Here is a 50,683-nt window from a genome sequence, read left to right as displayed (position 1 = left end):
GGGGATGACACTCTCCCCGACAACCACTACCTTGTCCTTGGTTTTGCTTGAAAATGAGGAGTGTCCGACTGTGTTCGAGTGTTAGACCGAGGGATTGAGCACAGAACCGGCAGCCACAGCGGGTTGTGCTTCTAGTGTCCATGATGTGCTATATTTCCCTAATCCCTCCAGGAATTTTTTACTTGCTACTGCAGAGAGTGAATAAGACGGCAACAATCCTGCTAACGTTATCTGGAGCTCAGATCCTGCGTACTGGTAGATAATTGAGGAAGATATGAGGAAATGCTTGATTAAAAGGGGACCTGAAATATGTTAAAATAAAGATGCAGATGAGGCTGTATCTGAAGGACAACAGAAAGATAAAAAAAGTATACTTTTCTAAAACTTTGTTTACAAGAAAACTGGCAAATAGCAAAACTGTGGAAAGATAATGGTTGCTGTATTCCCCCTCAAAAGTATCTGTTTTTTGTTTCGCATGCAAATTATTCAGTGACAGTAATTTTCAGTCAGCTTTCACTTCTGGATATAGTAACTGGAAGAACGCAACTGTGCGCCTCCCTGAACAAGAAGGATAGAAGAGCCACAAAAAGACCATGGTAGCCTATCTTAAACGCTATGCTGATGTTAAATACACTGGAAGTAAAGAAACAGTTTGATAATGAATGGGAATACTGGAGAGAAGTTTTAAAGAGGGTGGTTCCAGTGGTTAAGTTTTTGGGTGAGCAAGGACTACCATTCAAAGAACACAGTGAATTTTTTGTACATGCTGATACCGGAAATGACATAGGATTTCTGGAAATCATCGCTGAGTTTGACTCATTTCTATAAGGCCACAATAAAGAATATGACAATGCTAGTACCTTCCTATTTGTCTTCAACAACATGTTTTGAGCTTATTGAGCTGATAAGGAAGAAGGTACTTGCAGAGTTCATCAGGCAAACAAAAGTGGCAAAGTACTTTTCAATAAGTATCGATTCCACGCTGGATGTGACCCACCTAGATCAACTGACATTTATCATAATATATGTGTCGCCTGTTGGCAGGATTGAGGAGCGTTTTATTAAGTTTCTGCCTATTCAAGGTCACTCAGGAGAGTCACTCTGCCGCTCTGTTCTTGGTGTTTTGCAGGATATAGGTATTGATAAAAATAATTCCAGAGGCTACGATAATGCCGCCAATATGTCCGGTACTTACTGTGGCCTTCAGTCACGCATTAAACAGATTAACTGTTTGGGTAAATGGGTAGCGTGCACTGCACACACAATTAATTTAGTCGTGGTTAAGAGTGTTAATTGCTGCCTCTTGACAGAAGAATTTTTAACTTCGTACAGACACTTTTTAATTTTTCCTCCAAATCCCAATCCCATTGGCAGGTTATTACAGCGGGCTTAAAGCCCAATGACACCACAGAATATAAGCTTTAAAAAGTATGTCGGACACAATATGGTCAGTACACGCACAAGCGACAAAAGTGCTGCATCGGAACTATGCAAGGATCCAAGAGTCCTTGCATAGTGATGACTCCAGCCAAAATCTTAAACTCGAAATGAAGCAAGGGCACTCTACATTAAAAAGGCATACATAAAGAATGCATTCCAGTGCAGTATGTGGAACATAATACTGCAACGTTTCCATAAGACCAGTACTGCAATGCAAAATGCTGTCTATTTGATCAGGTCATTGAGGGATTATCTAGTCATCCTAAGTGATAATTTTGACAACTTTGAGAGTGGAGCAAAAAATATGTCTCCGACAGTGTCCAAACAATATACAGCGGACACACACAGATACAGACGAAGAAAAAAACAAACAAATGTGGTAACTGAACCGGACTATGAGCAGTCGGGCCGTGACAGGTTCAGAGCGACAATGTTCATTGCCGCCATAGATCGTATCCTTGTCAATGCCACTGGGAGCGCTCATTTTCCAAACTTAGACTTGTGAAGAATAAACTGAGATGCACAATGGGCCAAATCAGACTCAATCACCTGTCTTTGATGAGCATCTTAGAAAACTGAATTTTGACTGGCTTCATCAAAGACTTTTCATTCAGGAAAACACGAAAGAGATCCATGGGAAAATAAGTTGTGTGTATTTACTGGGCTGCAATTCTGTTACATTGCTGCCACATACACACACAGGTTTTTTTCTGCTACTGTATTATGTTTTTTCTTGAAATTGTACTACTCTGACCCACAGCTTGATTTGTGCATGGGGGCCCGTGCTGCTGCTGCAGCAGATGTGTCTTGGTTCAGAAAGCTTAATGTTTGTTAAGCTTGCTGCTGTACTTTCAATGGCTTTCTGTAGTATTTTTGTTACAAATAAAAAGCTGTTATATAAATAAGTGTTAAATCACTTTTTTCTGGGAGAACATGATGCAAAAGGGGAGAAAAAATAGCATAGGGGCTCATGACTACCTTAATCCTCCCTTGCCCATTCTAGACTCTAATGTTTTTCAGTGTTTGTAATGTTGTTCTAAAATATTGATGGGAAACTATAACGCAAGGCTCTAATTGTTTATCATCTCCCTTATAATGAGGCTAATAGAAATACAAGGTTAGACCATCATGCAGTTGGGCTTGCTTGAATTTTCAATCCGATGTATTGAACCGATTGCTGGGCAAGACAGGCAGATTTTGACAAAACACACAACCACTTATAGTCTATGACGTCAATATTGCTAGAAGTTTCGATTTAATATATCGTACTGGCTGTTGTGCAGGAAAAACAGATTTTGACATAACACGCAACCACTCATCTACTATAACGTCAATATTAATATTGTGTTGGAAGTCAAACAAATGTCCTACATGTGTTATGGTATAACCTCGTATTTCTATTAACCTTGTCTTATGTCTTGAATTATAGGGTGTAAGTGATGTTCTAATTTTTGAAATTCAATGTGACAATTGTGGGACTAAAGTTACAATAAGATTGGAAGTTTTAATGCTTATTGAATTCTAAAGGTGAGTAAACTTCAATGATGTCATCATACTAAAAAAATTATGGAAATCAACATAATCATTTACTTTCTATAGTTCACGAAATCCAATTTTTTAAATATATGCCTAACATGTCTACTATTTAATCAATCTGATGAGTTATGTCAAAGTTGGTTCTAATTTTTTGATATTCTTAAGTAACTGATTAATAATTATTAGTAATAACAAACATCTTTTAAAGAAAACATCAAGATTAATTGGAACTAGATAAGTTATAGTATAGTTTTTTAAAGGAACGTAGTATTCGTTTCATTAAAAGTAAGTCATAATCTATTCTATTAATATTTTTATCAAGGGTGTGGAGTCGGAGCTTTTCTTTGGTGGGGTTGAAGTGAGAAAATTTGTATCGACTCCGACTCCGGCTATTCTTTTTTATAAATACACAAAGTAATAAGTTATTCTATATTTATGCTCCGTTTCCAAAAGAACAGTAATACAACTTCTTGCTGATCTCTCGTCGTTTATATAATATGTGTTGGCCATTTTATTATTTCTATGAAGAAAGTTTGCCTATCATACAGAATTACTGGTGTATAATTGCACTTTTTATAATATGTTACTAAGCCATATTATCATACAATATCGAATAAAATACTATGTGGATTTTAATAACATGTAATTTATTCCGTGATGCATAGCAAGATTTTACATTAATCGTATTGAAGAAGGTATTGATTAAGTATACAAAATTTGCATTTGTTAATTCATTGAAAAACTTGACAGCTAAATCTACGTTACATCTTTCCATTGGTTTTGGATTGATGCCTTTATGATTGAGCGGATGAACATAACGAAATGAAGATGACATTTCTTCCTTGTATAATTCAATTACATTATTCAAACTGCACCAACTGTTTTCCCATTAAAATCTTGGTATTTTAATATCTTTCAATTCAGAAAGTTAGTGTAAAATGACTTGAATAAGTTAATTGTGTCAAACATAGGAAATATGTTATAAAAGGGAGTATTTTTGGTAAATTTGTGAATAACAAAACTTTTTTCCTTAACACATTTAAGCTCTTCCACGAACATCCTATTCGTCGAATGTCCATCACAAATTGATGTTATAATAAAAAAACAAGTTCAGTGAGATTTTTAATACAAATCCAAAACCCCGTGTTGATAATCGATGAACATATTTTTATTAGAGGAACCATGCAAACTATATCAATCGTGATAACTAGAAGTTACTATCGTAACCATGAAGCAAAGAATGTTTTAGAGTGTTTCGTTGTTCTTCATTCCCGAAAAACTTTCCATTTGAATGCTTACAGCAATGATAACTATATATTTCATCAAATATGATATTTATGATTACATCTTTAGAACATAGATTTTTAATTATCCCTCTTAAATAGACTTTTATATGTTCAGTAAACTATTTTTCCAGAGTTAAACAAAATGAAAATTTTCAATTGGGGGAGGATAGTTCCAAGACAGAAAGTGGATCTCAAAATAAATTTGAAAATATAAACAATTACTAAGAATTCAAGACTGTATAGCCTACATTTCACCAAATCGGATTATATTACATATTCCGTAGACCAAAGACAGGGCAGGGGTTGTCTATTTAATATGTAACTGGTAATAAGGTAGGGTTCTCAGGGGCACAAGCTCAAACGAGTTCCTAGCTTTGCGTAAAAGACCAAATTACTTTAAAATGAGAATATACAAGTAATTCAAGGATTAACAAATGTACTCAATTGAATTACTTAACTTTTCAGTAGACTAAAAAAGGATGCCCTCCCTTCAGTGTGGCCAAACCTTCCGTTCTACCTCTCTTCTCCTTTGTCTTTTCGTAGACCTACCTGTTGAAGACAAGGTCAAACATTCAATACGATTTCTAATCACACTCAGACTTATCACACTTAAAGGACACGTTGGTCCAAAATAAATTGAGAATTAAAGTAACTACCATCCTCTTCACAACTGCTGTATCCGTATCCTAGACTAATGAGCATCCACTAGTGTCCTATAACTCCATCTCTAAAACGAGACTGAGGAAACCTTGGAGCTCAAAACGTTTGGGGAAGAAGAGGCGCCGTTAACGAGCTTTACGATAAATTGTTACTTGAAACATTACCTTGGGGGCTCATAATCATTAAATCTCCCAAATTGGCCCTTATTAAGCTGGAAGTAACAGAAAGTAGGGACCTTCATATTATGGCTAGCCTCAAAATCCAAGAAGACCTTACCTTTCAAATTTTTCATGAGGATCATACGCTAATCAATAGTTCAGTATCTTACTGTAAAGGTTAATGCCATCAAATCAGTAACTGAAGTACTCAACATTGCTGTGTATTTAGGATCAAAAGAGTTCTGGAATAATGAAGATACTTATGAAATCATCATAAGCTTATTGAACAAATTACTTGCATCCCCAGACTCGGAGATGATTCATTCTTAAAAATTGTATTTAATCATAGAACAGATAACATTACTCTTCGAGAAACCAAACAGAAGGAGAGTTTCACCTTATATTCTCTATGTTTGTATTCTGTGGCAAAATTCTAGTACGACCTATAAATCAAATCTTCAAGATGAATTGCCTTACAGTTCCATGCCCCAAGTATCTTAGATCTCTGTCAACTGCAGTTAGGGTAGAGACTGGACTACCGTCATCTATAGTTAAATATCTTGTAACAAGGATCAAACACCTTAAAAGCAGAGAGCGTAATGTCAATCTTATAATCGAAGAGTTATACTTCGCAGAAAGTGTCGAGTTAGTGAAAGGTAAGTTCTTTGGCTGCAAGAACAACCAAACAATTAAAACGGTCCTTACATTTATCATCAAATCCGTAGAAGGAAACTACATGGATGTGGTAGCACATATATTAGTTGTCAAATTAAACGCTGAATTCCTCAATTATGAAAATCCTCTATCATATCGGATTTATCGTTGTGGCTGTATTAGTTATAACCATTCAATCAACAGGAAGTTCTTCACTCATTTTCTTTGTGGTATTGAGCTCAAGACTTCAATTACTCACCCACACAACAATAGAAAAATTCATCTCTTTTTCGACCCTGGACACAAATTTAAAAATATTTATAACTGCTTTCATAAGAAAGAATACTTCATCATTCTCCTGAATCGTCTCAGAGTTAAATCATCATCGCACCCTAACTTTGTTCATTTCAAATAACTCTATTAAAAGATTCAAGAAAGAGCTCAGAAACTATAATCGAAGCAATAGTTTATACTGTCTGTAATCAAGGTCTGTACTGGGAAAGTATTCTTGGCAAGATTTCACAAATTTTCTTCAACGTCACAGTGAAAAATTTGGTTTCTCAACTCAATGGCAACATCTGACAGGAAGGCAGAAAAATATCAACTGAAAACAAGCTCAAATCTAGAGAAGTTGCCAAACTTCAATGTTTAAATTATGAACATTAATTTTTCTGGTGTGTGCATATATTTTGGAAATAATTAATGTAAACTATGTTGGTGATATATTGCAGCCTATTTAGTCTTGAATTCTTATTAATTTTCCTATTATGTATAAATATTTTTAGATTTTAACTTAAACAATCTGTATTAAAAAAACCGTATTAATATATTTTTATTAAAAAAATAATATATTTCTGAACTACTTCTTAGTTAACCTTTGGAACATACGTTTTCTAGTCTGTTGTCCATGTACTCGAGACATCCACGATAAAACACACGACGTGCATTAATATCACGCCAATTTTAGACCTCCATTGAGATTGAAAGGAAAAAAGGATAATGATTGAATCCTTTCTATACCTTTAAGCCCAGTAGCGAAAAGAGGACCCACATGTTCAATAGCTAAAAAGTGTCTTGGTGAACACAAACTTTTTTTTCCGTACTGTTTAATTATTATTTAGAGATCTAATTAGGAGTTATCTAATATATTTAAATTTTACTTTTAAGGAGATGCTACTTCAAGATTTGGAAGACGAACTTAGCTTAGGTAGACAAGATATTTTTTAACGACCATTTTATCCAACCTTTATAAATAAAATAACAATTTTTGATATATATATTAAAGTTTTATTAATTACAGAATTTATTTTTCAAGATGGAAGTAAAAGTTTCACTTTTTATGTAAACAACAACGACTAAAAATAATAAGATTATACATTCATTGTATTAATAACAGTCATAATACATATAAGTTAATATTAAGGCCCTCGACAATCATCCTACCTCAAGGATGTACGGGAAAAACAAAAAATAACTTTTTCTCCACAAGAGAAAACTATGACAAATGTACAGACCGATTTCATAAGGTAATACCTCATTACTATCAAAAAGTTACATAGTGAAAAAATTACAATAATAGATAAGCTCTCGAATGAGAATAAATTAATAACTTTAAGCTACAATGAATATTCTAAAGGAAAAAATGGTATAACGAATTTTTTATACGACAATATTAATAACCATAATTAACATCATGATATATGATACATACTGGATGAATTCACGTGTTTCTTTAGATATCAACGCAATAAATTTAAATATTATGCCAAATTATATCGTTTAAGGACAGTTAATTCTAGTTCATCAATAAATTCATTAACTTTATGAAACCTTATCTATAGAGTGAAGAGGAATGTACTTTATTGTATTTATTATATATTATATTTAACAATTATAATTTATAGAAATATATTAATAAAAATCACATTTATATTATCTAATTAGAAATTGTAGTTTTGTAGTAAAATACGTTTATCTTAAATTTAAATAATTAATACTTTTTAATATTTATTTTTTGAGAAATACATGAATGCCTAGAAAAAAAATTAAATAGTTTGGACCACATACATAAACTACAAAGATATTTCAAGAATTATTTACAGTTATCGACATTAGTTCATTGTATAATTACACATTTTTACTACATTTATTAATATGTGTAGGAGACGAGAGTGCAAAATTTAGCAATTTTATCCCCAATTGAGGTAATCTCTTACATATAATATTTAATACGCCACCGATCATTTTTTCACAAAGGAATTATGTAACTCTACCATATAATTTATTTTCAAACCGGTTCTTTAACGAATGTTTGATTATTGAATGATTAAACATTATTTGATTTGAATACTTATTTTGGAAAAGTTTCGCAAAAGTGTATTATTTATTTTGTTTAACGCTTAGATAAAGATCTCAGACACATTACTAAAAAAATATTCAATTACATGAGATATAACTATATCATTTTGTCGTTTAAAGTAGTGCCTTCAAATTCTTGTCACGGATAGCTTTTATGTTCCGACTCCAGAGTCTCTTCAATTAACTTGTAGATTTTTTAAATACATCCTACGTAAGTAGAAGGGTTTTATCTATTATTTGTCCAGCATACTTCATACTGGTTATTGACCCTGAAGTCGTCCACAAAATAGGATCATATTTATTCAAGTTGAATTAATTTGATTTTTTCAGTTTATTTTAAAGGTTTTGATATAATTGAACAATGTCTCCTTCTAAGCAGATGCAAATGCCAGAAAGTGCTTTTGGAAAGACTGCAATTGCTAAAACTTTTATTTGTCAGCATTTTAATTCATTTCCAGAGTCAAGCGAGTTCTCAGAAATATATAAATTCTTTATGTTTATGTAATATCCTCCAAATTACCTCCAAAACAACTCAAAATACCTCTGAGTAAAATTGAACACCAAGCTTCTCTTTCCCAAAGAAAATAACAAGTTGATACAAACTTTCAGCATTTCAAAAATGAATTATTTTTTTAACATATCTTGCTTACAATTAATAAAAAATGCATTTAATCAATAAAAAATCGAGTAAAATGAAGGACCTTACTAAGAAGTGAATACCTTTTTTATTTTTTCTTTATGTGTATTGTATCCTAGGTTAAGTTTAAGAATATACCTTAAATTTTAATTTAAAAGAGTTCGATTTTTATTAATTTTTGGTCAATCTTTTTTTTTTAATAATTTAAGAATTTTCATATAAAAAGCTAGTTAGGCTGTGTGACAATATATTGCCATGTTATTATAGGCAGGAAAATTGAATTGTTAATACTTCTATCAATTAATCAATTATTTTGAATATGAAGCATCTATAAACTAGTTTTAATCCCCTAACATCTAGATTTTTAATCATATTAGTATTTATTTTTGTTGAATTACTCATTAAGAGTTTAAATTTTTTCACGGAATATTATCGCAATCGATATTTAATGCAACCTAACCAGCTTATTTTATGAAAATTCCAAAATTATTAATAACACAAAATTGACCAAAAATAACCTATTTTAAATGCATTTAAAAAAAAAAATTAAAATAGAAGATTTATTCTAAAACTTCAGCTAGGATATAAAACACTTAAAGAAACAATAAAAAAGATATTCACTTCTAAATAAGTGTTATAATTTTACTAACTTTTTTAGGGACTCTATAATTGATGGATCATACTATCACTAAAATATAAATTTTGGCCATTATTTATTGGAAATGACAATCTTACATTCAAAAATCAATGGTTTGGATTAGAAAAGATAGGAATAGACAACACCACATAATTATAGCACGTCTTTGAAAAGATAATTAGTTTCAGTGCCTCCGACTCAGAGAGACTCCATACAATCCTTGGGAAGGGTTAGGATCCGAAACGAGGAATAACCCGTGAAGGAAATATTAAAGGAGTTAAAGGAATATATCTACTATAAAAACACCGTATTTCAGATGAAATCTTTTCCTTCCAACATGGAGTTGGTAATACAGACAACGAATAAGAATCTCAATATTTGTGTTCCCAGCTTATGAGGAAGGTTTCTCTTTCTAATTTCTATTGGTGAATGTTAAAGGGGTGGTTGCTTAGTTAATTGTGTATTACGAAATTAAATATTGTCACAACACCTTGCAGATAACATATCTTTTTAGTTTGCTAATGTCTTTTAAAACGTTTTTTTTTTTTTGTAAATTCATAATTTAATTTAAATAAAACTTTAATACCTTTCTGTATTTTTTTATGTATCCAGAGTGTACAATATATTTTACACAAACTCTTATTCAAGAAGTTGTGTTATACTCTTATTCACATCGACTATGAGTATTTATAATAAATTAAACTAATAATTTTTTATTTGTTAATAACTTTTTGCCTTGAAAAGTTTAAATTAAATTGAATATGACTTGAAACTATAATCATCAGAATCCCTTTGACTTATAATTGGTAAAAAATATTCATTTCCTAATTTTTTGAAACTAAATCACGGTATCTATTTTTAGCTATTTTAGTAGTCATACTCTGAAACAAATAAACATCAGAACCGACTTAAGTTCAAAGCTCTTAAAGTCAGTGGGTTAATTGGATAACGGCACAGAGACTTTTTTGAGAATGCTACAAGGGAGTTAATATTTATGGTTGTGCTTAGAGCTATGTTTAGCTAAGATATCCATGATGGTAACAACGAATAATTCATTTTATTTTAGAACTCCAAGGATTAATTGAGTATCAGTGGGATTCAATGATCAACTGATGAGCATTTCTTTAATCAGCAAAACTATATTGGGAAAAGTAAAGAAATAGTTTCTAGCTTTTACATTTATAATTAAAATAATTGCAATTTAAATATGACTTGCTAGGGCCTGTACGAGACTTAGTATATGAAATTCAAGTCAACACTCTTAGATATTATATATCCTCCGTTATTCGCTACTTTACTCCCTTGGGTCCATCTTCCAATTAAGGGTACCACCTGTCCTATCTAAATATGGTTACTACTTAAGATTGCTATAAATAACTGTTAATCAATATTTTTTTAAATATTATATAACCCCTTTTTTAAACACTTTTCTTTAAAATTATCAATCAAATGTATATTTTTAGATATAATTATAAAAATTAGTACAGTTTTATTATTCTTATTAAAATTCATAGTCAAAATGAAGTAATATAAATTCCCTAAAAACCTTTGCCTTAAATTTGTAACATTATTTTAAAACGGAAATCGATCGTTATTCAAGAAATTGATTATGAAGTTTGGACTTCCTACGAGATTTTAGTCAACTTGATTATGCCGACCTTTGTATATCATTATTAATAAAACAAAGTTGCACTTTGGGGGGTATGGGGGCGTCCATTGTGTTCAATAAAAGCTACAGTGAGAATAAATGTTTATCTTCATTTAGTCAAATAGTCTCAACTCATGCTTCCTTCAATCTAAAAGGATGTTCCATTAATTAGGGGATTTCATAATGGGCCATGATATAAAATTTAAGTAATCAGTGAGTTGAGACTATTTGACTAAATGAAGATAAACATTTATTCTTTCAGAAAAAATCTTGCTAATAATGCATTAACAAACTAAAAATTATTTATTATCTGCAAGGTGGTGTGACTCACTGTAGCTTGGGCAAATATAAGTATTGACGGTGCTAGCATCGCACAAGATGACTATTTTGTTCCCCCGTTGTATGCTTGAGTTATTATTTATAACTTATAAGATTTATAGTTATCTTTTATACTTTTATTTCTATTATAATTATTTATTATTTTCATATTTGCAAATTTCAATATTTGTAACTTGTAAGTTAGTTATAATTATAATTTATAAATATGCCATCGTCTTGTATTGCCCCTTAGGTGATCGAAGGAAGTATCATTGCGATTTCCTTCAAATGAAAGTAGTTAGTATATGTCTTAAATGAAATATTGTTCTGAGAGGAGAAGATGTCAATGGTTCACTCTGGAAAATATCACCATACTCAGATATGTGAAAAGCACTTCAAACCAGAAAATTTCCTAGATCCAGGGCAAACTCTAGTTTCCATCGGAGGAAAAGAATATCGACATTTGAAACAAGATGCAGCCCCATCCTTTTTCCTTGGTCACAAGCAAGTAAAATCCATTTGAGGAAAATCATCGTTTGATCAACATTTGAAAATGGAGTAAGTTTAAGGCTTTTTGAATATTGCTAAGAAATATTCATTCTTACCCCTATACTTTTTATAAAATTAGCGATGACAACAGCATTGAATATGACTCCTTATCAATACTTGGATGTATTTGAGGAGGAGGTAAAGACTGAGAACATCAACGAGGGTATTTTAAGTCCAACTCAAAACGAAGATGACCAATTAGATCCGTTGAACACAAATTATCAATATGTTCGAAATACCTGCACCAAAAAGACCTCATTCGAACTATGTTATCGATCCAAATCATCATTAATAATCCATCACATAGATGAATAAAATACTATCTATCCTAGGATATTCTTAAGAAATATACTATAATTGTATTTTAAATCAGCGACTGTGGTTTTGTAAAATAAAAAAGGTGAATTTTTTTAGTACTTTATTATTTTAATCTTTGACTAAATATAATAATTTATACCCATTGAATAGAAGAGGCACCATGCTTCAAAAATATTATTTAGTAATAGATAAGAAAGATATATAAAAAAAATTATTCAACTACAGTTATACAAACTTTATTCATATTTTTATTTATTAATAACCTTTTCTATATACTACAAATCGCCTTCCATATGATAAATGATAATCTTACTATGAATCTTAGGTTAAAAAATGGTCCTTTCCATTTTTATCAAATATTTGAAGAACTGTTGGAATCCTCATCGTCACTTTCCTGATGCACTTCATTTTCCTAAGTTATGAAATTGTATGAATAGTGTGGAAATCAGTATATTTTTAAGTAATTTTCAAAAATATTATAATATTCAAACAAGACATAAATTAACTAATTTTAAATTAGCCAAAGCCAATGGCTTCTAAAATAAATAATTGCATTTTTACTTCTAACTTAATTATAAGTAAATATTGATTAGATCAATCGAAATGTATTCAGGATACAAAAATAGATTTAAAAGGAACCTCAGGATATCATTATGTATGGATTAAATGTTAACGTTAAAATAATTGATTCCATTGAAATGAAATATAAATCAAAATGCTATAAAATTTTCAACAAAATATTAAAAAATAGTTATTTCTTCTATTGCACAAGAGATCAGAAGTCTCCGATAACCATAGGTTTTAGATTTATATAAATTGTATGAAAATAAATTATTTCTTTATTTATATATGTTGAATGTTGTCGTTTTCTTTATTAAGGAGCTAGAAAGTAAACATTCCTCAATAAAAATTATCTTGACTTTTATAGAAGAAATGTTGGTAACTTTCCTCAACTACGTGTCAATGAGTTATATATGAATGGACTTTATTCGTATTATCTTAAAAGATCCTGATCCGAAGGGATGATAGCTCTTTGTTATTTTGGTGAATCAGTCCTTGGTCACTAAAGAAACAGATTCCGAGGATTACATTTCATTGACATTAGCATATAAATGAGAATGAGAAGAACCAGTCCATACTCATCCAGACAGAGTGTCTAGATGAGTATCTTCTGAAGATACTTGGAAAACTGAGTCAAGGAGACGAATAGATGGATTCGTTTTAATAGATTAAAATCTAAATTTTAATTTAAGGACAGACATGGATCTTCCGTTTATGAGGTCCTTGGCATTCTTATTTGTATTCATCTCTATTGGGAGAGGAATCTCAGTCATATTGCTTCCACCTATGAATTTCGTTTGGTGATGAGGAAAATTATTTTTGAATGTTACTTCTATTTTTCATATTTATCAGACTTGAGTCATGTAGAGTGATTGGACTCTTCAGAGCCGAAGGAAGATTTTCAATTATTTTGAGGCCATTGGTGTGGCTAAATTCGAGATCATTACTCTGGCTGGAGTTAGCAATGAAGATTCCATAACCATAACATGTTTCTGGTTTTCGAGAATGAAATCATTAAGATTTCCTCCCTTTGTTTTCTTTTATATTGGGAGAGCCTCGATGGACGTCAACGTTGCATGTATTTTTTTTAATAGATGTTTGTTCATTGCCAGACTTGCAGAGAGTGTGACCAAATTTAAAACATCTGGAAATATTTTCCTTACCCCTTCAAATTATAGTTTAATTATTAAATTTCTAAGAGGTGGGTAAGTCTTTTTGAATCCCAAATGCCTAAAAAAGGAGATCACTGCCTCCTATTTCCTATAATAACAATAAATTATAAATGCAGAATATTGAAATATTAGATAGATCCAACTAATATTATCTTGTTATTACATGAATTTATTTAAATATGTCATAACATTAAGTTGCTAAACACAAGCCAGTTTATTAAAAAAGATAATCACCCCTCTTCTTCATGTGGAAGTTGCTATATACAATTGTGCACATGATAGATATATCTCAACGGTTGAGATCTAAACAATTATTAATAATAAAGTAAATGTCAAAATCATAAAATTAGACAATAAATATACTTAAAAAAATGTTAGAATTAAATCCACCGTAAAGATTTAGTGTAAAAGCTAATTATGTAGTTTTATGAGTTTTCTGAACAACATTTCTTGGGCGTATCTACCATAACTAATCCTTAAGGGGGAAAAAAGGTATATTTATTGACTTTGTAATATTGCAAAAGCCTAATGATCGTACCCAAGTCTTTAAGTGAAGAAACTAATGTCAGACAAACTAGTTGCGAACCATCCAAAGTTACTACTCACGTTGTTGGGACCATTTAAGCACTTGTTTTTGCCATTTAATGAGTTGTGTATCATAATTCTTGATAATTTTAGCTAAAGTAGGATAATATTTTATGATTAGATTTGAAAAAAAAATGAATACTTACTGTTAGATGGTACAAAATTTAGAGTTCCATTTAGTAATTTGTTGTGGATGACTCTAAGCATTTCTATAAATGATATCATTACCAACATCCTCCATTAATTAATGATGGTTCCACGGGAAGGGAAGAATTTACCCGTGTATTTCTTCATAAATTTTTTGAACGTAGGATGATTAGGAATGGATAAAGTTATATTACATGCAATAAACAACTTTGTAAGATCAAAGTTAAAGTCACACTTGATGTATTCATCGTTAACTTGATTTTATAGATGAATAACCATACTCGTGTTATGAGATGAGGATAGTTAGTGGCGTGTAATTCTAGACAGGGGACTAAAGGCACATTTATATCGATAAATCCGGCAAGCCATCTGTTTCTTATCCGGTAAGTATTTCGTAATTTCTGGTCTTCCGTTTCCAGAAATCCAGACAGAAGGCGACGTTATTTTAGGCATCTTATTCAGTTCTCTATCGACTATCAGCATTTTCTATTATATTAGTATTGAATAATAAAGGCGGGAATGATAATGTTCTTGATAGAAGATTATATTATTTAATCAATGATGCCATAAGTATTTCTTCTCTTCTCCTCGCACGCTTTTGTATTCTTACCAAAATTATCAATCTTACTATTTACACTATACAGCAACATTTTTGCACGCAGGCTGAAATCCACATTTATTATTTTTATTAAAGCCGTAGAACACGAAAATGACCAGTAAAACTTTCAACCTCAACAGGTTTGGTATTTAAACCTTTTTTTTAAATCAAGATTTAAAGGTATAACTCTGATTCAGTAGCATATTTTGGCATAAAAGACCTATATAGATGAAAATCAAGGTAAATAACAAATTGATACATACATTCAGCATTTGAAAAATTAACTATTTTTCTAACTTATCTTGATTACAATTAATAAAAAATGTATATAACTAATAAAAAATCAGTATAATGAAGTACTTTGCCTAGAAGCGAATATCTTTTTTATTTTTTCTTCAAGTGCTTCATATCCAAGCTGAAGTTATAGAATAGACCTTACATTTTAATTTAAAATAAATTTTATTTAAAAAAGGTCAATTTTGATTGATTTTTGGTATATTTTGTTTTAATATTAATTAAGGAAATTTATAAAAAAAAGCTATTTTGGTTGTGTAACAATATACTACAATATTATTGCGGGCGGCAAAATTGAGTCGGTAATATATCCATCAATTAATCTATGATTTTGAATATGAAGCATCTATAAACTTGTTTTAATCCCTTCATGACTAAATTTTTAATCATATTAGAATATATTATTGTTGAAATAATGTAGAGTTTTTTTTCACGGAATATTATCGTAATCAATATTCAACGTAACCTAAGCAGCTTATTTTATAAAAATTCCGTAATAAATATTAAAACAAAAATAGATCAGCAGGAAGAAAAATTTAATTAAAATTTTATAGTAATGTATAAACATTATGGAGGAAGATAAGATGTTGATATGATGACAGATTATTGCTGGAGCATAAAAAAGATTGTATTGAAGTTGAACTTGCAAAAAAATTACCATAAACTATTAAATAAAAATGTATTTGCATATTAAAATATCTGTATTCTTTTGTAAAATTATATTTTGTGCTGCTATTAGTGTATCTGAGAAATCCTTATTTTCAGATGATAGATCATGGTAACCTATTAACTCAAAATATAGTTGCTAAAGATGATTTACAAAGTGATGAATGATATATATATATTAATAACTGATAAACTGTTGAATTAATCAATAACTACTATATATCTATGAACTTAAACTATAGTTTTTACAGGAAAGGAAAGTGTACATCGGTCGGGATAATAGAGAGAAGAAACAGCTTCATCAGTAGTATTTTGAATTCCCTTCTTTGTAATACTTACTTCACGGAAATAATATCGAGTCTCGTGACCTCTTGAGTTTCACTGATGCAATACAATGGCTAAAATATGTTGTGTCCCTGTAAGTAGATCAGGATATAATAATGGAGGGAATAATCCAGGGGTTATTCTTCATGTATTCCCGAATTTAGAAGATCCTGTTCATGAATGTACTCGAGAAATTCTACGATCTAAATGAAAACCAAGTCAACAAATCCAATCCATTTCAAAGCTAAAAAGTAATATCGGTGGAATGTATTTACCTTTTGATATATTGATTCAATGGAAAGGAAAATCTGTCTTGTTCTATACCCTTACCCTCATTTGAAATGGAAGTCCTCTGACCATAAGATATTTTTATGTGCTGCCTCGACTGACTACATCATTAAGTCAGTTAGGTAATTTGATCTCCAAGACTAAATCACTATATTCTGAAACAGTTATATCAAAAAAAAGACTTCGTCATTGACAATTCCATTGACTTACTCAACGGTATTGATGAAAATATCGATTACCGCTTAAAACCATCATTCTTGTTTTTGACTGAGATACTGGAATTTTGTGAATCCAAAAAAAGGACATAGGAAAAACTCCCAAAGCACGCTGGGTAAATATAGTTGTTAATTTAAGTAATGCCTATAATTTTTAGCAATGGCTCTTATTTTGAAAAGGCCATCTACATCTTTGTACAAACTTATGTTGAGCGAAGGAATACTAAAATTGGCATCTATTCAGTGGTTAACAAGGTTCTTAAGCTGATTTACAGTCGATAGAGTACTTAATCATGAAACCATAAAATGTTTAGATCAAAGTGTCAATAATCTCAACGATAGAGAAGAATAATAACCATTATTATGGATGAAGTATATGGGTAAACTACAAGAACTTCAAGGCACTTTTATACGAAATTTATAGCCTTTTTATTTCAATGCAAGTTTGTGAGTATACAGGAGGGAAACTTTACGTTATTGAACATGGAGGGGATACACAAACCAAGACTTTGGCTTGTGCAATGATCAAGAGCTTAACTAACCAATACTGAGACATTATTGCAATTCTACCTTTGACAAAATTAGATTCCAAAATTCTGATGAAATTAATCTACCAAGTTTTAGAAGCAATAACAACTGTTGAGTCAGTTGCATCACTGCTTGATGGATATTCAACAAACAGAAAATTCTACACTCAAGAGGTATGCTAGAGGTATGCAACAGTACATTGGATACACATATAGTCAACTCTTGTGATAGTAAGAAAAAGTTATTTTTGTTATTTGATTAAGTGCATATACAACATCTTATTGGCTAGAAAGTTTGTGTAATGTCCTCCGTTTGTTTACCTGATACTGGATCACCAATTACCATTATTTCTAATAATATTGTCGATAAATATAGTATTCAATGGAATGATAATCTACATCATAATATCCGCAACTCAAGTGAAAATTTAATAAAATTTGTCGAGAATTGTAAATTAACTATAATATTTAATGGTACCGTCAGTAAAGCAACGGGCCTTATAAGTCTGTAGAAAAAAAATGAATTGCTACTCTGTTGGAAAACTTGTCAAAGTCTTGCAATAATTTTGAAGGATTTCCCGATGTTATCATGTAACAGCATCGAAATTAAATTAAAATCAAGCTCAACAATTTAATCAAAAAATAAATGGAGTATTTAATTGTGATAAATTAAAGCCTATGGCTGGTCCTCCGATGAAAATTGTATTCATTCAGAATGCTGAAGATTATATACCATTGAAAATCACTACTGCGAAACAGTTCCATCTTCATGAAGAAGATCAATCAGAAGAAGTATTAACTAAAATACAAAACTTAGGTATTATTGAGCCAGAACCAAGTGTTACGAAATGGTGTTCACCTTCAATGATGGTTCCAAAATCGAATGGTAGAGGAATAAGACTTGTAACAGATTTTAGAAGTTTAAATCCATATGTCAGCCATCCAATTCACACTTTTCCATCTGTTAAAGATATTGTTCAATCAGTTCCTAATGAAAGTAAAGTGTTCTGTAATTTAGATTGTAAAATTGGTTATTTTCAGATAGAAAATAGAATGGCAGAAGAAAGTAGAGCTTTAATAACATTGAACAAAGCCCGAGGAAAATTTCGATATTGTCGAGCTCCGATGGGTCTTTGTAGTTCTAACGATAAGATTTGTCCAAGGACAGACGCTGTTTTATGTGGAATCAAGAATGTTATGAATATTGTGAATGATATTTTGATATCTGGCGGAAATGAAGATGAAGTTTTACAAAAGGTGGAAGAAGTACTCAGACGTTGTGAGAAGAACAATATTACCTAATCAAAAGATAAAATTCAATATGGAATAAAAGTGAAATTTGCAAGTATGCTCATATGTGGTGAAGGTATCGAGTCAGATCCTAAAAAAAATTGATGGAATGGTGAAGTTACCATAGCCAAAAAAATCTTACTGAATTAAGATCATTTATTGGACTAACCAATCAATTAGCTCAACTTCATCCGTACTATACAGAAGTTACAGCACCATTGAGAGAACTATTAAAGAAGAATGTTGAATATCAATGTCAAAAAAACAAAAAAAAGCTTTCGATTAATCAAAAAGAATTATGAACTCAACATCCGTTTTAGCTCATTTCGATGTTAAAAAAATTACAAAGTTGGTTACTGACGCAAGTAAGCTTAATGGTATTGGTTTTGCTCTTATTCAACAGGATAAAAGTGGTAAATGTGATATTTAATTCAATGTGGTTCTCGAACATTAACTCCAGCCGAAACACGGTATTCAGCAATGGAACTTGAATGTTTAGCAATTGCATGGAACAAGGAAAAATGTTTGCACTAAGTAAAAGGTGCTAATTTCTATGTGTACACAGATCATAAATTACTGGAATGTACATTTAATCGAGTTGATACCTCAAATCCACGATTTATAAGATTTTTAGAGTGCACTACACCTTATAACTTCAAAGTTATGTGGATTTCAAGAAAAAAGAATATTATAGCAGATACGTCGCTCCTATCTCCCGTTTCCAAGCCAGATCGACCTGAAAAGAAAATTTACAACGTTTATTTGATCAAGCCTGATCCTAAATTAAAAGAACTTGAAAAATTTGCAAGTGAAGATATAAATTATCAAGAAATGATAATAGCGTTTTTGGAAGGCAAACAAATTAAGGATGTATCAAAGCAACATCCAATACGTTCTTACAAGTAAATTATGAAGAATATTTCACTGGAAAACAAACTACTAATCACAAATGGAAAAATTATTATACCAAGTAGTGTCATTATCGAGCTCTCGGTATTGTTCGAGCCCGAGATAGATACTTTTGGTCTGGAACGAACAATTCAATTAAAACACGTATTGAGTCGTGCTCTAAATGTATGGAAATTCAACTAAGTCTAACAAAACCGACAAAACATAATAAAACGATAACAAGTCAACCTATGGAACAAGTATCCCCTCGACTTATTCCACCAAAATAAGAAGGCTTACTTATTGATGGTCGATAGATTTAGTGGATTTTCTTGGGTTGAACCATTGAAAAAGACTACGATAAATTTAAGTAACTAATATTCTACTAGATTGGTTTTATGACTTTGGGCTCCCAAAATATGTAAGAAGTGATGATGGCCCTTAATTTAAAATTGAAGAATTCAAAGAATTCTCTAATTTTAATGGTATTATACCCGAAATTTCATCACCTTACTACGCTCAGTCAAATGGACATGCCGAATCATCAGTTAAAAAATATGAAACATTTAATGGAAAAAGTAGATTATAATTATGCCAAATTTAAAAAGGCCCATACCGAATTTCGGAATACACCAAAGGGAGACTGTGATTCTCCAGCCGAGATTATGTTTAGAAGAAAACTAAGAGGAGAATTACCAATGTACGAGAATGATCAATATAAACAGCAAATTACTTTTCAAAAGGGGGAGAGAGTATGTTTACAAGATGAGAAATCAAAGAGATGGCAACGAAAGGTCGTCATTATATCGAAGCATAGGCATGGAAATTCCTATGAGGTAAAAAGTGAAGACAGGTCCAGAAAGCGAAGAAATGCGATTCATATAAAGCGAGATTATACATAAATGGAACTAGTTTCAGATATAGCTAAATCTTCGACCAAGCTGAGACGAAGTCCTCGTTTTAATGTATTGAAATAATTATTGGTATTTAACTCTCTTTCAAAGGGGAGATGGAGTGTGATTGTTCTTATTATTATGCATTCATAGTACCTTGTATGTATTACAAACGAGTAAATGAATATAGACTCATTCTTATATATACTATCAAAGTTACAAGGCGGGTTTTATTTTATAATCTTTAAGGATTATTTAGTGCTACGTATTTTTAATTATAATTATCAACCACAAATATAAATAAAACATTTTTTAATTATAAACATTTATTTCTTCATATTTAAAAATAAATAAATAGTCAATTCAATAGACATGTAACAATCATGAATTTCCTATTTAATTCAAATCGAAATATCTCCAAGTTATAGATAGGCATTTGAATATTTAACTTAGTTGCAAAAATGAATAAAACTGTTTGTTTGTTTTTTTATCATCTTATTTTATAAAATTGTAAATATATTACTCCTTGCCCACGATATAGACTATATTTTTTTCATTATTATTTATTTCATTAGTCAAATTCTGTTATTCGGTTTTATAAAAAAAAATGTTTAAAGGTTAGTCGTCAATTATGTCTTTTTTGAAAATTATTTGTCAAAATAATTCTAGAAAAAGATCATACAAAAAAAAGTGTTGTAAAAAATGCCGATAAAAAATATTACTACCAACCACAAGTATGTGGTTCCTCAATTATTGTTCCTAATTACTACACATTTTCTTTTTAATTTTAACCGTCTAATAACGCTAGGAATTTAGATTTAAAAAAGTATTCTTTTAGTTTATTCAAATAAATACTACTTATTTAGACTTAGCTATATTTTCTTTTGTAGAGATTGGTATGTTTAATTAATTAATAAAATTACACATATATATGTTTGTGGATACCTTGTAATATTTGATTAGTTAGATTAAGTTACAAAAAATTTGAACATCAAATTAAAGTATATTTTTAATTTCTACAACAATTATTACAATGAAGGACATTATTTATATAAAATTTTAACGATTTTACAAAAAAGATCAAATGAAACATTAAAACATCAAGTGATTTTTTGAACATGTAAATGGACGCTGCAAATATTTTTTAAAGTGCATAAATTAATATAGATATTGTTTTTTAACATCATAGCGAAAATCATACTTATATAGTTTTTACTTTCTGACAAAGTACTTTTAAGATCAATTTTTTTAAATAATATATTTGTAGACTAAAAATATTTTGTACATCTTCATTTGCTTAATAAACTTCCAGGTGCGGTTGAAGAATAGTTATATCCATTATATGAGTTTGAAGAATATTGAGAATAGGATGAAGAGTTATTGTAGTACTCAGGTTGATGTGAGGGCGGAATAATAGTGCTTATACTACTACCAACTGGAATAATATTAATTTATTTTATAAATAGAAAAAAAAAGGTAATTCCTTAAAAAATTTAATCAAAAAAATGAAGAATTTTACCACTTATGTCACAGATTTGAATGGGATGTGTAAAATTAGCTAATGTTTAAAATTTCAGGGCTTAACTTGACCACAGTAAGAGTAATTGACCACGGCGTTACCTCGCTAACACAAAAATACTCTATTTATTTTTTGTCAGCTATGGATTCACTCATCTCATTTGATACGTTATGGAGGTTTTATAATTTATTCTTTTTGTATAAATATATATATATTGGCCATTTTAATATATCCATGAAGAAATTTTGTTATCATATACAAATGCATCGATACACTTTTGTTATAATACTAAGTAGTATTAGAATACAGTATTAAATACAATACTAAGTAGAATTTTAATATCAAGAAATATATGTATATATATAATTCATTTTAAGCATTGTGGATGAATAATATCACAATGACAGTCTAGAGGATTTAAAAGATAAGTAGCTGTTGGTATGAATGACATATTTGGCTAACAACCAGATAAATTGGGGCCTTTTTTCTATTTTTTTTTAAAGAAATGTTGCATGATACAATAGAGGTAACGACGTGTGACACCTGCAATTCAGCTCAAATATTCTACAGAATATTAACCAGTTATTTATTAGCCAGTTCCGATTCACATTTCGACTTAATACATTATTTCTCGACGGTATGAAAAAATTTCATGTACACACCAAATAGCTACATTATATTAAGATTGATATATTTCAACATTTATTAGATTGTATTGAATAATCACGGAGCTAAATCGGGCATGGCTTGTAGGTGAATGTTGGGAAGAATTTCAGATGCTCATAACTCTAGCTGAGGATTTTTTTAAAAAAACCCTCAAATTCGAAAATTGAGTAAATCTATTTTACAGTAGTTATAATTTCATGGAAATTTCTAACATGGTACACGGTGGCTACTTTTTTTATAAAATTATCCATAAGAATCCTTGGGATTGCTACATCAGAAATATTGTTATTGCACCTATCACTTGTGTACTACAAGTGATTGAAACGAAAAATTAAATATGTATTTAAAAAAAAATCATGAAAGATTTCATAATATATGAAAGAGCTATCATAAAAAATAAATATAGTCATAATTTATTTTAATTTATTCAATAAAAAATATAATCTAAATCTTATTTTTACCTTGAAACTGGTTATTTGGCTCAAATATAGCAGATATAGGAGTTGATGACAAAAATGATTTATTTGTTTCACTTGTAGAAATTGGATTTAGAGGAGTTATAGTATTACCTATACGCATAAAAAATATTTATTAGTTTAAATTTTTATTAAAAATTATAGCCAAAAAATATAGCTGGATCATTCCAAATTTAAATTGCCCAAAAAGTCAATCTTACACATCTCCCTCCCCATATTATTTTTTAATTGCAAACTCAAATGTTATTATTTTTGCTGCAAGGTAAAGTTTTATGGAGTCGAAGTCAAGGACAAATGTCTTAGCTTAAAATAAAAAAATCTATTAAATTGGAAAAAATTTACCCATTTGTACTCTCCAAAAATATTTTTAATTTTATTTATGGGATCATTGGTTCCCAGGGACAATGCAACAGGGGGGGGGGATGTGGCCATCCGCACTTCTAGAGAATTTACAATTATCATATACGAGGGAAAATGTTATTTCTTTTCGTAATACATAATTATCCCCCCCCCCCTCACTTTCAAAAAGAATGCGTAAAGCTTGGTTCCAAAGATACATAAGAAATTAACTTTCATCGTATTTAAAAAAAAAAGTATATATGGTCTTTTTCAATTTTCATTCAATTCTTAGGGGGGAGTTGAAATTCATTGGATGATTTAAAGCAGGATAAACACAATTTTCGCAAGTGAATGTTTCAAAAATTACTTGGTATGATACCGAGTGGTGCATTGAAATATGAACACTTTGAATTTTAAAATTCAAATAGATATAATTTATTAATTAACAATAGAATTTCAACAAAATTAACATTATAAATATATATTTGTCTGAGCTCTCTTAATCTTTAATGTAGCCATCCTTAGTGGCAATGATGGCTTCCCGGCGGCAGAGGAAGTCCTTGCACCCGCTGCGGTTTTAGTCCTCATACATGGCATCCAAGTGCTGGGTGACAGTGTTTGGATGATCGACACTGAAGGCCTTCCCCTCGATATGCACCCAAAAGGTGTGGTCAAGTGTCTTGTTATCAGGGCTGTAGGGAAGGCCTAAAGTGTGAAAATAGAGTTCAGAAGAACTAAACACTCATACAAATAGTCTTGCAACGTAGAAGATAGGTTTTTTACATTGCTGGTATCAAAAGTGGCCTCTCCACTCGCATAAGGCTCTTTCCACCCACTTTTTTGAAAGTTCTCTGGATAGTCTGGTTTGAAACCTCGAAATCTCTTTGGGCCATTATGTACTTGATAGGATTAGCCTGAGCTGTTTTCTTGAACTTATGCGGTCCAGTTTGCCTTTTTGACAGAGTTCTTCTTACTCCCTAACGTTTTGGAGATGCCAATGGCGTAGACGGTGGTCCTGGAGACACCCAACTCCTTAGAGTGCGCGAATGGAAATTCGTCAATCACATTCAAGTGGCATTTTTTCAACTTGTACCAAAGTTAGAGAGCTCAAATTTGTTTTGTTGTGTAACTAATTGCTTATGCTTTAATATGTCAAAATATATATTAATTTCAATCACTCAACCTGAATTAATTATTAAATTAGTAAGGGTTCAGAATTCAATGGACAACCCAGTATATCTTTAATGTAAAAAATCAAGTTTAGTCGTCACTAAACCTCTTATTTCAAAAGAAAGGAATGTCTGATTTTCTAGGTTAAAAGAATTCGCTAGGATAGCTTCACAAAAGTTACTATGTAATGGTGATAGAGTTTGAAAATAACCTTATATGCTAGTTTAAAATTTAGAATTCAATACAGGAGGGGGGGGGCGTGCTGGGTTAATAAAGAATAGTGTGTTTTATCGTATAACAGACGTTACAGTCTACCTAGTGTTGTAAATCCTAAGTATTCTATAGCATGCAAGTTTTGTTGTTATGGGCAAACTGAACAGTGTTTTTTTATTTATAAAGCTCTTATTATTGTTGTTTTGTTTTTTTGAGAAAAGAAAATCTAAGTTTAAAGTATAACCACGAGTGTGTGTGCTCATGAATGACTGAGAGTAAAAATGAGGATTCGGTAGACACGTTGTGAGAGTAAGCCCCTTCAGTGTAGAATTGAAAAACGACAACATAGTAATTCCTGAATGTGTCTTTTCTTGATTCGGAGTAGGATGTGTGTTTATTTCTGCAGCTTCCATCCAAAACCTTCTTCAAATTGTCAAGATTACCATTTTTTATTACATAACAAAAAGGCTTACGATTTACAACACTACATATACAATATACGAGATATTATTCCATTACCAGAATCATATTTTGAATATTTCATTTTTTACTCATTAATATAAGCAAACATTAGCAAAACTATTGAGCATTTCCTCCTATTTGAAAATGAAGTTGTCATAAGAAGAAATAAATATATTGACTAGGAATATACAATAATAAACGCAAGGTAGCGCAATACTTTCGGATATGTAAACAAACTATTAATAACTAAACAAAGCTATTTCTTCATTCTAGTAGTAATTAATGCATTAATTACAAATTTGTAATTAGTTTTTGCTCGAAATTTGGTTTTTGATAATGTTCGATTTGAATTTTTTAGCATTTTTACCTTGATGTTTTGTAAGTTTGAGTCAACTTTTAAGTAAGAAAAAAATCTAGTAATCCAGAGAAATAGTTGTGTAATTTTTTTTTTTTAAATGTTATTTTCATTTCAAATAGGGTATGTTACACATCGTCAGACACATGGAAGCGGTGTTTATGTTCAGATACTTTATATAGACATCGTATCTTATATTTTTTAAATAAATACATTGATAACTATGTTAGTAAGAAGTTTTGTATCAAAATATTTTCATTAAAATATCGAATAAAGAGGTTATTAAAGATTTAAAAACAATATCAAAAAATGCCCAAAATTCATAAATTCGGACAAGTTTCAATTCAAAAAAATTCATTTCGGACGTTATTCGAATCATGTTTCTTATTTTCAGACACCATCAAATAGCAAAAATATAGGAGTACAAATGCTGTTTGAATATTTATCTCTTGAGTGGATAAAATTCAAAAAAACAAACTACCTACTCTTGTACGCAGGGGAATCCTTGATTATTTGGCAATCTTTGAGATGAACGATCTCATATTATTTTATGAGAACGAACAGGGGGAGGAATAGACACACGGTACATAAATTAGAAAAAGAAGAATCATCCTTTTGTCGTATTAATAATTAATATATTTCATAAAGGATTATGTCTGTGTTCTGACTCCGTCTTGGGAAAGAATATAATGGACCCATTTCTGCGATATGATAATATGTATTCCATGGATACCTCCAATATCCAATTCACTGTTAAATTTCTACTCAGATTCTAACTCTAGCACAGTACCTATGGAGTCTTTCGGAGTCCAAGTAGCTTCACTTCAACTCATGGAACCTCAGGAAATAATCAACTTTGCAAAGATGAGCTATAATTCTCGTGTCTTGCCTGCTCCTATCGTCAACTCCAGAAAGTTAAATCCTAATTTCCATAACGATCCTACGATTGAGAGTCTTCCATGTCAAAATGTATATTAGTGATTATCCTGATAATATGTTGGATCAATTATGAAGAGGAATTGTCTATTAACTCTAAATCCTTCATTTACTTCAACAATCAAGAGTTATCATTGGTATTCCGATTGATGATGTTGATGTTATAGCCTTTTTTATTCTTTAGTTTCGTTTATAAATATTAATTATTAATTACAAAATCATTATCTACATAGACATTATGCATTACCGTTCCACATAAACCAAGGTAGCCTCTTTGTTGAGAAAGGCTTCATTCACTCACTTGGAAGATCATGCTCGATTTATCAATAAGTTTATCATCTAAATAAAATTTAACTCTATCATCTAAGCATGGATGTATGCTGAAAGTATGTCATTTTTGAGTGTATATTTTTGATCTAAGAAATGATAATACAATCATGTGTGCACGTAACTTTAGTAACTTTTTTGTTTGTAATTTGAATTAATTACACAATGAGATTTAAATAGTATGTATGGATTGAAATTTTGGGGGATAATTACATCATTTTTCCCAACAGAAAACACTTCGATAACTAATGTATTTAAGAATATAAAATAAAGCTGAGCTCCTACAGGATTAAGGAACTCATAATTTACAATTTGCCACTCTGTTATTGCTAAATTCAGTTTCTCATTGATTGAATCATAGAGAAATATGGTTTGAATGATTAAAGATTATTTTCATATTGTCTAATTTATTGTTTTATTAATCAATTAATTTAATATTAGAATATACAATTCATAAAGGAATTAATTTGGGTTATTAATTGTTTAATTAGTTCGAATATTTCGCCTTGATTGGGTAATAAACCATTGGTAAAGGTGGAGCATATTATTGCTAAAGATTCTTTTCGTCTATCCCTTTTTCCCTCAATAAAAGGTATTCATCCAAATGACTTCAAGATTCAACTCCCTACATTGAAAACGCTTCAAGTGGAATAGTCGCGTTAATCCAGTTAAACTTAATGTTGGGATGAGTACCTGTTAGGGGATCTATAACACTTATTTATGCTTGAAAACGAAATTTTGATAATTTCCAAAGGTGATGAGTTGGAGAGAAGCGACTCGAACTCTGAGAGACTCCATATGATTCTTGGATAGTTCTAATTTCTATTTAACCGTCAATCAAATATGTATTGGAGGTATCCATGGAATAAATGACATTATCTTTCCGGAATGGATCCGTTATATTCCTTCCCGAAACGGAGTTGGATTCACAGATATAAACGTGATCCCTTTTATTAATAATTAATATGATGGATTTGAAGCATGAGGGAGTTGAATGTACTACGTCTCTTCCTTTTTCTTCTTTCTGATCAACAGCTGTCTGTATGATTTTTTCTTCTGTATCTAGCTATTTATTTGGCTATTTTTTATTTTTTTCAATTTAAAATACTCTCTGATAATGTGAATTTGTCAATTATTTGGTTCATATTATGAGACAGCGATTATTTCGCAAATAATTTGACAAAAATGCTGCAAATAAATAAAAAATATTAATGTCAAAACTTCATTAAACTTGAACATGAATTTTGTTCAAATATAAGCCAAATGGAGACGAAATATCTTCATATTATCACTCACCATAAAATATTGAAGTGTTGAATTTTAACTGCAAATAATTAGAACCTCGAACTTTGAACTTTTGTTTCTCAAAAAACTATAGGATCAATCATTCAAAATCTTACAGGATTATTTAAAAATATGTGATGATTACAAAACAATCTCTTTTGATATTCTTGGTTGAAGTACTAAAGAAGTGTTGCACTTTAACTGTTAAGTGTCCGACAATTTGAAACTAAAATGTCTTGTTCGGGTGCAATATTAATTTGATTATAATTTTTTGAAATAAATAAATAATTGAGTTTAATTGTTGAAATTATTAATATTCTATAACAGTTTATCATCTAAATAAAGTTTGACTCTATCACCTAAGTATGTATGTATGCTGAAAATATGTCATTTTTGAGTGTATATTTTTTGATATAAGAAATAATAATACAATTATGTGTGCAAGTAACTTTATTACCTTTTTGGTCTGTAATTTGAATTAATTACACAATGAGATTTAAATAGTACGTATGGATTGAAATTTTGCGGGATAATTCCATCACTTTTCCAACAGAAAATAACAATTGAATGCTTTTTATCGTTACAATAATGGCATATTTTTATTAAAAAATTAGGGAACATTAATTTGAAACCAAAATATACAATAACGAAGTTTTATCCTTATTTACTTTTATATTAAGGCGAAATACCCTTAAGGCAAAATTTCTAAAGGGAAAAGGTTTAAGACAAATGGTAAAATAGTTTCAGGCAAAGTACCTATCGTCATATCATGATTCATATGCATTTACAGTATATGATAAGAGTAGTATAAAATATGAAATACTGCTATGTAAAAAAAATCTCCCAGGAATTTAGTTGAACTCATTTTTTTAAAATGGGAATTACTCCATATATAATTAGGGGAAAAAATGTGACTACAGTTTAGATGAGGTTTAGCAACGAGCTAATTTACTCCATGGCTGATCAAATCATATTTAAACAAATGAAATCTGTTATTATTATTACTCTTTTATTCTTGAGGAGAGAAAATCTAAGTATCGAGTAACTACATATGAGTGACGGAGAGTAACACTATGGATTCGTTGGGTAATTATCTTTTATAGTATTTAAGCAAGGCTTGTATGTTCTTCGACATCTAATAACTCTGGACAATGCCGGTTTCTATCGCTAGTATTGTATAAAAGGAAATAATTGATTCCAAATAAAAATAGTTTAACATTGGAACTATCATCTATTATTTTATCAACCTTATATATATATTTTTTTCTCAATAAAATAGTAAAGAAATCAATATTGCAGCTGAATTAGACCTCTTAAAACCAAATAATCTTATGTAAATTAGCACATCTTTGAAATTAACATAAAATTTAGAAAAAAAGTAAATTAATATCATGTGGATTACTCAAGTTGACTCAGCACCAGTAATACTTAAAATATATTAGCTTAGCTATCAAGACGTTTCATTAGATTAGCTGCAAGCAATTATGAGGAGAAGGAAATAAACACAAATTCTACTCAGTTTATAGCAAGTACAGATATGTTGGAATTATTCCGATGTCAATCCTCAATTTTACTCCGACTTCAAGAAGGACTTACATTACCAACTCCGGAGGAAACTTTTGTTACTTTCCGTTTTTAATGAGCACACACATCAGTTATTACTCTATAACATAGATGTTGTGTCTTAAAAAATTAAATAATAATGATAACGGTTTCTAAAATATAAGAACCATATTAAGATAGCCAACTAGAAAAAGCTGATCACACTTTCTAGGAAGCATTTTATATACCTCTGCTAAAACCTATAAAAAGAGTAAAAATAATCACAAAGTTATAATAAAAAATTCTTGGAAACCAGATTTGATTTAAAAAAAATATTATTATTGATTTGTAATGAGTGCATCAAGGATTGCTAGAATTGAATATGGAATTTAAAAGATTTTTTTTGTTGCAATGTGTAATTGATGTTTTCCTTCTGTCTGGGTATTTTTGAAAGAAAAAAAAAACTTTGCTTCGAAATTTACCAATTTTATTTATCTAATAAATAATCATATTACCTAGAGAAGATGAAAGACTGGGTGTATAGTTTTGAACATGGGCAATATTTATTGAATCATAAATGAGATCTGATGCAGCTGTTACAGATGAATTATTTGGGAATTCTGGCGTACCACTCTCTCCATACTCTTCATATTGAGGGGGAGGATGTGAAGAAAAAGGTGTTGAGCTCTGATCATTTTCATTAGAATCAGAGGTTTCAGGCAAGGAAAGAATTTCCTGCGACGGAATATTTGATGATAAATTACTTTTTGGCTCTTCCTTCACAGGCCATTTAACAGAAGAGTCAGAACTATTTACTATGTTGTTACTCCACATTGTACTATAAATTTCATTGGTATTATACTCATCAGTTCTTTGTCTCTTATTGTTACTTTCTTCTTGATGATGAATACTCAAATGTGCTGAATGAATCAAGCTGTCTTCTATAAATTTAAAAATTGACGTTTTAAAATAAACAATTTAAATTGTATTTTAACAAATGTGTTGTCTTATACAAATCTTACGCTCATCTTCTCTTTTTCTTTTGTTAATGTTATTAGCGTTTGCATCCGCTTGATGTAATCCCAATATACCATTAATGGAATAAGAAGGTCTCTGTAGAATTGAAGAATCAGTTGATAAAGTATTCATAGACTGTTGGTGAAGATTATGTTGACTTGATGATCCATGTCCATAATTCACCTTAGCACGCTCAGCTGCTTTATTTCGTACAATTCTAAATACAATAAATGTATAATTAAGCAATTATTATAGATTGAACGCGTCTTACTCATCTTTTCATAAATGATTATATTCAACATATGTTAAAAAGATTTTTTCAGTTTTTTTATCCCTTGGGGGATATTTAAGTTATTAAAAGGGGTGATCAAATCACATCAGTTTCAAATCATATTGAAACAATTATTGAAAACTAATACACATGTTTATTTAAAAATCATACCTATTTATAGAACTGACACTAGGAACATTATCTTGGTTACATACACCTTCAGAGAGAAGTCTGTCTCGAATTTCCCATGCAAACATTGTTGGATTATCTTTTTTATATTTCGAAATAGCATCAACAACATGTGGTGTTGCAACCTTTGGTTTACTTCCGCCGATTACACCCGCCTTGAAATTTCCAGTCTCATAAAATCTAAAAATGCAATGAAAATATATTTGAGATATACTTTTGAATTTAAAACTCCTGTACCCTAGATTTTGTTCCTACAATAATATGTAGGCATATAAAACAATGGATCTGTTTTTATGAATAAATGATAACCTTTTTTTCAAATTCCTCCAAAAATAAATACAATAAACTGTTTACATACTCGATGATAGTGTCACCATCTTGCATTGGATATTATGTATTAACAATTTGTATATTACAAAACAACTTAGTATATCTGCGCTATATTGAAGATATTTATATATGTATATATTAATTCATTCATTCCTTAATATTTTCAAATTGACTTTTAGCCAAAAAGAATCATGTTTATTTCTAAAACCGAGCATACTTTGAAATATATTTTTACTTTATTATATTTATTGAAGAATTTCTAAGATATTATATCTTATATTTAAGGAGCCATACTCATAGCATGTTATGGCTGAATGATTATTTTTTTATATATACATAAACTTTAGAAGCTAATGTATATTTATTTATAATAAATATCTTTATTTCAATGCATTATTCGTAATACAGGATATTATGCTGAATACCGTATCTGATCATGGTTATTTTTGATAAAAATTCGCAAAATTGATTATTCTTAAAATTAAGTTACACACTACATAAATTTTACTCATAAGGGTAGATAGAGTTTGAAAGTCATACTAAAGGGTACAAGAGTTTGAAATTTGTTCTAGGAGGGGCAATTTATATACTAAATAAATAAACTATCCATCGTCATATGATAAATCTTGACGGTCATGGGAGCCTAGAGATTTATGATTTTAGTAAAAGATAACTCCATTTTTATCCGAATTTAATATTTTATTTCTGTAGAAGTTTACAAAGTTCTAGTGTTCAAAGGGTGGACTACAAAAATTTATTTCAAAACTATTATTAAAAATATTGTTTATTTCCAAACTGTATATCTGATGATTTTTTTAAAGATATTCGATTAATTTGGTAGTTGCCAATGCAGAAGACTATTGTTTTACTTAAATTTATTAACCCAATCCTAAAATTTCCTTTTCGAGCCAAAACTCAATAATTCTAGTTCTAACATCTTCTGGACAAATTCTGCCCCCTCCCAAAAAAAAAACATAAAAGAAAAGAATGTATTAATCGCTCCATTATTATTTTCTAATATAACCGCCAACAAGGGGAAAGGGGCATAGCCCTACTTCTTTTTGAGAATTAACAGTTATACATCAGCTACACAAATGTTCTTTTTTCATTATAGTTATTGCCCACTTTCAAAAACGGTACACCGAATCTGCAAAGAGCTAACTAATAGCATCTCAAGAGATATTAAATTAACAAGGTAAAAGTAAGTTGACATAAAGCATCAAACAAAAAGTTTTAGCTTTGGAAATATATATTTAACGACTATATATTTACTTTAGTTTTTATCCTAACTAATGCAATGATAAAAATGGATATATATTAAAATAGTTTCAACGTAGAGATTTGATATTAACAATACAAGTTTATTGTTTATATAAATACTTTTATCATGTAAGATTTGAGGTGAAACTATTTGTTTTTAAGTAGTAATTAAAATTAAATATCATGGTCAATGTTTTTTAATATTATAAAAATTACCTTGATAATATTTTTGATACACAACCATGAGAAACGCGAAGTTGCCTAGAAATATCACATGGCCGTACTCCATTATGTGCTAATTCTACTATTCTTTGCCTTACAACGTCCGGAAGGGGTCTTCCATTCACAAATACACCACCTAATTGATTTACTCCTCCATGACCTTAAATGTATCAATTATAGCATATTTAATTTTAGTTTAAAATTATTTATTGAATATTATATATTCTGAAATATAAAATATTATAACCCTCTCCTATCAAGAGAATTTAAATGAGAAATGTCAGGTATTATCTTCCGTTAATATACCCATATTTTTGTTTAAATATTCTACTTTTAAATTTTTTTTTAATGATGATCAAACTTATACATTTGAATTACGAATAACCGTTTTTAAAATTTGAAAAATTTAAAGCTATAAAATCTTGCTACAGTTACAGTTGCTATTAGATAAACATAATATAGCTAGTCAAATCAAAATTTTAAGCCAAGTATTGGCTTTCAACATTATAGTCAGGAATTTTAGAGTATATAAAATAAGTTTTTAATAATACTTAAAATAAGAAACATACTTTAAGGCCAACCTACGACCTATGCACTAAACACGGTATATTGATTAAGAGTTTTACATTGAAGCTTAATTATAAGACATACTTTCTATCTTAAATTGGGTGTTCTACCCTAAATTGTAACTTGCAAAAAGCATACACTCAATTCTTATATATTTACATCCATGTAAATATAGATTTTAAAAAATTCCTTATTTCTACAAAAATTGTATAGCGTATCCCAGGCTGTGTGTGGTTCATTGTATGAAACAGGGCGACCATCATTCTACTGAGACAAAACTACAAATATACAGAATATATAAAACTTTTGAGGAAAAATTAAAGTTTCCCACCATTTTTTTTAATTACAGAAAAAATATTTAAACTTTAAAAACTCATTCCTTAATTGGAAATAATTTTTTTATAATAGATCATTGCTTTATTTGCTTATTTTTCTTATCATCTCACTATCTTTCTAAGGAGCAGAAAAAATAGATTGAATTATATTTTCTATGAGACCCATCTTTGGAGAATTAATACTAAAAAACCTAATTATATCAATAAAAATAAAGCTTTAAAATCTATCGTTTTTGATATAATAAATACAATATATTAACAAATTGGTGCCATGTTCAAATATTAGTTTTAATATCTGTCACTTATTTAAAATTTTATGGAAATAAATACAAAATAAATAAGTTGTATTACATGGACTAGGGATTAAGAAATGTTTATACTTCTTAGTCAACTGAAAAATGCTAAAAAAAATTATGGAAATAACATAATAAAATACAACCGCAGTTCCATATTTATTATAACCCTAAAAAAGTAATAAGATATATTTATAAGCTTAATTAGATGTTCAAAATACATTCAAAATAAAGAAATAAGGTTTAATCATTATATATATATATAAAGTAATACCGACTCTCTTGTTTTTGGTTTTTTTTCATTGTAGAAACATTATGTTTCTATGCTCAACATACCACCTAACATAATATTGGAAAATAGTAGTTTATTTATTTTTTAAATATTAATTTATCGATCATTTATTCATTATTATTGATAAAATTGTTATAACATATCTGAGTTTGGCTTTAACACACATATATTAAATGTATGAAGCACAAACTAGGTAAATCTCAAACTTATAACCAAAATGTAATTCCTTCTTACAATCAATCAAAATTTGTAACATAATTTCATTATCTAACATATATGGTATAATATTCAATAAAATGCACAAAATAGTAATTGTCGATATGATGACGAAGTTAATTAGTGATTGTATGACTTACTCTTACATGTGTAGTATTCCATCATATTATGATTGTAGCGATAAGCCATATCCATTGACGGATGTCTCCATGAGAACAAATGACCAAATTGTGCAGTGGTCGGCTCCATTAGTAAAAACACCTTCACAACTCAACTTTAATATATCACCACTGAATCATAGACTAAATAATTCTTGGTTGAATAATTCTTTATGCCATTCTGTAAATATTTATTTTGTTTCTTCAGAAGTATACAAGACTTTTTCCTTTTTTTCTTTTATTTTGAAGAAAGAGTGCTTTCTTCGGCGCTTAAGAATAAGCCAGGCGTGACAAATCAAAAATCACCGCCGCTCAAAAAAATATATTCAACGAGTGTGCTTTTTCACTCTTTTATGTTAAAACAAATTTATTGGTCTAAAAAGTTAAGTTACACGATGTTCAAAGAAAAAGTTTTGGGCGGAGTTTTATTTTTTACCCCTTAGTTTTAAAAATTGTTATTTTTAAATATAGACCTAATCTTAGTAGAACTATTAATAAGATTAGTTCTAACGATAAATATATCTTCAATGTTCATATTTTGAATGTTTTCAAAAAAAATATTATCTCTTATAAACAACACTATGGAACAAAATTTATGTTTTAGAACCCCCGCCGTCTAAAACATACATTTAATATTTTCATTTAAACTGTAGAACATAAAAAAGACCATTATAACCTTCTACCGAAATAAGTTTGGCCTCTAAAGCCTAATTTTTAAAAATCACAACTTTAGAGTATAGTTACGATTTAGAGTTATAACTTAAAATATGCTTCATACCCAATTTATTTTGTTACAATTTTTTTTATCGAATCAATTTCTTTATGTTTAATTTAGATAATTTTTCACGCAACCTTTTTTATGGGTTATTTAGTTAATATTCATAAGAAAATTTAAAGTTAAACTGAAAAAATCATTTTTTTTAAATTTGTAATATAAGATGTATTTTTGTTTTTTGTAATATAAAGCATTTAAAAAAATTTAAAACATAATTATTTTTAAAGTATGATCTTTCCTTATTTTACTTGATTTTTGTATTACTAGAAACATTTTGTAGGGACTTTATTTAATATAAATTAATCAATAATTTGTTTTTTGAATGTTGGAATATTTTTATCAATTGATATGACTTAAATGTTCATTTATATAGTTATTTTAGTTCAAAATATGGTTCTTTATCGAAATTATACTCTAAAAATGTGAATTTATAGAAAAAGCTTAAATTCAAAACCTATTGCCGTTGAAATTTTTTACAATAATTTTATGTTCTATGGCTTAAATAAAAATAATAAATGTGGTTTTTAATCGGCGTGCAAAAATCTTATTGCATGGTGTAATTCAAACTAAATTTTAAAGAAATTAGACGGTTAATAATTTACTTGTATTTTTAAAATTATCCTTTAGCCGTATCTTTTGAAAGTATAATTTCAAGACATATTTAATGTTTTTATTATCAAAAAAATGTCACTTTGATTATATGAATGTAGTATAATTCCTGTTCATCAATAAATACATTTATTTCTAAATTACATTTTTATGAGTGTTAAAAAACTCAGAAATATATCTTATTTTAAAAAATATATTTTTTAAATTATATAAATTGATCAAGTCTCCCTAAAACTTTTGACACATTTGAAAAATATATATAAATGTTTATAAAGAAAATCAAAAAAAAAACTTATGGTTTTTTCAAACAAATAATTATTTTAGATATATCATTTATCCGTACAATAAAAAGATGACAATTAATTACATTTGATTATAAATTTTGTATAGATAATAATAAAATTTTTAACCTTGCCATTTAAAAATATTAATAAACAAATGACAAATACATTTGATAGATTCCTTGAATGAAATAAGAGTTAGATGCCTATACCAAAAATTTTCAAAGTTAATTTAGTTTATTATCAAGTTAGACACGTGATCGCTTATTATACTCTAAAAAGAACATTCATTTTTGATTGATAAAAATATTATATTTTCCCTACATACATAAATAAGATTGCAAGACACGTGCATCATCATTAAAAGGTCGCTTTTTCTGGGAAAAGTTATTATTCACAGCAGGGTGCAAAATATAATGAAGTTATTCATTAAAATAAATATCAATGGTTTTTATAAATCTTAATCAAGGTGTAGTTTTCATTTTGAATTTTATATACAATATATGTTAATATCTCAAAAATATGTTTATATTTGAATAATAAAATAGTTTTTATTTATAAAACAATAATCAAATTAGAAAATATATACAAAATCTGATTAAGAAAATTTAAACAACGTTTTAAATATAGATTTGATTCGCTTTCATAGGAAATGCACTGTCCTCAAACTATTTAGATATATATAGAACCAATAAAAAAAGTATAAATACAATTTTTACTGAAAAAAATATAATTATAAATCATGAGATTTCCAAAAATAATATGTATTCAGCTAATAGATTACTTTATTTAAAATTAGTGGCATATTAAAAATAATATTGGGATAATTTAGCTATTAAATTTTGTTTTTAATAAAATGTATTGATTAGAGGGAGAGCAAAATATATGTTAATTAAAAAAAATAACTTTTACCATTTGTACATATACATAATACATCTAAACAATAAAGTTTAACTATATATATATTTTATAGCATTAAATTTATATATTTTTTAGACTTCCTTCTGTGACATCTTTCGGAATATATTTAATCATTAATGTGTGCGGTAATGTACACATTCTTATCTCAGTGTGATACAATTTTATAAAAAGCTAAAACTCTAGATTTAAAATATTTCAACATAGATTAAATATACGTCGTTTTGTTTTCTATTGACCAAAATTTAATTAACTTTAATGTTAAGTTTATAATAAAATCATCCTTTACGACTAATCAAACTTAAGTTACATACCATGATTTTATGTACAAGCAATTTAATTTGAAGTAAACTTTTTTTTCTTAAATATTTTTATTTCATTAAGTAATATATTTTTTATAATTCTAAGGATCAAATAACATTGCAAACATGGAGTAACTTATAATTTAAGGTATTATGATCAAAACATACAATAACCTTCCTATACTGAAAATAATATAAAATTATGACTCCAAAAATTCAATTACTATGGAAATCATAGCTTCTGAATTTATCATTTCTTTAAATAATATATCCATTATTTTAAAAAGTAACAATAATTATTAATATCATAACCTTTATCTACGTGAAATAAATTTAAAAAATACATATTCTTTTGATTTCTAAATAAAAAAAATTTAAATCATATGGTACTCCCATACTCCTTATGGGGGAAATGGGATATCTTAAATATTGATCTTTTGATAAAAAGATCTAAACAAAATAACTAATGTTACTCCCAAGAGAGGAAGTATTATCATTAAAAGGACTATATTCAAAAACAAGAAACAATATGCACAAAAAGGAGTGAATATGTATAACTCCTATATAAACCTTTACTCTTTGTAAAACATATATTTTTTCCTAAGTAAAATTTAAAATGATAGTAATGTTTAATTCTATAAATCAAAAATTGCAATACCAATTTAATTATGTTCATATTTTAGTTTTTTAATATTTATACTATAAAATCAAAGCTGATGTTCCTCTAATTGGAGCCCAATTACATAATTAATTGCGGACAGACGAATATTAATTGTATTGTATTTTGGTTAAAAAATATATAAATATTAGTCCTTATAAAAAAAAATATTTTATTAAAAGTACATAGTATGGAATAAAATGAGCTAAATACACCTAACCATACTTATTATTTAAATTTAGATTTTTAGATAATTTACAGAACATAATGAACTTCCTAAACAGGTGTAACGATAATTTCAAGTAATGAAGGGTGGAAAATATATGAATGGAAAAACTGTCTTCATGGATTTTTGACAAAGGTTAATCAAGTTTTTGTTATATCTAATATCATAAATGTAAAATAATGTAACTTATATATTTTTCCATTTTATTTTTATCTGGTATTATGAATTCCGCTTTTTTAAATTTCATTTGTATCAATACGTTTTGACGGCGCGCATAGCGAGTGAATATAATACGACGCTCATCGACGGATATACTCTCAGTTCATATAACTATTTCTAGATGTCTCTGTTTTACACAAAACAGTAGTTTGTCCTTCCTCCTCTTGTAAAATATTAAAAAATCAATTTTATTCGGAAAATTATTGGAAGGTAACCTGAAGTAATTTTTAAAAGTCGAGTTTCAAAAGCTATTCTTAATTTTTTTTTAAACAATTTAGCTTTCTTACATTGCAAATTCATTATAGTAGCTCGATAATTACTTTTCAGCCATTAATATGAATTTATTAACCCCATTATCTGACATCACATTTAGTTAAGAATAAATAGGAAAAAAATAAGAGACCCTGCCATATTTATGTTAATAGTTTTTTTACTTATATTTATTATTAAACTTTCTAACTAATTAATGTTTTTTGTTCCAAATCAAAATTTAATATCAGATCTATACTCAAATAAGCTAATAATCTAATCACTGGAAAGAACTTACAAAAAACAAAATTTAACATGAAAAACTAAAATTGTTAATATAGTTTAGGTTCTCTTCACGTATGGAAGCTGGAAATATTTTGAACTTAATTAAAATATATCTGTCTTTGTTTATATGACTAATGGAATAGAGGAATAATATTAAAATTCGTATGCATTTGTTAAAATACTACTGTGTTAATCTAGTTTCATATATTAATATATTTTGTTATAGAAACAATATAAGATATGAAAATAACAAAAAAAAAATTGTGAACTTCGAAATTTTAATCAAAATTTACTTACGTTTTCGCTTACTTTCATTTTGTTGCTCAATATTCATCAAATCATTAGACACCCCATTTAATCCATTATTATGTGGTAATGAGTTATTTAGTTCAATAAGTCGTTCGTTTGCAACATGTTGATAACTATTAGAGTCCATTACATGAACTTGATGGTGTTGTGATAGGTGATGGGGGTCCATAATCTCCGATACGTTTCAAATATTATGAAACTCAATCTTTCTTGAAATAATAATTTTGGTAATTGTAACTCATAAAAAATTAATTTTTAACATAAATTAAGGAAGAAAATTAAAATTTCAAGTTAATTATTGCCACTTTTTATATTGCATCGTCTTAATTGTATTTTCATTTGTGGCAAATGGTGGGAAATATATTTGTGACTATAACATCTTACAAAATTTCAGTCCAATAATATTATTTAAGTAAAAATGAAGTTGTATATTTGGGAAGCATGAAATATTTAATAGATGTACTAAAATACAAAATTTTCAAATTTTATTTTATATTTTGCGATTATGAAACTTGTACCATTGTCTTTATTCCATTATGATTATTTTATTTTTTGTGTATAATTTTGATATTGGAACAAATTGTCTTACTTAATATAATTATATACAGGGGCATCCACAAGGGGTGAGCCCCCAATTAAGAATTTTTTTGTCATTATCACAAAAAATTCCTCACTTTTTCTCATTGGTCAAATTTAGGCCCATTCAAAAATTTGTACTTTCAAACCTTTTGCATAAAAATGAAGCCATCGCCTCCCCTCCCCCAATGAAAAAAAAATTAGGATTTGTCATAGTACTAATTGTCTATCAATATTTATTATACTTAATTAAATATCAAATTCTTACCAAAAGTAGAAATTGCATAATCATTTTGCACTTTATTCTCTACCTTATTTAGTACTTTTTTTTATTTACACTTTCAACATATTTTCAAATATAAATATTTATTCTTTTCGAATGAACTAGTATATATCGACTGGTACTACGTATTTTATATGTTAGATTTAAAAATAATATTTGTGTTACTTCCGGAGGCTACAGCAACAAATTTTATACATAACTTTCATATGATGTATGCCTTCGAATTAGGACTTCAACGCGCTCTTTTGACAAACAATTAAGCCATTAAATTAAAATAACAACTTCTAAAGGATGGTTTATACTCAGCCAGATCTAAGATATGAAGTATATTTGATCAAAAAACTTCACTGACCAGAATTATTGTCAATAAATATGTTTTTAAATGTAGTTGAATTATTTTTATTAATAAAAACTTTTGATATAAGATAAAGATTTAGAGTCCTTCTGAATTTTCTTCAACCTCTGTAACACACAATTAAGATTTATAAAGGGTTTCTTTTAATTAACTTGGTATATTATACATCAAAAATCATTCCATTCTAATGTATTATAAATCATTTTTTAAATCTCGTGATATTAGTAAATTCATTTTTAATATATTAAGATTGTAAAAAAAGTTAAGATATTGCAATAGTTTATATTAAGTATACCGTCTATAGGTACTTCAATTGGAGTATAAAAAAATAAGTATTGGACTGCTATATCACTCCATTAATTATTCTACGTAGCAATATTATACTTTTTTAATAGTTTATATTCAATAAGTAAGTTTAAACTTTAATCTTCCTATTAGTTTATTTTATATTATGACACCTGCTCCAAAAAAAAAAAAAAAATCATCATGAAGATATGTTTTTTAACTTTCTTTATGATACAATGACTTATACATGTACGTAGCAGGTGTTTCCTCTAAAGTATTTCTTGGACTTATGGTAAAAATAATTACGTGAAATATACTGTATCCTATACAAGAGATTATATTTTATGACAAAGTATTTAAAAGCAAACAATCTCTGTAATTGTGAAAAATATACTAAATTTGTATTCAATAAGATAAATAAAATAATATAAAATTTAGTTGAATAATAATAATTTAATATATTTTTAATCTACACCCTCTCATAAATATATTACTATATAAAAATTGATTAATCACAATGTCCCTGACAAAAACGGACAATTCTATACTAATTGTATGCGGCTAATGTATCAATAAAAATTGTATTTTAGCTTAACAATTATTTAAGCATAATAAGATTTTATCTAGTTCAAACACAATAGGAAATGGGGGGAGATTTTGCTAATTCTTGGGAATGAAGAAATACAAATAAAAATAAAGTGCACTTTCTACAAAACTATGTAATGGTGTATATTTCATGTGGTATGATGCTAGCAATGTTAAGATCAAAAACCTTAGTGTGTAATTCAGGAAGGAAACTTCAATTTTCATAAATTCAGGCACAGAAAAAGGTTATTAAGAATAAAGCATGAGTGAATTATTTTTTGTTTTCAAAAGAGTATTCTTGTTTGGATTACTATGCAGCTATTAAATTCTTTCATTGAAGAAAGAATTTTTCTACCTTTGTTTTTTGGCCAGCATATTTTCCCAAGCCTTTCTTGAGGCCAGATTTATACCATCACGAAATTTTTGTAAATACTTGAAAAGGTAATAATTGATTTTTGCCAGGTCTAGACTATAAGGCAGATGCAATATAACCTCCTATCCAAGAGCTTCTGGGATGTTGATAAAGATGTATGTAGCCTGGTGTCTTTATGAAATATAACATCCTTTCAATTGCCCAATTCTGGCCGTTTCTTGTCAATTGCCTGCTTCAATCTGTTCAGTTTTAACAGTATAAGACCAAATTGAGTGCTTGTCCGATGGGAGCTATTATAGAACGCTGCAACAGAACTTTCTTTACCAAACACAAAACTGTAAATCATTTCTACTTTAATTTTACTCTTAGCCTTTCACAGCATACTTTAAGCTTTTTTTAATGCAGTGTATTAATATTGAGATATAGCTCACTAAATTCATCCAGTGAAAAACGCTCAGAACTTTTTACTTAACCTAATATAATAAGATATATATATTACAAATTAACAATCAGTACTATAGATCTTATAAATTACATCTCCAAAAACTCTTAAGGGCACTGATTTAGCTAAATAACATATTTGATATGCTGTGTAACTAATAACTATATAAAATACTAAAGAATAATCAACAAAGAGAAGAAGATTACAGCACTTGTTGCGACTAATCCATATGTAATGAGCAATAAAATATATCAAATTTCTCCTCGCTGACTGAGTTTAATAAAATTATACGAACGGATAGCAAAATTATCAAATAACATCAGTTACAGGGGGAACATTGAAACACTGACTACATAATTACAATATGATGATCCTCAAAAAAGTACTTAAATGCCTCAAAAAAGTTTTTATCCAATAGCTCGAAGAAAAGTGAAAAAAAATTATTCACTTTTTTCTCAATAATTTGAACTATATTATACAATTTTAATATAGATTTAATGGCTGTAGCTTCTTTTATGGAGAAAAATGAATTCAACTGTCCCTGGTCTTCCTTATATAAAGAACACATTCTTTTTTTTTTTGATATATTTCTTAAATAAAAAGTAGGTTCATCGATTTTCTTCATATTTTAAAGAAATTTAACTATTTATAAGAAAAATGTACATAATTTACAGCAAATGAATATTCTAGGTTCTTAATGTTGCTTCTTTCACGTTCCGTTCAATTTATTTTTAGCGTTCAGCCATTTTTAGCATTCCTTTCAGCATTCAATTCTTCCAACATAAAAAAATCAATTTGGGTTACAAGATATATATAGAGCTGAATTGTATCTTATAAAACCTTAGTGAAATCAAACTATACAGCTGATACTAAGTATTTTAGGAATATTCATAGTTTAGAGCGAATTTGAGACAATTCAAAATCAATAAATACAAATTGCTAGAATTTTATCAAGTCAACTAATAAACTAACTTTGATACATTTGGTTCAAATAGGGTATCAATATGCTTATACTAACAAATTTTATCGATATTAAATAATTTAACAAGCTAATTTCATATGTTAATATTCATGCATTTGATCCTATCCAAACTCCAGCAAATAAAATGTTTAATACCACTTCAATGCATTCGTTCCTGTTTAGCGTTTAAATACTTTGCTGAAATAACAGACCTAGTCTTACTTTCAAAGTTTGAAAGTCGGGGAATATTTTAACGACTCAAAATCCTATATTGAAAGCTTGATTCAAATGACTTAAAATCGGGTTTGATATAGTGTTGTGTTGGTTTTTATTTATTCAGTCCAGTTATATCGGTCATTATTAATGTCGATCATTGGGACCGGTCCTTAAGATTGTCTGTCCTTGAAATTTTTCATAAAAATACCGATGATTTATTAAGCAAATAAGATATATGAAATATGTAATAAAATTATTTGCACACATCTTACAAAAAATAAATTTTTTATTATGATGCAATATTATACGAACATATTATATTGTTACTTATTTACATAATTTATTCTTTTATATAACGGATTAACTCTAAAAAAAAGGCAAAAGACCTTCATTCATGTCACGAGGGATCGATTTTTCCTTCTTACATGACCTACAAGTGGGACGTGACTGGATGATGTTCCTCGGTCCTGAATAAGGACCAACACAACAATAGCTGAATTTTTCAAAAGTATTTTATTTTTTAGCATATTTTTTTTCATAAAAATATCTGAGATTTATTTTTGGCCTTCAAATTTCAAGTTTGCACTACTAGTTTTTAAAAGTCAACTTAATGATATTGAACAAAAATTTAAATACACATTTTATAACAGATTTACAGCTCCTTTGTTTTAAAGCTTTAGTAATAACAGCACAGTTGAAACTAGGAATTCCATCTCTTTCTGTGTCCCTTCGAAGTGCTAATTAACCGAACAATTCGGGAAAGTGGAGATCCTTCCGCTTCACTTCGCATCTTCTCTTCCCCAGACAATAATATTCTTCCTTCACTTCGTGTGCTACGCTTGACGTACGTAAGTTATTTTCTTATTATTGAAAGGTTGCAAGAATTGATTTTCAAATATCTTCTGTCGCTATCTCCAATTTTTAGATAGAAAGAGAAAGTATGACGTGTGGGCAAACTTATACAGTCTAACTAAAAAGAGGCATGTGATAGTCTTAATATTGGAATTAAATAGTTTCATCAAAACTGTGATTTATGAATTTGGAAGTCCTGATTTTTTTAAAATAAGTATATGTTAGACTATTTAAATTTAATAAATCATTTAAAAAAGATAAAAATAGGAAAAAGTGTTCGACAAATGGCGTTTTGATTTTGTAATATTTTATTGTAGTAATTGTAATTCTGTTACCCTTTTGTAGGAGGCGCACTTGAGCCTTAGATTACAGGTTTCTAGTATTATATATATACACCATAGAGAAGGAAATAAAGAAAGGTGACAAGGTACGCCAAAGATTGAGCAAATACCAGAGCTGATAAGTTGAAAGGAACGACGTCACATTTGTTTTGCACAATACATATATTAATAATATTATATTTGATGGACTTGTCTCAGAGCATGAGCATATAGGATTCGGTGACGATTTAGCTTAGAGATTTATCACTTGAACTCATCTCTGACTCAGAGGAATAGGAATTTAAGATCAGAAAAGTCATGTGTTTTGGGGTAAAAAGAATCTATGTGCGACTGCGATGGTAAGAATGATCTTTTACAATTTGTTTATGAATAGGTTATTAAGTGAATCAGGAGGAGATATGTATTGCTTCAGGGCGTTATAACAGATGTTTCAATAAGTATTTGTCCTTTGATGGTATGACTATATAGCGAAGTGATATATTTGCGTATAAAAAGTGATAGAAACTTCTCCATCTATTGCTATAAATTTGTATACCACAAGGCTACAAGAATTTTGGTACTCGAGGTATTTTAACATTGACTTGGACTCTGGGAATGATGAATCAGACTCAACTCGGAAAAGAAAGTATGAGGACAAGGAGGACTGGAGACTATGAGTAGTCTCGTAATCGTCGAAAGAACTTAAAATCTGAAAAGGTGGACTCAATTAAAGTACAAGATATTACATTAAAAGGATGCATGTTTCTGTTAAAGTGCTTTGGTCATCGAAGGTTTTCTATCTATTTTGTGAAGGAGAGCATCATTATTGTCGTAAGAGAATTTGGTTAAAAACAATGGATTATTATTTTGAACATTTCGATAGAGTATAGGAATTCATTAATAGTCGTAATTAAAATCTCTATTATATTCTTTAATGTAATTTTTATTTGTATTTTCTATTTTATATATAGGGTAGTTACGCAACGTAGTTTTTGAGAAACAAAAGTTTGTACATAAAATTCAACACTTCTATATTTTATGGTGTGCGATAATATGAAGATCTTTTCTGTCCATTTGTTTATATTCGAACAGCATCCCCATGTGCTAGTTCAATAGCGGTTTTGACATTAATATTTTAACTCCTTTACTGTATTTTTGTCATATTATTTGAGAAATAATCACTATCTGATAATATGAAACAAATAATTGACAAATTCATATTGTTGGACAGTGTTTCAAATTGAATAAAATAAGAAATAGCTCACTAAATAGCCAAATGAATAACTAGATACCGAAGAAAAAATCATTCAAATAGCTCTTGGTGAGGAAGAAGACAAGGAGAAAGAGACGTACGGTATATTCAACTCCCTCACGCCTGACATAAATTGTATAAATAATGAATAAAAGGGATCACATTTATATCCGTGCATCCAACTCCGTCTCGGGAAAGAATATAACGGATCCACTTCGGCAAGATAATGCCATTTATTCCGTGGATACCTCCAATACATATTTGATTGGCATTTAAATTTATCTCCGAATTAGGACTATCCAAGCATCGTATGGAGTCTCTCAGAGCTCGAGTAGTTTTACTCCAACTAATCACCTTATGAACCTACCATCATTTTGTTTTAAAGCTTAAATAATTGTTATAGATCCCCTAACAGGTGCTCATACCAACATTAAGTTTGACTGGATTAACGCAACTATTCCCCTCGAAACATTTTAAATGTGGGGAGATGAATCTTGAAGTCATTTAGATGAATACCTATTATTGAGGGGAAAATATGGAAAGACGAAAAAAGAATCCTGAGAACATTATGCTCCACCTTTCCCAATGGTTTATTACCCAATCAAGGGGATATATTCGAACTAATTAATCAATTATGAACTAAATTATTTCATTTATGAATTGTATATTATAATATTAAATGAATGTATTAATACAACTATAAATTATATAATATGAAACCAATCTTTAATCATTGAATCAATGAGAAACATAATTTAGCAATACCAGAGTAGCAAATTGTAATTTATTTGTTCCTTAATCCTGTAGGAGCTCAGCTCCGTTTTATATTCTTAATAGGTAGTTCGTTGAATTCCTTGCTTAACATGAATTTTTCCTGAATGAAACCTTACTCAAAAAAGAGGATAACTTGGATTTTATAGAACGGTCTAGAGGAGACAGTGGTGTAGTAATTAATACTTAATATTGGTAATTGAAACCAAAGAGTGTAAAAGGCTATAACATCAACATCATCAATCGGAATACCAATGATAAATCTTGATTTTTGAAATTAAGGATTGAAAGTTGGAGACAATTCCTCGTCATAATTGATCCAAAATATTATCAGTATAATATAAATTTTGACATGGTATAGTCTCAATGAAATATAGGATCGTATTGGAAATGAAGATTTAACTTTCTGTAGTTCACGATAGGAGCAAACAAGACACGAGTATTATACCACATCTTTGCAAAGTTGATTACTTCCCGAGGTTCCATGAGTTGAAGTGAAGCGACAAGGATTCCGAAAGACAACTGGATACTTTGCTAGAGTTAGAATCCGAGTAGAGATTTAACAGTAAATCAGATATTGGAGGTACCCATGGAATACATGGTATCATATCGCAGAACTGTGTCCATTGTTTTCTTTCCCGAGACAATTTTGGAAATACAGACATGATCCTTTATAAATTATAATAATACGACAAAAGGTGGAGGGAGGATTTTTCCTTTTTCTAATTAATGTAACGTGTGTCTGTTCCTCCCTCTATTCGTTCTCATAAAATAATATGAAATCCTTCATCTCAAGGATTACCAAATAATTAGGTACCATTTGTTGGTCACAAAGGAAACATGTTCCGAGGGTTGAACTTGTTTTACATTAATATCGAAATGAAGATGAAAATCATCAAGGAACTCTTTCCGAAGTAACAGGAAAACTGAATCAAGGATATGAATACACTGCGTACGAGAGTGGGTTCGTTGTATTTTGAATTTAATCCACCCAAGTGATAAATATTCAAACAGTATTTGCACTCTTATGTATATTTTCGCTATTTCATGGTGTTAGAAACTAAGAAACCTAATTCGAATAACGTCAGAAATTAAATTTTTGATTTGAAACTTCTCTGAATTTATGAATTTTGGGCATATTTTGATAGTCTTTTAAATCTCTAATAACCTCTTTATTGGATCTTTTAATGAAAATATTTTGATTCAAACCTTCTTACTAACATTATAATCAATGTGTTTATTGGAATCCTATCTCCACAGAGTAGTTGGGATTCATCCGTAACATGTATAAGTTCATAATATCAACATAGTGTGTTTGCTTTACAAGTACTTATCTATTTTTTTCTCCAATTTCTAGATTTTTTAGCCTGTAGGAAATAATTAAAAGTAACATGAAGTCCTTGCAGTACTGTCCAATGACTAAGAACAGTACAATGAAAAGTCAAGATCCAATTAAGTTGTCATTGAGGAGATTCTTCAGTAAACTTTCTTTATTCTACATAAAATATTCATAAGGAACGCTAACATGACAATATATACCATAACAATCCCTGCCTACAACTTATATAAATCTTCCAAATATTTATGTAAATTATATCAATAATTTCTTGTACAATGGAATTCAATCTTGATAATTCATGTTTTGTAGTATATTTTCAATCATTCATAAACGAGTGATGCCTCACTTCTACTCAACTTCAACATCTTAATGTTGGATCTACATATTACCTCTGATTACAGTACCTTCTTTGTATATGATTGGCTTGATCAAATTTTATTACATTAAGTATATGGTGTTATACATAATAATTAATGGAATTATTGCATAATTGATAATCCGAGCAACATTTTTTAATTTTTAATCCATTATTAATGAAGGAGATGTGAAATTTGATTAAGTACTACAAGTTAAATAAGATAGATCAAATATGGCTAAGTTAAGGTGCGTTCATTGAAGTGCTTACTCACATTTTAGTACGAATTTATTCTTCCTTTTTAGTATTATGCTTTAGTACATCTTGATTGTAATAGGTCCTCTTTTTTTTTTAGGCCCTTTTGACAAACCTTATCCCTAAATTCAAGTATTTTATTATGATTTCAAGAAAGAAATTGATAAATTAAGGAAAAGAGAAGGTGCGGAAGAAATTGCAACAGTTTGATCAGTTTGACGTTCGAATCATATAATTATAAGGCAATTAAATACAATTATTAACACCATTACGTCATATAAAAAAACAGAAAATTAAGAAAAAATATACATATATAGGTGTATTACACAATTATTTAGAATTTATAAATAAGAAAATAATTATAAGTGTTAATGTCATATTAATATGCTTTACAATTGTCAAGGAACGTAATTTATTATAAATGAATGCGGGAATAATTCGTCATATATACAGTTTTGTCAAATCGTAAGTATTTAGTGTTATCCGTTGTTTATTTATTGAATGTTGATGTGAAGATTCTAAATCATCTCAAAAGTGATACTTAAATATGTTAAAATGTGATGAAAAGTAATTTAATAATTCAGAAAATGACTCCCAACTCAATAACTTTTGAAATATGTTAAACGAAATTCATATATTCCCAAATAAGTTTACCGAAGTTATAACATCACTTATAATTTATAAACATATTTATTACGTATGAGTTCCCATGAATTATTTATACATATATGTACGTAATAAGAGAGTTAAATATGTTTTACAGCTTTGCTGATAAATATATCTAGAAAGAGGTCCGAAATAAATACATAGTCCAGGATCGTCTCCTACTTTTTTTCAATGGCAGAAGAGACCCACAAGTAACAATTTAATGGGAAGTGAGGATGAAGCGTTTGTAATTACATAAACAGTACAACTTTATATATGGATTAAGTGTCATTGATATGAGTTGTTTGTTTGTTATGTACATCAATAACACTTAAGGACTCGAATCAATGAAAGATTTTTCTAATAATATTAAGAGACAAAATGGAGTAGAATTTGGAAGGAGTTTCAATAGAAGAGCTACGGATGAAGGATGATAAGTATCTTTGTTCCTCACTGTACATTTCATTCCATTGTAAGAAGGCGAAAGCAAGTATCGCAGAAAAATAATACAACTCCTTGAATAATAATTATGATCATGCGGCCAAGGATTACTAGGTACAAGCTAGAGAAGGAATTCTGTTGAAATTCAGTCACCTCTTGACAAAAGTCCCTTAATTCAATTATAAAATTGCTTTATTTCAATGTGTACGAAGTTCGGTAACATATATTGACATTCAGATACTTATGATTTATTACGGGATATGACGTCATTATGGTTACATTAAAATAATACATTATTAAGATAATGGTGCATTTTTGCTAGTACACCCTCATGAAAAATAATATCACTAAAAAAAAAATACAAAATCGAACCAAAATCCTTAGATCAAGGTTAAGCCATTTCCATGCTAACAAAAATTATAAATAAATTGTGACGATGGAATTCCGATCCGTGGATATT

The 50,683-nt window shown here is 29.0% G+C and overlaps 1 protein-coding gene and 2 long non-coding RNA genes across 9 annotated transcripts; 1 reads left to right on the top strand and 2 right to left on the bottom strand.

Moving 5' to 3' along the window:
• The first annotated feature begins 8,018 nt into the window (after window positions 1-8,018).
• On the top strand, window positions 8,019-13,045 carry LOC121126778 (uncharacterized). 2 transcript variants are annotated; one of them, XR_005867174.2, is made up of 4 exons: window positions 8,019-8,303; window positions 11,586-11,890; window positions 11,961-12,281; window positions 12,525-13,045. It is a non-coding gene; the product is annotated as an uncharacterized lncRNA (long non-coding RNA). The 2 variants fall into 2 exon arrangements; XR_005867173.2 differs by lacking the exon at window positions 8,019-8,303 and having other exon boundaries at window positions 11,070-11,890.
• A 550-nt stretch (window positions 13,046-13,595) lies between these two features.
• Window positions 13,596-15,565, bottom strand: LOC121126779 (uncharacterized). 2 transcript variants are annotated; one of them, XR_005867175.2, is made up of 3 exons: window positions 14,664-15,562; window positions 14,471-14,610; window positions 13,596-14,407 (listed from the first exon to the last, which is right to left on the bottom strand). It is a non-coding gene; the product is annotated as an uncharacterized lncRNA (long non-coding RNA). The 2 variants fall into 2 exon arrangements; XR_011782322.1 differs by having other exon boundaries at window positions 13,596-14,610; window positions 14,664-15,565.
• Window positions 15,566-21,630: 6,065 nt separating this feature from the next.
• sv (paired box protein shaven) lies at window positions 21,631-40,896 on the bottom strand. Of its 5 annotated transcripts, none has more exons than XM_071891858.1 (9): window positions 40,762-40,893; window positions 39,906-40,126; window positions 35,069-35,267; window positions 33,220-33,385; window positions 31,396-31,593; window positions 30,959-31,170; window positions 30,452-30,877; window positions 23,294-23,401; window positions 21,631-22,082 (listed from the first exon to the last, which is right to left on the bottom strand). In XM_071891858.1, exons 3-9 carry the CDS (start codon window positions 35,175-35,177, stop codon window positions 21,937-21,939), a joined length of 1,365 nt encoding a protein of 454 aa, XP_071747959.1. In that variant the 5' UTR covers window positions 35,178-35,267; window positions 39,906-40,126; window positions 40,762-40,893; the 3' UTR covers window positions 21,631-21,936. The 5 variants fall into 5 exon arrangements, with proteins under 5 accessions (XP_071747959.1, XP_071747960.1, XP_040578194.1 ...); XM_071891859.1 differs by having other exon boundaries at window positions 39,906-40,122; XM_040722260.2 differs by lacking the exon at window positions 35,069-35,267 and having other exon boundaries at window positions 40,762-40,896.
• Window positions 40,897-50,683: the final 9,787 nt, after the last annotated feature.

Source organism: Lepeophtheirus salmonis, chromosome 12, assembly GCF_016086655.4.
Source record: "Lepeophtheirus salmonis chromosome 12, UVic_Lsal_1.4, whole genome shotgun sequence".
Classification (NCBI taxonomy): Eukaryota; Metazoa; Arthropoda; class Copepoda; order Siphonostomatoida; family Caligidae; genus Lepeophtheirus; species Lepeophtheirus salmonis.
Note: the sequence above shows the minus strand (reverse complement) of the source record. Positions and strands in the feature narration are given on the sequence as shown.

What these genes read in the sequence shown, in the direction of transcription:
- sv (XM_040722260.2), bottom strand. Translation starts at nt 40,086, where the DNA reads ATGGACCCCCATCACCTATCACAACACCATCAAGTTCATGTAATGGAC. An exon ending in GTATCAAAAATATTATCAAG is followed by an intron (nt 31,594 to 33,219) that starts GTAATTTTTATA and finishes TTGCATTTTTAG; the next exon opens with ATTTTATGAGACTGGAAATT. An exon ending in AGTGTCAGTTCTATAAATAG is followed by an intron (nt 31,171 to 31,395) that starts GTATGATTTTTA and finishes TATTGTATTTAG; the next exon opens with AATTGTACGAAATAAAGCAG.